Source organism: Lygodium microphyllum, chromosome 6 (assembly GCF_053477565.2).
Source record: "Lygodium microphyllum isolate KBCC chromosome 6, Lygodium_microphyllum_v1.1.10, whole genome shotgun sequence".
Lineage (NCBI taxonomy): Eukaryota > Viridiplantae > Streptophyta > Polypodiopsida > Schizaeales > Lygodiaceae > Lygodium > Lygodium microphyllum.
Genome location: NC_141140.1, coordinates 53,058,452 through 53,130,540, shown reverse-complemented (window position 1 = coordinate 53,130,540; position 72,089 = coordinate 53,058,452). Strand labels below are relative to the sequence as shown.

The 72,089-nt window shown below is 40.9% G+C and overlaps 1 protein-coding gene across 7 annotated transcripts; it reads left to right on the top strand.

Annotated features, from left to right (window-relative positions):
- The first annotated feature begins 22,973 nt into the window (after nucleotides 1-22,973).
- On the top strand, nucleotides 22,974-63,193 carry LOC148034557 (uncharacterized). Of its 7 annotated transcripts, none has more exons than XM_087679497.1 (4): nucleotides 22,974-23,084; nucleotides 62,393-62,630; nucleotides 62,715-62,788; nucleotides 62,898-63,193. In XM_087679497.1, the coding sequence occupies exons 1-4, from the start codon at nucleotides 23,014-23,016 to the stop codon at nucleotides 63,001-63,003; spliced, it is 489 nt and encodes a 162-aa protein (XP_087535623.1). In that variant the 5' UTR covers nucleotides 22,974-23,013; the 3' UTR covers nucleotides 63,004-63,193. The 7 variants fall into 7 exon arrangements, with proteins under 7 accessions (XP_087535623.1, XP_087535629.1, XP_087535627.1 ...); XM_087679503.1 differs by having other exon boundaries at nucleotides 22,976-23,084; nucleotides 62,390-62,630; nucleotides 62,736-62,788; nucleotides 62,953-63,193; XM_087679501.1 differs by having other exon boundaries at nucleotides 22,976-23,084; nucleotides 62,390-62,630; nucleotides 62,736-62,788; nucleotides 62,903-63,193.
- The last annotated feature ends 8,896 nt before the right edge of the window (nucleotides 63,194-72,089 follow it).

The following is a 72,089-nucleotide window of genomic DNA, read 5'->3' as shown; positions in this document are numbered from 1 at the left end:
GCCTCCTCTCTGAGCCGGTGCCAATCGTCCTCGTCTAGCCACTTGGGCTTTGAAGCCCCACTCTTGAGTGCCTTGTGTACGTTCAATCATCAGTGTGATATGTATGCACGCATGCACTCCATCATCCGGCCTGTAGAAAACCTATCTACTACGACTGGTACCGAAAACTCCTCATGCAAGGATGCTACAATGTAGTCCTTGCTCCCCTCTGGTATATTCTTCCAATGATCCAAGACGTTGTGCCAAAAAACTTGTTGGTACAACTCTCTCATGTGAGCCATCACCCTCCTCCCCTCATCATTCATGATGATGGCTCCTGATCTATTATCTACAAGGTAGGCATACCCCTCTGGGGGTATGTCTAAGATGGGTCCTCTCCCACCTATGACCATGCTCCTGGGAATATCCAGGAGACCCCTATACATCTGGTGTACCTATCGGGATAGTATCTCTCAGAGTAACACCCATAGGGGTGCCACCTGTGGATGGCTGAGCAAAAGTCGGAGTGACTCGAGTAGACATCCCCACAAGTGTGACAAATCCCAGGGGTGATGCAACTCCAGCTGAATGACGAGAAGGAGACACTGCGTTGGTACCTCCATAGCAACCACCTGAGCCATGCTCTCTTGAACTGCCATGAGAGCGAGGAGTAGCACATATATCCCGAGCCGATCATGGGCTCACTGCATCTAGATCTCCGTAGTATCCCCCCTGAACCACTCCCTCCGTCTGGCCCGAGTCTGAAGCATTGACCTTGTCTGCTGAAAACTAAAGCATCAGAGCGCGCTGAAGTAGATCTAATAGAGTGGCCTAACGATGTCTGAGACAGCTCCTGGTCCGCCATGTCTCTGAATCTCACCATCTGATCTGGAGACATGCGTGTGAAGATCGCTTACAGCTCCTCATCGTTCATCCCTTGACTCATCCTAATGATCTAAGTATCCACAAAGTTCACCTACACAAACAAAAAATGATGTTAACATAATCAATTTAAATCATACAAAGCATGGTAATATAAAGTTTTAAAAAATGATCTTACTTAAAAATGCATATCTTATGTATCCTTATAAGCGATTTGTCAACGAATTGAGTAGGTGGATGCTCCAAGTATGAAGTATCCTATGGTCCCATATCAATCTCCTGACACAACTCGGCATACACTGGAAGGTCGATAGACATGTCACCACAAAAGGATGAGTCCACCATGTTCTCAAAGAATTCTTGGACTCCTGTATTTTCATCATTTTTACCCAATGCTAGCTCCTCTACATGCTTCAAGCTTTCGGTGGCTTCCACCCCTTGCAATATCAACCCCTCTATTTGTATATTGTCATCATCTATGCTCAGAACATCACTTTGATCATATACTCTTGCACTTCGGGGAGCTGAAGGTATAACGTATCACCAGGGGTTTGGATAGAAAACTACATGTTCACAAACACATACAAGAGATATTTAACTATTATGACATGTACCATGTCGTAATACAATTAAAAAACACACGAGTTCATGCACTTGTTCACAATGGGACGGTAACACAAACGTGTCACGCAAATCCGTCTATTTTTTTTCGAAATCTATTTCGAGAAATCCAGATGGACCTCATCGAACTATTGCTCCAGCTTCTTCAAGTACCACTTTGAACCATTGCATATCGAATAGGATCATGAAGAAGCTATGGTAATCCACCATGACAATACTTTGCAAGTTCTCAAAATACTCCATCTCATCTATAATTGTGTTTAGATCTATTGCTCGTCATCGACTCTCTTGCTCGAACCTTGCCATGATACCACAATCTATTGTGGACCGCATTTTGTCAATACGCTCCACGTGAAAATGCCGTCCGCACGACCACACCGCACTATATATTTTGTATTATACATTGAAATGCTCAATTAGTTGTCGCATATAAAATAGATACGACAAACCCTAAACACATCATCACCTTTGGACTACATCCCCTCGAGAATTCCTACTCCTTGATTGAGACCTCCGCCCCTTCGCAAGACAGTGCGGTCAAAGCTCCATGCAACCATAGTGTTGACATAAACCGCGGCATCTCCTCCATGCCCTCAGGATATTGAATAAGTCGATGGTGTGTACTATGTCGAAATTCAGATCGTGCTTCCTCTTGATCTTTCCTAGCTTGCTGGTATCTAGTGAGACACGTCTCCATAGAGGCATGGTACAACATACAAAAGCAATTCACTTTCTCCTCCATTGCAGCATCCATTCTTTTTTCTACCCCATTTCCAACCACCACATCTCTGGTCAATATATCATCGTCCTTCAGTCAACATAGCATATTGTTGTTTGAATCCACCATTGGTAGCCATTGTGAAATGTGCACTAGCGTCTTAGACACCAACCAACCTTTAGTCATGCTACCTTCTGGCCGAGCTCGTTGTCGCACAAAGCCTTTCAGGGTTTTCATGAGGAGCTCTAAGAAGAACATCCATCATTTATAGACATGTCCAGCAATCTCCACTTCATCTATAAGATACACAAGAAGGTAGATTTGTATCGTGAGCATGCTGGTAGGCAGGTATTTCTCAAAGACACAGACCGTTTCCACTACTCCCTGCCTTGCAAATTCAATAGAGGACGCCTTAATCTCCTTCTGTGAGATCCATTGCACTAAAGTCGACAACTTGTAAATCGCCCAGCGTATTTCTAGAGTAAGGCATCTTGCGATTGCGATCGGTAGGACAAACTGCCACAAACAAGGAAGCATTATGAACAATGACTACACTCCAAATAGCAAAATACATAGGCCACTTATAATCCATTCGTAGTACAAATCTATCATACCTTATGCTAATCATGGGATTTTAGCCCTGATAATTGGTCGTCTTTAGAAAACGCTGACCTAAGAGAATGCATCATACCCGTCAAAGTGCAGATAAACTTGACTATTTGCTTCACAATGCGCTCTTCTTTAGTGGACAAAACCCAAGGAGCACGAGCTAGCTACAAGTGACTATCAGCACTCGATTGCAGCCAAAGTGCCTCCATCTTGCCTATCTCCTTCAAATCCATTCGTACCCCTACAGTGTCTCTCTTTCCTGTGATATGGTCCCATAGCAAGTTGCCCACGTTCTTGAAAATATACACGGGATCCAACAAGTGGTTAATCTGTAAGTGGGTCCAATATGGCAACTCGTAGAAAACTGAGAACCATCGCATTCCGTTTGGATGTGACTCCGTGTGGACCATTTTCACCTTGTACCAGCTTTGGGCATTCATACGTGCTGGAGATCGTCCAAGAAAACCTTCCTTGAGTTCATGACCCTTTCGCAAGAAAGCGGTGTGTCCTTGATATATCATTTTCTTCATGGTTCGTGACCTTCGGGAGTCTAACTGTGGCCCACACAATGGACATGCATGATAACCTGAGGTAACCATACCTATCCCAACACCTCTATCTAGTGAATACAAACTTGAACGAGCTATGATAGATATTACCAACGAGAACGGAAGCCTACTTACCTGAGCACTATAAGCTCATCTTCCCCAATGTCCTGTAGCCCCCCTTTAGACTCACATGGATCTTTGGCTGCAACAACACCACCTCCCATTATACACCACTACCCTCGCTCTGACACCAACCTCCCATATCAGTAGTAACCCTACCTCTAGCCTCCACCAAACCCCAAGCCACCTCACCCCTTACTACCCCTCATCCCTCATTTGGCCCTCATCACCCCACCTCCACCCCTGGACCAGACCTAAGAAGGATGACAACAACATCAATGAGTGATTTTGTGGGTCCAAGTCCACCATATGTACCAAAAGTTAAAGGCGATGATAGTTAGCAGCCTTTAAAGCTAGGGCCGCCAATAGCACATTAATGAGTCGAAAAGTACAGTAGGAGCAGTGAAGCCCATTTGGCATGACAAATGGGCATAGCGAATGTTGCAGCAAGCAGCAGGCTATACCAAGGGTTAGACACAACACATCGAAGAGGAAGAGAAAGGGATCAAGTATCCGAGGAAATTAGGACTCAAAGGTTTAAGGGCATCCATGCCCAATAGTTAGATCTTTTGTGTGCCCCTCTGACTAGTTCTTTGACGGGCATCCCGAGTGCTACCTAGTAGTAGAGCTATCACTTGCATTGTCCACACTCACAACATCTGGCAATAGTATTGTCATGGTCTTTGTATTCATCAATTTTCTTAAGTGCATAAAGGTTTTATATTCTCTCAGTGATTGTTCCCAAGTATTGTGTTGCCATCACTTCGATCTCTACTGAAATAGTTATATTGATTTCATATACTAATGTACATTCGGGATTGTTTTCATTGTTGAGTACATTTGGCATTTGTTTTTATTTGTTGTGACTATGTCAAGCTTTGCACACTAGATGATGCTGACTTTAGAGTAGGATATCAATGCCCACCTATATCGACTCTGAGTATGATCATACTTCACTATGTGGTAGTAATGGTTGGACCCGATTACACTTAGGTACTTCTAAGGTATCTATACCTATTTTCCTATATCTATGACTTTCTTGTTATACATATGTCTACCTTGTAAGGTAATTTTGATAAAGGTTGGTATTGTTACTAGAGTACTTTACTTGTTTCTAAGGTTTTTTTGAGGTATTTATGACTGCCTTGCTATGCGTAAGGTACTTTATAAGCTAACTTCAGTACTTCACAAAAAGAAAGTTGCTTTTGCTCAAGTACTTTACTTTTTTATTACATACCTTTGAGGCTTTATGGTTAGGTCTAAGGGGCTCCGCCTACATTGACGTGCTTTAGGTCCTTTGAAAGTTACCTTAAATACTTTAGGGAGAGATAGATACTTGACTATGGTAGCTTAACTAAAATTTTAAATTCATATCTTATTTTTTTGTTTAGAATATTAGTTGTTGATATTGAAAACATGGTCCAACTTATATGTAGATGGAGTTGTATAAGAGGTTTTGTGAAGAGCTTCAATAAGTTAGAGTCTCTCTACAACACTCAGATGGGCTAAAGCCCTAGTTTATTTGCAAGCTATAAGATTGTTATAAATATTGCTGCATCTTTCAATTTTAAATGATTATTTTGAAAGAGGTTAGAGTTCATGATGATGCATGCGATTGTAGATGTTCATTGTGCAAATCTGATGTGGCTTCCTTAACAACTTGGCAAGCTCTCAATTAGTTCCTTAACAGCATGGCTTCCTTAACAACATGACACGTGTCAATGCAGTCATGGAACAGGATGTCGGCCGAGACCCCTAGCATGCACAGGGCCTGCTGTATGCCATTGATGTGGGAGCTTTCGCTCAACTGCCAAGACCCGATGGATGGATTATTGCTTCAAGCGTTCCAAGCGAGCTCTAATGGCTATCTCTCACCTAGCCAACGTGCCGTCGATCCTACGAGTGTAGTGAGCTTACCTTGATGCCGATATGAGTTGCCTCCTCTCTCGCACACACCGATAGCTCCATGATCCTAGATGCTAGCTCAAGCATCATCAAGACTCCTCCATCTCCAAGCTCCATCCACCATAGCCGCACGTGCAAGAAAAGAGAAGAGAAGAGATTGAAGAGAAGAAGAGAAAAGGAGATGGTGAAGAGCTTCATCCTCTTGATCCCTCACTCCCACACACTCACTCTCTCACACTCCCTCTCTCAAGGGCACACACACAAGCAAGGAGAAGAGAAGAAGGGAAGAAGAAGAGGACTCTTGTTAGCCACACACCAAAGAATGAGCTTGCATTCACTTTTTGTTTATATACAAGCCCTAAAATCCCATGGGCACCCATCCATTTTTTTTACATGACTGGCCATTATGGCAAGGTCCTTTCTCTATTTTCCTCTTATAGCCTTATGCCTCTAGTCTACACCCGTCTAGTACTTTACAATTGGCACAGGAGGGAGCTTGGCACTCTTTTACACGAGTTTTTGGAGTTTTTTGAGGCACCTTTCATTTAAAATTACGCTTTTGGCCCTAGCTTAGCTTTAGAGGCCGCCTGCGTGTCTTTGCTCTTTTTCCATCCTCTTTCGCTTTTTCATTCATTTTTTTGCCTTCTTGACTTGGGGTTAATAGCCGAGCTAACCTACCGCCCCAAGTGAGCTGAGCATGGCCTCATGCGGCACATACATGAGGTGCAAGCATCGCAGATACGTGTTGGAGCTCCTAGAGGTTGACACTGTGATGTGGACGATGTCCTTCTCCCCTGTCATCTTCGCCATCAGTTCAATCCGGATGAAACTGCAAGCCTTTGAAAGGCTTTTATAAATGCATTGTGTGAACATCATCTATTCATCCATAGATAAGTGTGCTTTCAGGTCTAGATCACTTTCATGCTTTTGTGATTTTGGCATCTCATAATATTGGTGACGATGTTTCAATAGGGCTCATGCGCAACGATAGGCTTGCATTATCATTTAGCCATTAGAAGTTGAGGGTTTAAGAAAGAAATAATGAGGGTATTGTTATGCCTATGTATGGAGGTCACCACAATATAATTAGTGATGCTCTGTAAGTAGGAGACAACTTTACAAATAATGATAATGAAGAAGAGTGGGATTTTACATCCTCAACTTCTCAAAGGAAAAGCATATGCCCAACAAGGCACTACAAGTTGCATGGGGGAATTGTGTTTCTAGTAGCTTATGTTTAGCTAAGGGCTACTATTACAAAAAGATTTGTGTCCTCCATATCTAGTTGGCTAGCCATGCATCATTATTCTAGCATTACACTTGGTTAGAACCATTATGTAACCCCTACTTGAAAATGCAAATTTGTTCAAATTATTCTTATAGTTAATGAGCACATACATAGCACCATACCCTTTGAGCTATAACAAGCCCTTAAGCTTGCTTTTATTCGACATAATTCAAGTTTTCTCTAATGTTTTTCCAAGGACCAATCATTAGGAGAATTGTAAATAGTGACTACGGGATCATTAGAGTAATAAGCAATTGTGTATGAGGTAGTACCTCTTGTAGCTCCCTCACCCCACAGTGTCGAGTCGTGTTGATAGCTCCAACCTCCATACGTGATGACAAGGTCCCTTATTGTGCCTCCAACTACCATGTGCGTACCTTCTTGATATGAATATGACTTTTTTCCCTCAAGATGGGCCATTTTGCAAACAAGTAAGCATGATGTGTTTTGTGTCGTGTTGAGGTGCCTCGTGATGTGTTGAGTTGGTGTTATGATTGGGTTGGGGAATGGGTCTAGTGCTTCTCTAGAGCCTAGATGGGGTCAAGAGAGGGCCCCTCACGGGTATCCAAGGGCCGACTATCACACTTGGTAACAATTACTAGCTTCATAGATCTACTTTTTTTGACATTTGTATTGCTTAAGATCCATATTTAGAAAAGCTTTCCATCATCTCAAATAGAGGCTACATGTAGTCATATAATGTGTGTAATGTGATTTTTAGTAAAGCCCCGTGCTTCTTGTTAGTTTATATCAACTTTCTTCCTTGTTTTTGCAAGTTCAATCTGTGTATAACCTATTCTACAAGTACCTTTCATAGAAAAGTTTGAAAAATTTTAGAGTAGGTTCTTCTAGGCTGACCATATAGGTGCCACAAAAGTACATATAACCTCTAATACAATTAGAATATTTCCAAAAGTAGCTATTATGGTACTTTCCATGTATATATCACAATATTTAACTAGTCAAATAGTTCGCAAATAACATGTCATTTAACTTATAAAGTACTTATCACAAGTAGTCAAAAGCATTTGTACTTTATGATAAGCATTAACTAACTAACATATGCTATTAGTTCACTTACTACTATTTCACTCACAAAATTGCTATTTGTCTAATTGAACACTGTAAAATACAAAGTTATTGGAGTCTTCTTGGTCTATAAAAACTTGTTATTATTTAATAAACCATCTGTAACTATCATAATTATAAAATTATATATGCTTATGAAGTACCTATCATAGATACTTTCCATGTATCTGTCATAGTGTTTAATTGGTCAAATAGCTTATAAATAACCTATCATTTCACTTATAAAGTATCTATCATAGGTAGTTAGAGGTACCTAAATTTAATGGTATCTAGAACTAACCACCATGTGCTATTACTTCACTTGTTGAGATGGCAAACTCAATGCATGCAGATATTGATGATGGACTGCCTAGTTAGATGGGTCTGCACATCTACACTTAGCACATCGATGGCCATTATGACCCTCATATAGCCACTAGCTTATCACTTATTATATTTGGTTTCTTGCACCTATTTGCAACACAACTGGCATAGTTGTAGCGCCAATCAATTAGTATAGTTAGTTATGCACTATTTGACTTAATAAGCCACTTTCCTTTATACTATATCTTATATGTAATTTACGTACATTGTATTGTATACGAAAGAAGAAGAGGAAACCAACAAGAGAACATTTTGGTCTCCATCTCTCTTCTTGTATTCTTGAGTGAGCTTCCTCTTGTGTGTATAGTGTGTGTTTGCCACACCGGCTCAAGCAATTCCCCCACCATGCGATTCTTGACATGATATTAGAGTGGCACCATTGGGAGAGGTTGGTTTTTATTGGGGATAAAGGCTCCTATGCAACCTATTTTGTAGTGGTCTACTAGAGATAGATGTCAGTTTGATCGATTTGTGCCCTCTATGGATTATTTTATGGTGATAGATACTAGTGAGCCTCTTACCTATGATGAGGCTATGCACAAAGGTAATATTCACTCTTGGGATTTGTGCCCTCTATGGATTATGTTATGGTGACAGATGCTAGTGAGCCTCTTACCTATGATGAGGCCATGCACAAAGGTAATTCATGCCATCTATGGATTATGTTATGGTAACAGATGCTAGTGAGCCTCTTATCTATAATGAGGCCATGTACAAATGTGATAGTCACTCTCTTGGGACAGGGCCATGCAGTCAGAGTATGTCTCACAACATAAAAATCATATGTGGGATTTGGTTTCTTTGCCTAGTGGAAAATGCGCTTTGCTATGCAAGTGGATGTACAAGTTTAAGAATATCCCTAGATGCCCCAAGCTAGCCTATAAGACTAGATTAGTTGCTAAGGGTTTTAAGCAAGAGTATGGTGTGACCTTTTATGAAGTCTTCTCTCTTGTCATCAAGATGATTACCCTATGCTTAGTTTTGGCTTTGGTTGCACAGCTCAATCTAGACCTCTACCGGATGGATGTCAAGACAACTTTCTTACATGGAGACTTGAATAATGAGATCTATATGTAGTAGCCTAAGGGCTTTGAGGAAAAAGGAAGGGAACACCTAGTGTGCATGTTGCGAAATAGCCTTTATGGACTTAAGCATGCACCTAGGAAATTGTACCACAGGTTTGATACCTTCATGCACTCAGAAGGATATATTCGTAGTGATATGAATTCATATTTATACAGAAGAAGGCCCATGATGGCAGCCTTATGATTTTGGTACTCTATGTGAATGTTATGCTCATTGTTGGGAGTGCTCATAATGATTTGGATGCCTTGAAGGTTAGCCTCGCATATTCTTGGGATGCACATCACACACAATTGCTCTAAGGGACTCCTTTATTCATCACAGAAGAGTACATCCAAAAGGTTATTGACCAGTTTCATATGTAGAATGTTAAGCCTATTAGCTATCCTTTAGCTTCTCATATGAAGGTTAGCCATGCCAATTGTTTGGAGTTTGATTAGCACAAGGCCGAGATGGCCAAGATCACTTCTGCATCTACAATGGGTAGTTCGATGTATGCCATGATAGCCATTTGTCTTGACATAGCATTGGTAGTGGGTGTTGTGGCACACTATATGGCTACACCTAGCACAGAGGCGGCATTGGGATGCCATGAAGGGTATCATGAGGTACATTAAGGGTATGCTAGATATATGCACATGTTATGGTGGCATGGATACAAGAGTCGTGAGGTATACTAACTCTAATTATGCAAAACATGTAGATAGTAGAAAGTCCACTTTTGGCTATGTCTTTACCTTTGCTAAAGGTGTTATTTCTTGGATTTCTAGGGTGCAAAAATGCACTGGCCTATCTACTATAGAGGCACAGTATGTTGTTGTTACTAAGGCTTGTAAGGAGTCTCTTTGATTAGGTCGTTTGGTCGCATACCTTAGTATTACTAAAGTGGTCCCTACATTGCATTCGGATTCTATAAGTGCGATTTAGTTGCAAATTTGATCTTCCATGCAAAGATGAAGCATATTGAGGTACACTATCACTTCATTAAGGAGGTGGTAGAGGACGAGTCTATTGAGCTTGTCAAGATCTTGATTGATAAGAATCGGTGTAATGCCTAATTTGTCAATCAAAATCCTGAGAGCACCTTTCTGCAGCCACTTTTCCCAATGGCATGACATATGCTACCCTCACATTCCAAGTCATCAAATGATGTCAAGATCTGAAAGGAGTGGGAATAGTGGGGTAACTTTTGTAAATAAATTTATGAAATGCACAATACTACCTATTATCGCCTTTTATACATTTTCAAGAGAGGTAGTGGAAAAGTCCCCTAGATGAAACATATTGCATCTCATACACGGGCTTAGGACCGATGTTCACAAAAAATCATCCTTTAGTGTATTTTGTCAAGGTTAAAATGAGAAAAAAAGTAAGTGGATTTTCATTTGTCCTTTTATCTAAATCTACTCACTAAAAGTTTCTCAACAAAATGTTTTGCCTTTCTTAGGAAGATAATGGGCATAGGATGATATGACACCTATTCCTTGTTGTACTTTATGTGCATTTGCACATTGTCATTTTTTTCTTATTCTCTCCTCACTAGGGATGCATTTGGCTTCAAGTGGAAGGTTGTTGGGAGTAAATGCACCTATGTCTAACCACCTATGTATTTATTATGATGATAATACTTGCACACCTGTACACTGCAAGTGGCAGGCGCCCATCACTATTACTTCCTGGGACTGCCTTTTTCCACTTTGCATTGTGTTTTTTAAATTTTCTTTTTGCTTTCTTTGCACTGGGGTTAACATTACTCCCCTCCTAGCCATGTGCCAGTCCCATGCCACTTGCTGCACTTGTTGATGAGAGCTTGAGTGGTTAAAGGGTTGCCATGTGGGTTGATGATGGGGCTTTATGGAGATTGGATGGAGAGAAGAAGCATTAAAATTGGATGATAGATTGCGGAGGCCGAGAATAGATTTGATTGGGTAGTGGGGGCCTTCAATGTCGGTGGTTGATTGCCAAGTATACTTGAAAAAGAAAAAGGAAGTGCACTACCTCGGGGTGTGTCTACCTCACTATGTAGTGCTGCATGGTGTCCGTGCTAGTGAAATTGGGAGTTGGGTCAAGGAAGCTTGTGGTGTTGTCCCACACTTGAGGACCCAGTTTGTATACAAGGGAGGTTCTATCGTTGCGACTTAGGGAGATAGGTCTAGCACAAACTCCCTAGGTGTGTCTTGCCCTTGATGTGCCCTAAGTGCACAAACTCCCTAGGTGTGTCCTGCCCTTGGTGTGCCCTAAGTGTGAAGTGGGGGGACAGGAAGGGCTAGGGGATTAGGCACGGAGCTGGTTGACCAAGGCCACTGAATATGCCTAACTTGAGGACCCCTAGGTATAATGTTTGTGGCACTCTAATATACATAGAAAAGCTCATTGTTCCTTTTCTTTTGCTTTGTGTGGGTATTTTCTTTGCTTTCTCTTTTCTTTTTCTTTTTCTTCTCCTTTCTCTTTTTTTGTTTTGTTTTGGAGATGCATTGGGAGGGAGCACACTAGACATCATATTGATGCTCTACAATAGTTACATTTCAAGGGAGCCTAAGAGGTTTTCCAAGGAATGCATGGCTTGGCATGGAGCCCTTTGCTCTTCTGTTTGTACTTGTTGTGGCCACAGAGGGGGCTTGGTTCCTGCACTCATTCTTTCTTTTGTTGATTTGATTTAGAATCATGCTCATCTTCCTAGACGAGCTCCAATGGCTCCTATTGAGGCGGCTACAGTTGCTGTTTTGGCCTCCCAAGCCCTAGCAAGGAGAGTTCTTGTGAGGTTCTGCCAGTTGAGATTAAGGGAGCACATTGCTTCTCTACTCCTAAGCCAATGTTAGGCTTAGGTATCGTGGCATGGAGTCCACATTGCAGTGCCCTCCTTGTTAGCTCTAGTTTTCTTTTTAGTCGTTGTAATGTCTCTTCTCCTTTTTGGCTATGTGACATTCAATGTGCTCAAGGAGGATGTGCGTTGCTGCTCTAATCTTCCTGTTTTGACAGTCGCGACTTTGCTTTGCACTAGGAGGCATTCACTCTCGAAATGTGCCAGCTTGTAGGCTAAATCTTTAATTCCATCTTCTTTAGAACAATCTCCTCCTCCTATTTGACTTAGTTGTTCTTCCTCCTCTTCTGGCATTTTCTTGCGCTCTTCTTCTAGTTTCTTTGATTCCTCCTCCACCCTTTGCAGCTCTTTGTTTCCTTTGGAGGTGGATCGAGTTCTTATTGTGGGGATTTTGACAGTGATCTTTTCCTCTCCTATTGACGACAATTTTTGAGCCTTGCTACTCAAACTGATTGTCATCTTGCTCTTGCTGTTAAGATGGCTGGTCATTCTCCTTTTTATTAGTAAATCTCTCCATGTTGTCCTGCTATTCCTTGTGGACTTCATCTCCCCCTATTCTCTTGCTACTGCTGAAAGTGAGATGGTTGGGCTTTGGCGGGGTGGGAGAGCGATGCTCCTCTCGGATTGGTGATGGCTCCAGGGTCTTCTCTGCCACTACTCTTTCTATCACCCCCAGAGGTTCCTGAATGATGGTAGTTAACACTCTTCCAAAGCCTACAGTCACCTTGGAGGCAGGTTGTTTCCTCTTGGACTCCACTATAGTAACCGGAGACTCGTTTTCTGCCACCCTTGGTGTTGTGGCTAGTACCTTTGCTGATGCCTATATTGTCTTCCAAACATAGGCATTTTAATTTTCCTCATCTAAGGCATTGGCTGCAAGACTCTCCAACAATGGTACACCTATTTTGTTAATGAGATCATTATATTTTTGGCTTGCAAAAAGGATGTGGGCCATTTTAACCTGAAGGCGAATGGTGGGGTGCTTGATGGCCACTGTGTTAATGTTCCTTCTTTCATTGAAATTTCTTAGGAATTCTATGCATATGTCGTGGTCAACCTTCTCCATGTATTTGTGGAGATTACATTGGTCGACTATTTGTCTCGTTGCATTTTCCTTGTTCACCAGCTCTCTCAAATTGCTAACCATGTGGTACTTTAGTTGGTTGTAGACTTGTATTTCAGTGGCCAATTGGTACTTGTTGTTCTCTTGCTTTGAGAACGGAAGTTGGCCTACCATCTTGAGTTCTTGTTATGGCCCAATAGCTTACAATTAGCTCCTTTGAGAGTACTTTTTTGCAAAAATGTTTAAGATTGAACATTATGGAATAGTGCGATTGTTTCAATAAGAAACACAAACTTTTTAGACTTCAAGAAATCCACGCATTTCAAGCATGAATTCCATAAAAGATTTTCTTGAAGAACAAGTTTCCTTTATTCATCCCCCCCTCCCCCCCCGGCCCCGAGAATGATGAAAATCCTTTTTAGGATTGGAGGATAAAGGGTTAAGGTTTGTCAATCATAGAAGTTTGGGTTATACTCCAAGTAGACGTGATAGTCCATGTCATGAGGTCTAATGCCTATGTGTGTAATGTAGGTCAAGACATCAGTGAGGAAATCATTGGAGTTCATCTTGCTAGCAATATGCAATTCTTCCTCAGTCAGGATTCCATCGAAATATGGGCCATGACGTATTCCTCTAAAGGTCGTTTATACATGATGGCCAAGACTCAGGTAAGAGCCACATAGGCAGGGTCGTACTCAATGGTTTTTATTGCACGTCTTTGCTGGGCATTGGTCATGATTTGGCAGTCCTCTTATTCCCATTGGAGGTTTAGAGCATACCATTTTTGTAGAAAGGAAGAGTCAGAGTCGGCTAGCTTTGTCAGGTCTTCTAACTCTTGGCCTGTTGTAGAGACTTTGCTCCGGCGATATGATGTGATCACCCATTGTGTGCAAGCTTACTCTCAAGAGATCTCATTGTCAATAAATTCCTTGGCTACCTCGGGCTGGCTTACCGCAACACTTTTGGGTTGAGGCAGTTACTACTGCAGTGCATCTCATTAACAGGTCGCTCGTTGGACGAGTGCCCGCAATGTTGGCCCTCTTTCAGTAATTGACTCTGGAGAGTTTGAGTGCTAAAGACCATGGCCCCAAAGAAAAAAGCTACGAAGGTCGCGGAGGTAGGAGCTGTCGATAACGCCACAGACACAATTACTACAAATATAATGACAAGTACAGGGATTACAAATGAAGCCGCAAATACCATCAACCAAGCACCCATCACGTATCTTCATGTACTAATTTTTCTTAAATAAAAGTAGCTAGTAGGCCTTTATTCCATGAATAGACAATAGAAGAAAATCTTGATTAGTTTGAGCAATATCATTTGGCAATATTTGCATCTCAAGCTCTCTTATATACCGAGGATTAGCACCGTATTTGAGAGTGCTAGTGCTTGCTCCTCCTCTCCCTTCACTTCCAGCAATCTTTAGAATCCTTAATCTTTCACTTCTCCCTCTAATATGCACTAATCTCTCATTAATCTTGCTGAAAATTTCTCTCTCTACACTCAAGAATCATGATCAAGAATGGTATAAGGCTGAAGAAGATGCAAGAGAGGATCAAATGCAGCCAATCCATGATGGAAAATGGGGCAAAACCTGCAACAAATCAGCAAGAAACCCCCAAAATGATGGTGCCTCTTTCTCTCTCTTCAACTCCCCTCTCTTCACTTGAATGACCTCCTCAACTTCTTGAATAACCTCTTTTAAAAAATGACCGTTTTCCCACCTGAACCGATTTCTTTGACATCTCTTCACATATCTGGACTTAATTTGTCCCTACCCATAACTTCTTGACCCAAACTCCATGTATGCATACTAAATTATACCAATATTTCTACACATCTACAAAATATCTACACTTTTCACTAAAAATTTTCTTGCGCTACCTTCTATCACTTATTATTTTTTCGCTCCCTAAATTCTTCATCTAAAAATACCCCAACTCTCAATTTCAAATTCCACCTCAACATAACCCAAATACGGCTTTACAACCTTATTTTTAATTAAATTTTATGAAAAATAATACATAATACATAGCCAAAGCATTTAATTTTGCCAAAAATTAGTGTAAAAATGGCACACAATAAGCAGTTATCATTCCTCCCTCACTAGCTTGAGTGAGCTCCTCCAAACTAACAAAAGGACAACTATTCAAGTCTTCAAAAACAACTTTAACAGCAACAACATCCAAGAAAGCTTCAACAAGTCACGTGAAAAAATAATTATTCTCCCCCTTCAAACTGCAAGCGTCCTCGCGAGCACAGCTACATCTACAACAATCTTGCAAGGAACACAAAGGAAACAAATATATTCCAACAAATAATAATATCTAGAGAGCCTTCTACAATTAAGAACTAACTTAATGTGACAATAAAACCAATCCCCAAACCACTTAGTCCACTAATGTGCATGACATTGCAATTCCCAAGCAAGAATCCAACCAAAAAGAAAACCATAAGAGCTACTAAGAAACAAAAAACCTCTCAAAGCATAGAAATGCTACGCTACTCTCCTTCCAAACATCCATAATAAAGACATTTCTTACTCTTGCAAGACCAACACTGGACCTCATCAAAACTGATATAGGACACTCCACAAGATAGAGTCTCTAGGGCAGAACTACCAAACCTCCATGAAAGAAGAGAATGTGTCTAGCTACTAACTAGTTACAATATAGAGTATAAGTATTAGTACACCTCTATCTCCTTTTAACCGATGTTTTTTTTTTCAAGAACTTGTTTTCAGCCATGCTCAAAAGGTTCCATCCCAAAGAGATACAAGGCATTGAATGCAGGGCACCCGTCAAGGAAATCCCTACAGCCTACTAGGACCTCAAAGGCGATGGATATATTCTTTTGAGAGTTTTTTTTTTCTTGATTTCTTTCTTATCATGGCTTTGTTGTTTTTTTTCCAAGTCTAGTTAATGTAGGGGGTTAAATATATTTAAGAATTTTATTTGTTTTTTTGAACAGTACTTGTGTGGTCACTATTCAGCATTGAGCCATCAAACATTTTGGCTCAACAACCCTCCTTGAGAAACTCAATCAGGAAAGCTATACTAACCAATTAGTTGACAACTAGGTTAATCTCACATGACTCAACAAAATAACTTCATCACAGACAAACTAGTCAAAATTTCACAAAGAGATGGTTTGTGACTCAACAAACCCAAACAAGAAATGAAACAAATCCATAGGGGACATACTCTACTGAGTTTCTTGTCAACCAGTTCAAACTAGAAAAATACATAATCATGCATGAGTCAGGAACCCTTGCCCTCTTTAAAACTTAACATTCATAAGTACATCATTCTTATCATAACAAAACAAAACAACTAAAAAGGGAAAATGCAATAACAAAAAATTCAAAACAAAATAAGAAAAGGAAACACCTGGTAATAATGCATCGTAACTTCGTAGTGCCCACAACCAATTGAAACGAAAACATGCACTGAAAGGTAAACCCAACCATGCGTGCATCTAACTATTGAACTAAGTCAAAGTTAACTAAGCTAATTTGTGAAAAACTAAAAACAACAAAGGAAACCTTAAATTAAAAGAGAATCATTTTTTAGGATTATGTTTTGTATATTTTGTTGTTATTTTGGTTTGGTGCTTTTTTTTAAATTCATGTAAAGCAGAACACAAACTAAGTAAACTAAGGAAACAAAGAATCTAAACAAAAATCATCACAATCCCATAAATCCTCTGAAACAAATAATAAACATAACCCGAAATCATCTAAACTATCAACATCAATTCTATCAGGCAAATCACAACATGTAGGATGATCCTGAAGAATCTCTAGCACCCTCTCATCAGATATATCAGAAGCATCGTCAGATGCATCACTAGAATTCTCCATCATCTCATGGAGGGGAGCATCGACTACCAAACTGTAAGGTGGCATAGGTGCCATAGGCAAATTTCCTAAAATACTACCCTCAACGAAATCCATGTGAGCACAAATATAATCCTAGCATGGACAACTATTGTCCCAACTCACGATCAAGATAAGAGGGAGTAAAATGATAAACAACAACCTGATAACAAGCAAACTCCTATTTCTCTTTATCCACCCTACACTAGGCAACACCTCACTCAGGAGAAAATACACTAGCATAATCATGGCACTGATAAGTGTACCCAATAGCTTGTTACATGGCAGTTGTACCATAACATCGGCACTGCCAACACAATACTTGGGCGTGCACATAAAGATGCTACTAACAAGGACGACAACTAAAGTGAGGATGGTATTGTAAACAAAAGAGAACCACAAAAGATGTACCACAACATGCCTCACCTCTTGGAGCATGCAAAACTTGTTATGTGTCGGAAAATGAGGAATGCTATAAGGCCATGTATGCATAGGGTCAGGACTATCATCATCAAGATGAGGTCTAAGGGCATCCACAAAATCTCCATACATGTATCCCATAAAAAACATTTTTCCCCAACAAACAAAGTAAAACAAAACACTAAAATAATCAAGAAAAATATTTTAATAATTTATGTACACCATTCAACCCAAACTTCTCAACTAAGTCACAAAAGGTTTCAAACGAAGACCATTAACTTGAAAAGATTCATGCACTACCTCTAAGTCTTGAATTTCCATAGAACCATTATCATAAACCTTTTTAACTTGAAATGGACCCAACCATCAAATATGAAGTTTCCTTGGAAATTTATAATAACGGCTATCATACAACATAAAGGAAACCAAATCCCAAATCTCATTCTTATGCAAGGAGTCTATCTCAGACTCTGCATAGCCCTCTCCCAGGAGTGACTGTCACCCCTGCACATAGCCTCATCATAAGTGAAAGGCTCTCCTACATCTGTAACCAAGACATAATGCATTAAGGGCTGAAATCTGTCAGGGGACATCTATCTCTAGTAAAACGCCGCACTGCAAGCTCTGCTGCCTACCCAACATTCTATCCAACACCGTGGCCATGAGTACCTACTATTGTTGCAAGCTATCCAGTTGGCTGTACAGGAGCTCGTGGCTCCTCTTGAAATATAACCTTGCGTATCTCCACTATCTTCTCAAGTTACCTATGCATCTTGTCTTCATGGAAGACTACGTCTGGCTGCAGATGACTTTCCATGCATGCAGATCCCATAGATGGTAACCCATCTCTCCTACATCTCCATAGCCAAGGAATATGCATTTAACACTCTTAGGATCTAGCTTATTACGCTTGTCCTTGGGCACATGGCAAAATGCCTCACATCCAAAGACACGTAAACGCACATAAGAGCGAGGCTTTCATGTCCATACCAAGACAAGATAAACCACAATCAGAGGTGGTCAAGCAATTAGCTATATCACTATCACTATCGTCTTCTAAAGAATAGTGTACAAAATATTTCCCCATACCCAAGGGTTTTGCCATATTCTTTCGATACACCATATTGAATGTTGTCTTATCCCCAGCTAACGAGGCAGGATGACATAAATCTCTATATAACCAAGCATAGTTTTGCTTAGTCTCATAGCTCTCATTAAATTCATCCTCTACTATCATGCTTGGGTCCTATTGTTATAATGCCTTTGTGCTGCACCGTGATTGTAACAACCAAGGTCTACCCTAAAGAAGTGGATATGAAGTAGCTCCTTGGATAGGTCGCACTACCAAAAAATTAATGCTAAAGTCCAATCCTACAATCACAGTTGGAATTTGACGTAAGAGACCTAAAGGAGCCACTTTTCATTTATCATCTAATCGTAGAACAATACTTGTAATCTCCTTCTTATCATGCAACCCCAATTTAAGAATTGTCTATTCTGTCATTAAATTCATTGTTGCTCTGCCATCCAATTGAGCCCCAAATATCATGTGCTTCATCACCTCCATGTCTAACACTGGAGCTCCGAGATCCAAGAATAAATCAATGATTCTTACAAATCGAACACCCATGTTTTTAGTATCACTTCTTGCATTAGGCAAGACAGTCGTGGGATTGCTCCTTTTAGCCCTTCATCGTACTAATCTACGATATATCTCTCTTCCACAAGTCGGAGCAATTTCAAGTAATTGTCTCAAATTAATAAACAAGTGTAAACTTTCCAGTTCATCCCATACATCAAAAGATTTCCCTCTATCCTTGTCATTGTCTTTAGTCACTTTCGATCCTCTCAATCTTTGAGGAAATGGAACCTCTACTTCCTTTATCTTTGGGGAGCTCAAGGGAATGGGCAAAATAGGTTGATCTTCCAAATTGGGTGGCGAATTTGTCACATCTTTTTCTACATCATGATCTTCTAAATGTTTCGGTAAATGTGTTCATTGTTCCAAAGTCTCAGCCTCGGCACTAATAATTTCATTCAACCCCAAACCCTGTTCATTCTCCAAAATAATCGCTAGATTTGGTTGTGAACGCGTGATTGCCTCATTCATTACATCCGAGTCAAAAGTGAATGTTTTTTCTTAATTGGTCTCACCTCCAAATCCTCTATGATTTCTACTAAGTTTGCTGCTGAGTCAGTAATGCCTTTACTCTTTTCTTGGCTTTGTGAAGATATACTTCCTCCTGAACAATCATTTTCATAATGACCCTCATGGCCACACTTGGCACACAAAATGACATAATCCTTCCTCGTCTGCTCATTTGGGCAAAATCTAGCCACATGTCCAAGTTGTTCACATCTCCAACAAACTACACTTGTTCCTGCGTTATTATTCCTTTTGAAATTAGGATTTCTATATGGTGAGGGCCTCCTCTCATTCCCTAAATATCCTCCTTGTCCTTGATACCTTGGAATAGGAGGCGTCCCTTGGGTCGGCACGCCTCTTGGCATAAATGGCATGTTAGGAGGTCCTATTGGATAAGTCACATTTTGACTATCCATATAATTATAATTTGTTTACATTTGGGCTACTTGCTGTCGTAGATGAGTTTTCTTAACCCAACATTGATTCTCCATTATGTTGCTAAATGACCAAAACCATGGCATTTTCTGCACCAAGTATTAAACCTTGGTGGTGTGGGATTCCTTTGACCAGTTATTGGAGTTGGTCTTGTTGTACTAGCAAGATGGCTAACATTATAAACACCCTTCACATTGGGTTTTACTTCAGCTAGAATCGCTTTCTTCATATCTGCCAGGGATTTGGCTATCAGCTTAGCCACCTTAAACTCATCTAAACTCTGTACTATGGATGCAATTACTGTCGATGGTGGTGGATATATAGGTGGTACCAAATACAAATTTAATCCTAAATATGGCATTGATGATGGTGCTATGCCTACATTTGTCATGTAAGCAGCCCGAGGAGGTACCAAGGCTCCTACATATGGAGTACTAGCCATCATGGATGGTGACATACCTAAGGGAACTAATCTAGGGTTACTGTATAACCCCTTCCTCCTCAATTGTCCTAATTGTACTTCCTCCCACCATCTGTTTATGTCTGTGCGTGTGCTAAATTAGATGGTTGCTTCACGCTCACATGTTTCCTCACTATTTCCTGCAATCGTTCAATTAATTTTCATTTTTGCATATCCTCTAAGGGAGCATTTTGAGAGAGAGAGAGAGAGATATATATATATATATATATATATATATATATATATATATATATATATATATATATATATATATATATATATATATATAAGGAGAGAGAGAGAGAGAGGAGAAAAAGAGAGAGAATATAAATTAAAACCCCCTCCCCTCTCTCTCACTTATAATCTATCTCTTTCTTTTTCTCTTCCCCTTTTTAATTAAATTCCTCTCCCCTCCCCCCTCTCTCATTTGTAGGGCCTAGGTTCTCTCTCTCTCACTCTCTCCTTTAATTAAATCAAAAGAGTTTCTTTCTCTCTCTCTCTCTTAGATTAAACTATTTAATTAAATATATTTAATAACTTTTTTAATTTAAAGTTTTTCAAACATAGTTTTTCACACTTTGAGAGAGAGAGAGAGAGAGAGAGAGAGAGAGAGAGAGAGAGAGAGAGAAGAAGAATAAGATGATGATGATGATGATGAAGAAGAATAAGAAGATAAAAAGATGGAGAGAGAAGGGAGGGAAAGAGGAAAGAGAATAGTCTTTTTTTAAATAAACATTTTTCTTCTCCCCCTCATGGCATTGATGATGGTGCTATGCCTACATTTGTCATATAAGCAGCCCGAGGAGCTACCAAGGCTCCTACATATGGAGTACTAGCCATCATGGATGGTGACATACCTAAGGGAACTAATCTAGGGTTACTGTATAACCCCTTCCTCCTCAATTGTCCTAATTGTACTTCCTCCCACCATCTGTTTATGTCTGTGCGTGTGCTAAATTAGATGGTTGCTTCACGCTCACATGTTTCCTCACTATTTCCTGCAATCGTTCAATTAATTTTCATTTTTGCATATCCTCTAAGGGAGCATTTTGAGAGAGAGAGAGAGAGAGAGAGAGAGAGAGAATAAAAGGAGAGAGAGAGAGAGGAGAAAAAGAGAGAGAATATAAATTAAAACCCCCTCCCCTCTCTCACACTTATAATCTATCTCTTTCTTTTTCTCTTTCCCTTTTTAATTAAATTCCTCTCCCCTTCCCCCTCTCTCATTTGTAGGGCCTAGGTTCTCTCTCTCTCTCTCTCTCTCTCTCTCCTTTAATTAAATCAAAAGAGTTTCTTTCTCTCTCTCTCTCTTAGATTAAACTATTTAATTAAATATATTCAATAACTTTTTTAATTTAAAGTTTTTCAAACATAGTTTTTCACACACTTTGAGAGAGAGAGAGAGAGAGAGAAGAAGAAGAAGAAGAAGAAGACGATGATGATGATGATGAAGAAGAATAAGAAGATAAAAAGAAGAAGATGGAGAGAGAAGGGAGGGAAAGAGGAGAGAGAATAGTCTTTTTTTAAATAAACGTTTTTCTTCTCCCCCTCCCCCCTCTCTCTCATGTGTAGGGCTTAGGTTTTCTCCCTCTCTCTTAGATTAAACTTTATAGTTGAGATTATGAAAAATTAATAATAAATACTAAATTTGATGCTTTTTAATTATGATTTATTAGACGGTCCAATCAGTCTTTCAAAATTATCATGCCTCAACTTATTCATAGATATTTTGTGAGGGTGATTGAAAGATTGCCAATATATGGGTTTACCAATGGAAACTCTATTTTATACATAGAGAATTTGTATTATGATTACATGCAGTGCTACTAGGTTGTGAAAATAGACAATGACCAATGTATACATAGCTCACACATTAGTCGGATACCAAATGATTGGAGTAAATGGGAGTTTTAGGATCTCTTATGTTTTGTGACTTCGCATTAATTTTATCCAAATTTTGTAGATTGCTCTATCAATGCTAGAGGTTAGTATATTGTCAAGCTAGGTAATACTTACAAAATTTATATTCTTAAACTTTTTTAAACATAAAATATGGGACAATGAATCTATGTTACTAAAAAAAAGTATGTAACTTTATTCATTCTTTTTTTAAAAATATGATTGAGATAAAAAAAATTATATTATGTACTAAAATTTAAAGTACTTTAATATTGTTAAAAGTAAAGATATTGCTTGCACATAGGAATACAAATAAGAATTTATAAAAAAGTGCTTTGAGCTTCGACACAAATCACCGATAAAACATTAGCATGAAGCGTCAGAAGAATCTAATCACGAACTCCTTCCTGCTATTCAAGTTGAACTGATAGCATTTCAGTTCAACGTCCATCATTTGTTTACTAGGCGCTCCGCGCCTAGACTCGCCCCCGCGCTTCGCGCCAGAGCGGGCACGATTTTTGGGGGGTGCTAGACGCCCCGCCCCCGCCCCCGCCCCCGCGTTCTCTTTCTTTTTTGTGGGGAGGTGAGGGGCTGCCACGTGGCACCCGCCCCCCACCTCTCTTTAACTAATAGTATAGAAGTATAGATTTCTCATGTAGAGTATCGGACATCCACACCCGGGCAGGCATGAATGCCTTCCGCGCAGCTCCAACGAGGACGTTTCAGCTTGCGCCGCCTTCTCCTGCCTGCTTTCCAAGGTAGACGCTGTTATCATGATATGCCAGAGTCTTTGTTTAGCAATGATGTAATCCTGCACTGCCATTTCAAAACGCTGCGTTGCCCCATTTTTTGCCTTCAAACTAAGCCCTGACTATCACCTGCCATGGCTATGATGGTCTATGAGGCTTCTCCATTCTTTACTGGAGAGTGTCTGCTAAATCAGTTTTCAGAAAAGAATTTGTGGTTGCACCAAACCTTTTCAAAGAGGCATCGCTTTTGAGGTTATTTCGACAGGCCTAAACACTAGATACGTGCTCGCTTCACACAACCTGGCTGGAGATGCTTCAGGCATATCTTCGATACTGGAATGCTTCTTTTACTTTCAGCTTGGAGTTTTAGGTTTGACTTTTTCGTTTCAACCTGGTTTTGAGATGCCATTTCTGTTTTTGTGTACGCGTGTGGGAGTGTTAGAGATCCCTGTACAATGCACTTAATATCAGCAGAACACAAGAGATCGAATGGCTGTCACTGCAAGGCTATGAACGCAGTATGTAAAGAGCTCCCGACAACTACCGAGTGCACTGTAAACAGGGTCTGCTCCGGCTATATTACATGGACAGTTAATGAATGAAGACAATCACAATTTCTGAGCAGGGGGAGTACATTCAGGCTGACTAAATGACCAGCACTTTTATTGAGGAGTGAAGCAGTGATGAAGAATCAAGATGGATGATGATGACGACCCCTTTTAACCAGAGAATAGGGGTTGGTTGGGTAGAATTTCTAGTCATAATTAAACTCCATGGACCACTGCAGTATTTTGTCTTGATATTGCTTCTTGCCATCGTCATGTGCTTAGATGTTATGCATATACACATTATAATATTTTAACTTGGTTGTGTATCAGGAGACATTGACTGTCAAAAGTGGATGTAGCAATGGAAGCATAGAAGAGTACTGAAATAAACTACTGAACACAAGATAGAAGAGAAAGAAAAGAAAAAACACAAGAACAATGCAAAGGATAACTTAGAGATGTGCTCAAGAAATGCAATCCATATCTAGACACGAGGTAGTTGCGTACAATAGTGAGTCACTGGCTACGTGGGTATTGGCATTGGCTCCCTCTCTCCAATAGGGCCTTGTATTGGAATCTGGAAGTGGTGAATAAATGAACTATGGAGGAGGAGCTTGAATATATAGTGCAAAATAATGTCATAAATGTGACCAGGTTGGCCAATAATAAATGCCAAAATAATAATCATAATGACAATTAAAATGTATCTAAAATACTTAGTAATGCTTGTCCCACTAAGGCACATCCTAGACTCACTCGTGAACCTCGCTAACACTCTCTTGATTATGGTTGATCTGATATAATACAATGATACAATGATAAATGACTCATCCTAGACCATACAACATAGACTCCAATATATGACCATGGCTATCGAAAGTAGTGGGTGATTAAGCCACCACCAAGGTGCCTTAGAGGGAACTTGATTGTTGATGGAAATTGTACCAAAACTTGAAAATAGAGAAGAATCATAGTAATTCTCTATGTTTGTCAACAATGTCTTGTAGTAGCATACATGATCATCCTATCAAAAATGCCTCTGACATATATAAACATGAATTTTCCATCTTTGGCCAAGATCACCGAAGTGTTTCCTCATGTGAGCTTGGACTAGGAGCCAATCACGCTCTTTGTCAAGTAACAACCCATCATGAATCTGGAAGTCAATCCTAGCTCCAGTATTTCAAAGTTTGCCAAACTTTACTCAATGTGTTAAGGAAGTCTTTCGTTGGAACCAATACACTTATATACCTATATAGATGAGGCTTATCTATTCCACCTCTTAACCCTCTCACACTCCTTTGGAAGCACTGGAGACTTGGGAGGGATGACCACATCACTTGTACTAGAAAGTAGTAGGAGGGGTTACCAAGCTCTTCTTGTGATTTTACATGCATAATTGTTGCCCAAATAAACCTTGCCTAGACAACTTGCGGTGGTTTCAGAAAATGACTCCAAAGAGGGAGTAACATGAAAAGAGGCACCGTTGTCCACTATCCATGATTGGGACAACTCATCATGAGTTGAAAGTAAGGCATCAATCACCTCCTTTTTGGTGATGTGCATATCACCTACTGCTGCCATAACATCTACATCATTACATGAGGCTGCAATAAGTATCTCTCCAATGTCAGAGAGCTCTTCAATGACCACACTAGATGCAACATTTGCCTTTGCAACTTCTCTTGAGGGAGAGCTGTCATAATCTTTCTTGTCATTTTTTTTTTCTTTCCTGGCTATTTCTTGTAGTACGAACAATCGGGCTTTTAATGCCCTTTACGCCCACATTGCCCTTGCTTTTACTCTTGCCTTTTCCTTTATTTCTTGCATTACCTCTTTTTTTTGATCTGCCTCTAAGATGATAGGTTGAACCACTGTTTTCTCCATTGGACTTTTTTTTGATCTCCTCATTGAGAATAGAGCCCCTAACACCATCAAAGGTTAAAGTAGGGTTGTTGCTTAGTGAAAGAACCAAAGATTCCTAGCTATCAAGCAAAGTCATCAACAAGAAATAGTCTTCAATTTATCATTGAAGGGCTGCAACCTGGAGTCCTGCAATTGACTCAAAATCCATGTGAAAGCACTCAAATGCTCCGATGTTCGCTCAGACTCATCCAACTCCATGTTCACAAGCTTGTGCATGAGATGCACTTCATTTACTAGAGTTGTATTTTCACAAGTGTCCATCAACTTTTTCCATATGGCATAACTCGCATCAAGATGCTTAATGTCTGTAAGTACATCATCAGATATATCCATTTGAATATATACAATGGCCTTCTTGTTGAGCCTAGCCCAATTCTTATTTGTTATAGCTGCAGGCATGATTTCCAAGAGAGCATCATCACAGTCCTTGAGAAACAAAATGCCTTGCATCTTGTCCTTCCACAATTCAAAGCCAGTGCCATCAAACCTCTTGATTTCGAGAAGGGATTTAGTGTCACTGTTGCTAGAAGCATTAGTGGCCATTGTTCAACAAAGTGCCAAGTACCAATGCTGTATTTTATGATAGTAAATATTAGGCTGAATATTCAGCTAATTTCAGCCCAAAATTTCAGGAGATAAGAGCAAGATTTGATCCAAGATCATGTACAATAGTAGAAGGAATGACTTTCAGTAATATAACTGAGATTTCAACATATAATTCTTGCATACATCACTGCAAGGTGACTCCGACTTCAGCAATATCACCAAAAAATACATTTGCAACAATCCTAGATTTGCAAAGTGATCACTAAGACTGATACACCATGAATATTCAACAATATATCAACTCAATGCTAGCTGCCAAACATGTGTACTTCATACATATGTGCCCAAAAGTACTTTTGATACACAAAAACACTAGAATTCTTTGCAATTTCTTCAAAAATCTCACAAGTGACAGATAATAAGCTCGAATTTCATTGTTTACAGCACCAAGATTGCTTCAACAATGTCCCCAATGTACATTTCACACATCAATTTTGCCAAAATTCACAAATTTCAGCAAAAGCCTTAAAATTTTCACTGATCAATCTGCCCCAATCGCATTAATATGTGTTCTCGAGAGCATAAACAAGCACATTTAGCAAAGTTTTTGCAGAAAGATCCAAATTTCTCGGGTCTAAATGTGTACCAAAGTCAGCAAATTTGACTCAACATAGAAAAATTTCACAGATACACGAAAAACCCTAAAATTTTCAAGATCAATGTGCATAATTTTTGTAATTTCCCGGTCTAATGCAACTGTTATGCATGACTAATATCAAATTTGGGAAAGCCCCCCAAAATTTTGGGCATAAAAAAGCGCAAATTTGGGAGCTGTGCTTATGTGTATGAATCCTCGTCAATCAGAAGAGGGATAGACAACAAAAATTAAGTTTAAAAAAATTGACTAAAAAAGAGCTATCAAAGTGGCACCCGTTGACTTGCCGACCTACCTGTTTAGTCATAGTCGCTGGCCTGTTGCGCGTGAGCTTTGCTGTTGCTTGCCGTCGCACTTGACCTGTCGCTTGCTGTCGCAGCTACCCAACATGTCCTGCCATCGTAGTTGGTCTCTGTGCTTGTTGAGTCACGACAGCTATCGATGGGCCGGAGGCGAAAAGGTTAGGCTATTGGAAAAATAGTAAAATACATGCAATAGAAACTGGTCTTTGAAAAGGTTAGGCTTTTGGAAAAATGGTAAAATACATACAACAGAAACTGGTCTTCCAATAGACCCAAACTTTGGAAATGGTGGCATGTAGAAGAGGTTGGAAGAGATGGCAGTAAGGACAACATTTGTGCCATAGATGCAGCCACTTATGGGTTGAGAATTGAAAGGACCGAAGAAGCTCGTAAAGGAGGCATGGTTGAAGCAAAATCTCGCGTTTGGATGAAGGCATTAGATTGCATGGAAAAAGGCAAAACAACAAAGTTTGAATTGGCTGATGGAAGTCAGAGTATACGAGGAAGAACAAGATGGAATGTACTAGTGGATTCATTTTCAGCCTATGCTTATTTGACTAAGGTTCATAATCAAGAAGCTCTTATGGAAGAAAAGAGAAAAAGAGATGAGGATACTATTGGTCATTCCTCTTCAGGCCTATCTAAATGCATAACATGAAGTGAAATGGAGGAGTAGAAAGAGGTTGAAAAAGCCATTCCTGAGCATGTTATGGAGGATGCATCTCACGAGAACAAACAAGAAGGGAAGAAAAGGGGCAAGCAGGCTGGTTATGGGTTACAATTAGATCTTGAGATTGCCACAAACCTTAAAAAGGTCTTGGAAGATTGCATACTTGGTAGTAGAGTGGAATTCACACTTCACAAAGTTCTTGGAATCGCAAAGCCTGAATTTCATGCTGCAATCATTGATATGCTGAAACGAAAAAGACATTTTGATGGTGAAATGTTGCAAGCATTGATGCAAGTTGACAAAGACATAGAGAAACAACTTCAGAGGGAATATGATGATGCATATGATGTTGATTTGAAGCACGTTGATATTGAAAATGGGTTAAATGGGAGTGTAGACAGCAAGCTTGTGGCTGAAATTGGTCTTATGGGCAGGAGTAAGCATAAAGAGAAGGCTTTGTATAACGGGGATGTCCATCAATAAGTACATGAAGAAGAAGATGCTCATTTTATTCCAAGCAGTCATTATTAATGAATACATTGGGCTCGTGCTACAACAAAGATAATTGTTAAAGTGGGAGAAAAAGAGACGCCCTGCATAGCTCTCTTAGACCATGGTTTCGAAATTAATGTTATGGCAGGTAGCTTGTATGAGAATGGAGGTTGGCCAATTGATGTAGATCGAGGATGGCGCATACAAAGCAACAAATAATTCATTAGGGGATCTTTATGCAGCTCGTCCGAATGTACCCATGACTATTGGAGATGTTAGGGACGAATAACATTTTTTTGTGCAGGATTCATGTAGTTATTTGGTGATTTTGGGGTAGCCTTATATTTCGGAATCAAGGCTGGAAACAAAAGCCTTGGATGATGGTTCTTTATATGCTCGGGTTCGGAGTAAAGACAATACAAAGGCAGTACAGTTTCTCATTGTTTGTGTCAATTATCCCGGCAATCGGGATAGGTTGCGAGATAATCCCATGCCACCTAATGCACGAGAGTTTAAGGGTTTTTAGACAACACTGCTGTAAGTGGAGGCTATGGCAGTGCCTCTAGGAAGATAATTATGCCTCCAAGAAAGGGGGAAACTGTGTTTGTGTCTAGATTGCAGGAATGGACAGCATGTAGTCTTGGGAGTTTTAAGAATATTTCAGCCATGTGCAGGGCTGAAAAGAAATATGTAGGATGGGCTGAAAAAGAGTTGAATACATATGGTTTGATGGCTGCAAATGAAGGTATTTCAAGGCTATTTTTAGGGCTGGTTGATGTCGATACAGTGGTTGAAATTTCTGCAGCAATTAGTACTGAAAACAGGGCAGTAAAAGAGGTTATTTATGTTAACACTTTAGAGATGTATGAAGTCATTCAAGAGTTTGCTGAGTATGAATGTTATGGGCTGCAAAACAGGGCTGAAGCAAGGGTGGACACAAAAGTATAAAACGGTTGCAAAGAAGGTTAAGCTTGTGGCTTTGCCTTTACTGCCTGAAAGCGATGGGTTGGCTGAAAAAGTGACTCAATAGCCTAGTTTATGGGATCCACATGGAGTAGGACATAAATTTACAGCTGAAACTTTATAAGAGCTGAAAATTGGTGATACAAGCTTTCTTTTGCATGCAGAAAGAGCTTGTTTCTTGCAGATGTTGGCAAGGTATGGGAAAGCCTTTGCGTTTCAGTCAGATGAAATTGGATGTGTTGATCCACCATAGTTGCACCTATGGTGATCTTTACAGTACCCATAGAAACATGAAACGGGGAATGGGGATGCCAAACCTAGGGAACGGGGACGTGGGAACGGGAACGCCATTTAAAAAATTAAAATTCATGAAAAGAAATTAATATTTCACTCATAATCCATGTGGATTCTGGAGTGTAGTATCCAAGGTATATAATCCACAAGGACAAATCATTTTAAATTTTTAACTTTAAGATATCATGTATCATTCTAAAACTACTCATTAGAAATTGAGTTGCAACTTACAAGGCCCAAGAGGTAAGCTATTCAATTATAAATAATAAAATGTATAATACATATGCCATAAATGTTAAAACAATGAACAATGAACTAAACTCTAAAGTCTAAGCTGAAAGAACATGCCTATGGTCCCATTGCCAAAAAACTTAAAAGATTACAAATATGAAGTCTAATCTTTGAAAAAACATGCTCATTGTCCCAAAAAAGGCTACAAATATAAAGTCTAATCTCTAGACTGAAGCAAAATATGGCATGCCAAAATAGCTCAAAGAGCAACTGCAAGACTGCAAGACTCAAGTACAAATATAATATCGGCATGGCACAACTGTCAATAGCCCAAGTGTCACATTGTTATCAATGATTATAATATCATATACAATGTACATGTGTCATATATCATGAGACTCATGATAAGTAAACTAAATCATAGATCATCATCATGATCTGAGGCTGCTCTAGCTACTCTTGAAGTGCCAGCCTCATCATCATGTGTACCATGAATTGCTACATCTCCCTCAACATCAGCATGTGTCTCCTCTTCTTGCTGCATCTCCTACTCTGAGAACGGATCAGGCTTTGTTGTCATACTATTACATAACATCCTCAAATTAGCACTAACGAATACTAGGTCGTTTGCCCTCTCCATACCAAGACGGTTCCTCTTCTTTGAAGCAATGTGAGCGTTGTACTCCACAATTGCTTCAAACAAGAGGAGCTAACTGACTGACTCAAAATACGGATGGCTAGTTGCTGCAACTCAGGACCATTCAAACCATAGTCCTCCCACCACAAAGCTGCCTTAATCTTACAGCGATCCTCCTGTGCATCCCCACAACCAAAAGAACCCGAAAGGTCTTATAACATGAAACCTGATCTCTGATCTTTGGTCTAGTGCCATGATTAGGCACTAGACGAGACAATATAAGGCTCCATGCATCCATAACCTCAGTGTCATTCTCTTGACCCTTGCCCTGAAACTCAGGATCCACAACAAATGCAGTTGCATGCATGGGTGAGCTATAAGAGTTCCACCTTGTCACAGCTAAATGGTGTATCTTCTCATACGTCTCATCATTTGGTGCCAACTCCTGCACCTTTTCATTCAACCTATCCATAGCCTCATATACCTTGCCAATGCAAGGTTGCATAGCATCCATAACCCTCAATAAATGTACAATAGATGATACCATAGCATCTATCCGCTTTACATCATCCCAAAAAGTGGAGTTATTTGCTTTCTCCAAGCATAAAATACTTGTAGGACCACTGTTGATGAGGTAAACTCATAACTAAGAAATAACTGTCTCAAGGCACCACTGTATTCTCTTAATCTGCCTAGCATCAAGAAGTTAAAGATAAATGTGGTATTAGAGTATTTTAAAAGTGTCTTCTTTGACCGCAAAGAGAAGTGGTGGCGAAGAAACTGGTGATTTAAAACAAAGCTAACCATTTGAGCTCCTTGCTCTATGATAGGTGCAATCCATGATAGGTTACCAATATCCTTTAGTAGGTTGTTCAAGCAATGAGCCATACAAAATATGAAACTGTGATATGCGGATAATATCCCTGGATAATAGCACCTGTTGTCTATTTGCGGGCTCTCCATCTGCGACAAATCCCACAATATGCTCTGGGCCAATAAGCTCCATACCTAAAACCCAGTCTGCTGCAAGTACATCTGCTGACTTTCCTGTCCCCGATGCATCATGTGAAGATATGAAATACGTTTTCCCATGAGAATAAGCAACCATACCATGAATGGATCGCTTGTGTGTATCACTCCAACCATCAGCAATCAAGGAAACTCCATTTTTAGCCCACATGTTCTTTCTAGTACTTGTTGCTTGCTCAACAAGGCGCTTTTCCTTGTCGAGTAAAGTGGTGTGTAAGGTCTCTAATGATGGAGGTACACAGGAAGGGCCATACTCACCAATCTTCTTGCACATAAATTTAAAATACTCTAACTTGGATGCATGAAATTGAATGTGGTCATGATAAAAAAAAGCATGTCGTGGTCTAGATGCAAGATAAGCTTGTTGACCTGCTACACGGTCACGAAGCTCCCTTTGCTTCTTCAAGGTCACATTCGGACAAAACTGTATCTTTGAATTTGGCTCATGTAGGAGATGAGCTCGGACTTGATTATGCATAAAACGGAACAAGTGGCAATTGGTATTCCATATTCTAATATTTAAGTAACTTTGAAAAATTAAAATCAATAAAATTCAAAATACAAATGCTCGGCTCAATGGATTACCTTGTTTGCTCCACTAGTTCGCTTGTATGAGCAAAGCTTGCAAGTCCATGGTCGAGATTCTCCACCACTCAATGGGCGGTCAGCATTTATTTCTTCCCACCATGACCAATCATCGGATCTTCTTTCTCGACCACTAGCCCGACAAGCGGGGCGGGAAGATGATGCCATTTCAGGCTGAAAATTGAAATAAAAATGGCTCGAGAGAAGTGAGAACTCGAGTCTCGAGAGAAGGGAGAAAGCTCAAGAGTCAAGATTCACTCAAGAGTCGAGAGAGAAGGGAAAAGGAGAGAAGGGAGAAGAAGAAGAGAAGAGGAGAAGAATGGAGAACTTGGAACTTGGAGAAGAAGGAAGACTCAAGAGAAAAGGAGAAGAAGAAAGAGAAGAGAGAAGGTCCAAGGAAGAATGAAGAAGAGAAGGGAGAAGTGAAGAGAAGAAAGAAGGAAAAAGAGAAGGGAGAAGGAAGAAGAAAGAAGAGAGGTTGGAGGCGGGAGGAGATGCGGGGACTGGCACAGGGCAACAGGGAACGGGGGGCGCTGTGCGGACTAGTCACGGGGATTGGAACGGGCAGACGATCTCGAGCGGGAGTAGCACGCAGGAGGCAGGGGAAACGCGCAATCGCAGACGATCGGGCGGGAGTAGCGGCCGACCGAATGTAAGTGGGTGCCACGTGGCGTTCCCTGTTCCGTTTCAGATAGGAAACGCAGCAAGGAATACATTTCCTGTTTGAAACGGGACAGGGAACGTTCCACCAATTCGCAACGCGTCCCACGACGGCTTCGTGCCGAGAACGGTGATTCTGCGTGTTGAGGGGCCATTCCGGCTGTTTTCTGTTACTATGACAGTACCTCATGTGCCATGGAATTTAAAGTCTATTCTAGTGCCTCAGGCATATTTGCCTAAGCTATTGGAGCTTTTGAACGAGAAGATCAGAATGCGGATTTTGGAGCCTTATTCAGCTCCATATTTGAATTGGTGGTTTACTGTTTCAAAGAAGAATGGTGCTTTGAGGTTTATATAGGATTTATAACCAGTTAATAAAGTCACCATAAGGAATGTTGGATCAGGCCCGGTTATGGATGAATTTGTAGAAGCATTTGCAGGTAAGGCAATTTACTCTATGGGTGATTTATATTCAGGATATGATCAGTTCCAGATTGCATTGGAAAGCTGGGATATCACTACCATGAAGACACCGCTTGGATTGGTTAGGATGTGTACACTTCCATAGGGAGCAATCAATTCAGTGGCGTATATGATGAATGCTATGCATAAAGTTTTGAGGGAGTATATCCCTTAGTTGACCTTACCCTTTCTTGATGATGTGCCGATAAAAGAGTGTGATATCCATGAGAGGAATGAAGAGCTGAATGAGCAGGGATGTAAAGGTTTGTGGCTGATCATATTGTTGATTGTGACAGAATTTTAAGCCATCTTGAAGAAGTGCATTTGACTCTTTCAGGAGACAAGTTGGTTTTTGGAGTGGAGGAAGTATTAGTTGTTGGGCATATGTGTGGACCATATGGGAGAAAGCCCTCACCAGTAAAGATTGATGCCATAAGCAGGATGCGGGAGCATGTTCGAATGTATCCGAGGTAAGAAGATTTTTGGGTGCATGTGTCTTTTACTTGATATGGATTCCACATTTTGCTCATGTGGCTGAAAGTTTATATCAGTTCTTGAGAAAAGGGCAAAAGTTTTGGTGGGTAAACAATATACGAAGGCAGTTCAGAAGTTAAAGAGCTTATTGATTTCAGCCCTAACACTAAAGAGAGCAAATCATGAGAATGGGCAGCCTATTATTCTTACCGTGGATACAAGCCCAATTGGCATTGGTTTGGTAGTGGGTTAGGATGATACTGATGGGAATAGGTATGCCATTTGGTTTCGAGCAAAGGTCCTCAATGAATAGCAACGACGGTATTCTCAAGTCAAAAGAGAGCTCATGTAGTGGTAGAGATTGATTGTCTACCTCTATTGGGCATGATAGGAAATTGCTCAACTCCTGATATTGCCATGTTATGGTGGATTGCATATATAAAGTCACTTAACCCTGATTTTCAGCATATTGCAGGTAGAGAAAACCCCACAAGCAAGGTTTGACGATGAAGAGGAGTTGATGGAAGATGAAGAGGACAATGTGATAGGTGCTGAAAACGACTTTATGACAGGAGGGAATGAGTATGCAGCTGTTGTTACTGCAGGTACAGATCTGAGAATAGCAAGTACAACTGTCATTAATGCCGGTACAATTGTCATAACAGCAAATACAGTAGGTACAACTGTTGTAATAGGGATTTCAGCAGTAAGAAAAGAACTTACAGCCATGAAGAATAGATGGGTAGTAGAGAAAGAGCATCATCAGTGTTACGCTTCAGTGAGAACACAATTTTTGGAAGAGTTGTATGAGGATGATTGGCTAAAAATAAGCCAATATCTCAGCCTCATGACAAAGAAGGTTGAGTGGTCAGAAGTTGAATTCAAAAGGATTAAAAGAAAAGCTTATGGGTTTTTCTTGAAAGATGGATATTTATGGAAGCATGCAAAGAAAAAGAGAGGAGCTCCAGTACGTGTATTGGGAGATGGGGCTTCTCAACAATAGGTGATGCAGGAGTTTTATGAAAGTCTATGGGCTGGACATAGAGGAGAGAGGCACATTTGCCAAGATCAAGAGAAGTATTGGTGGTAGAACATGTATAAAGATGTGAAGCATTATGTGGAATCATGCAGTGGCTGTTCGATGTATTCTACGGTAAAACATAGGGATGGGTTGGAACCGACTTATCCATCGTCTATGCATTACGAATGGGTAGTTGATTTGGTTACTATGCCTACAAGTTTATGGAATATGAGATATCTTGTGCTTGCACGAGGAGACTTGACAAATCAAGTGGAAGGTCGAGCTCTTAGTACAAAGACTAGTCAAATAGTTTGCATGTTCTTATTGGAAGAAGTCTTTTGCAAGTATGGTTGTGTTGGTAAAGTGGTTGTTGATAGAGGAGAATTGGATGCAGATGAGGCTTGTGACTTCTTTCCACGATTGGATATCAAGCTGGCTTTAACTTCAGCCTATAATCTTGAAGCAAATGGCAAAAGTGAGAGGGGTTATCAGCCTATCATTAAGGCATTAGCAAAGTCATGCAAAGACAGGGTGAAAGAGTACTAAGAGTGTTACTCTTTGCTTTGTGGGCTGATAGGACCACTTAGTGTGTAATTACAGGGTATATGCTTGCTGAATTAATGTATGGACAACAGCCAATCATGCCTATTGAGGAGACTATTGCTACTTGGAGTGTTCTACCATGGGAAGAGGGTTTGAATAGAGAAGAGTTGCTGGTCCTACGCATTAGAAAGTTAGAAAGAAGGCTTGAAGATATTGAGACAGGCATGAAAAAGTTGAAGACTACAAGGATCAAGAACAAGAAGAGGTTTGACAAGCGACACAGACTTTGACCACGAGCTATACAAGAAGGGGATTGGGTGCTGGTTTATGACAGCAGCTTGGAAAATCAGCATAGTGCCGGTCAGAAGATGATAAAGCGGTGGTTTGGTCCATATGTGGTAAGCTTTGTTTTTGACAATGCTAGCTATGCATTAAATGAGATGGACGGGACAGCTCTAAGGATTCCAGTGGCCGGAAAACATATCAAGCTTTTTAAACGTAGGGAGTCTTCAGCATATGAGTTGAAGCAGTTGGATACTGAGTGTACCATGAAGTGCGAGACAAAAATGGAGTAGAAGCAATGCTGAGAGTGAGAGTGAGAGAATCCCAAGATAAGTGTACTAGTTAAGTGACGGTACACAAAGAATAAAAAGTATTTATATGTTAGGGTATAAATAAGGGTGTGTTCATACCTATAAGTTTAGACACATGGAGATTAAGGGACTTTACATCCAATACTACTTTGACATTTTCCGTAGATCAGATGACCAAAAGATTCACTTTGCTATACTTCACCTTGAGAGCTTTACTCATACATGGTGGAGGTATATAAAGAGGGAAAATCAGTAGGTAGATAGTTGGGAGGAATTCAAAGCTAAGATGGCTCAGGTGTTCGTATCTCGCATTGAGAAAGAAAGGGTGGCTAGAAGATGGTATCAGTTGGACCAAAGAAGCCTATCAGTTAGAGAGTATACAAATCAGTTTTTGAATCTTACCATGTATGTAGAGAATGTGAGGGATGATGCAAAGTTGTATAAGTATATATATGGTATGGAGCCTAATTTGTCAGTTGATGCTATGGCCCAAAAACCCGCCACACTATTCCATGCCATTGAGCTAGTAGACAGGTATGCTTGTAAGTATAGGAGGGACATTTCTATGCAGGCTTCTTTTGGACAGCAAAGGGTTGTTGCTAAACAGGGCGAGTTGTTTGATGCCAGAAAGTTGTCACTTGGTCTCTATAGACTATCACCTGGCTTCCTGGGGGTATAAAATAGGCAAGGGACCACCTGTTCGGGCAATAAATGTAGTAGTGTTGGAAATTCAAGCTGCTCCCCCGTGATGAAAACTTGCTCTTCTGCAAGAAATCTCCAGACTATGTTCTCACCTAGGCGATGATACCATGTGAGAGAGTGCAACGGAAGAGAAACACGAACATAGAGAGAAGCACACAGAGAGAGAGAGAGAGAGAGAGAGAGAGAGAGAGAGAGAGAGGAAGTCGAAGATGAGGGAAGAATACGGCATTGACTGGAGAAGAATGGTGATACAATGATGATGGACTGATTAGTCCCTGCATGCAGCCCAAAGCGTTAGTGAGGGTACCAAATCAAGATGACGATGACAGTAGCGCCAAGCATGGAGAGCCGGAGTGTGAGAGTGTACACCTGCAAAGGGAAGATTGAAGACTGAAGAGAGAGTGTGTCTGCCAAGTAGAGAGGTTAGCTATAAATAGCCAAAACATCAAAAAATTGGCCAACCTGATCTAGAGGAGGCCAAAAGTCCTGGCTGACCAATAATAAATGTTGGTCAATGAAGAAAAATGACAAAAAAAAGGGAATAACCCGAAAAAATCCCAGATTGCAATAACAATGTTTGGCAGGTGTAGATAGACTGTGGAAGGCAATAATTGGCCTAGGAATGCACATAGAAAGCCAACAAATAAAGAAAATGTGCCCAAACTGCCAGAGCTCCTATGTCTTCGTCAAACTCTGATAGGGGCTCACATCAAGGAGATAACAGACTGACATGACTAACATAGGCAGGCTAGCAGAGCTTGTATCCATTGGTACGGAAATTTCTTTGAAGGACCTAGTTGTGACACTTCTCGCATCTTCCATCACTGATATATGGCGTGTTCTATATGTCTTCTCACTTCTCGTCCGAGGGACTCTTACTTGAGAGGAGCTAGTCCGATTGGTGTTTAGGCAAGATACACGTCACAATGAGACAGATTCTTGCATCTTTCGACTCTGCTATAACTTTTGTAGGGAAGCGTAGCGGATATCCCATGTGTCCTCATTGTGGAAAGACCTCACACCCTGAGAAGCGCTAGAGGAAATACCCTCACCTTCGTTTGAGAGCAAAGAGTGGATCTACATCGGAGTCTTTGTCTACCTCTTCGTCACCCACTATTACTACCAAGTCAGTGTTTCTACATACTTATTAGGTGGAGGAGCCTTCTTCGATTGTCTCCTCTTTTGAGCAGCCTTGGCTCCTTGACAGTGGTGCATTGAGTCATATGACTCCCCGATGTGATTTGTTTTAGTATCTGTGTTTGTCAGAGGGTATTATATTGCTGGTGACATATGGTTGGCAGGAGGAGAGAGACTATCTATGCTCCATTTCCCTTTCATTGTGCAGGGCCCTTTGAGGTAGATTATTGTAGTTGCACTTGTTCTTGATTGTGAACCATTTATCCCCATAGGTTCCATCCTATCCCCCACTATCAGCTCTAGTGGTTCCCTTGTACTCCCTATCCCTTTTAGAGGGGGACGATATCGGTGCTGTGGTTATGAATTCCTTAGTTCTTTGTGTTTCCAAGGGGACTTCCTAGGATTGTGAGGAGTTTCTTTAGTACTTCTAGTCTACTTTGGGCCTTTCTTTCATGCGGCAACCTCTTTTCTTCGTCATCAAGCTACCATCCCTTGTCGCTTGGCCCTTGGTCTTTGTCTCTATGTAACTTATGGTGCCTTTAGTAGTTCCTCACTATTGTCTCATTGTTGGGTTAGAGGCTTGACTCACCCTTCCCTAATTGGAGTTTTTAGGAGTGATCTGTTTGAGGCCTCTCTATTTCCATTGGGTTTTGGTGGCCTTTTGTTTGATTGGATTTCTATTTGGAGAGGGGGTCTTGCTCCTTGGCTGGCTTTTTTTATCGATAGACATAATTGGCATTGACACTCTTCTTGCCACCCTCGGATCCGCATTTCCTTTGGCCTTCTATCACATCCAAGATCTGAGAGAGGGGGGGGTGTTAGCAATCATGGGTATAGTGTGTGTGATGTAGTCATCTCTTGCTTGTGAGCCTGAGTCAGAGTAGGATGAGGACATTAGGAGCTTTGACTATGAGAGTGTACAACGGAAGAAGGAACATGAACATAGAGACAAAGGAATAGAGAGAGATTGCATGAAAAGAAGAAATAAATCTTGCACTGAACAAGGAAAGAATGCTGAATACAAAAGGAGGATTGATCAGTCCGTGCACAGTCCGCAACCTCAGTGAAGGCATTAGATTAGGTTGATGATGATGGCAACATTGGAGAGAGAGGAAGATGATGGTCGGAGGGTGCATCTGCCAAGGAAGGAGGAAGATAATGTCTGCGAGGTGGAAGAAGTGCCAAATAAAAAATTGGCTGACTGCAATCTAGGGCCAAAATATGGCCTACTAACACTAAATTTTAGTAAAAATGCCAAAAATGCTAAGAAAAATCCCAAAAAGGGTAAACAATATCTAGCAGATGTGAGGCAGATTGATGTATGCAAAAACTGCTCGAGAAATGTACACAGAATCCCGACTAGAGGAGAAAATGCACTGAAAGACAATAAACTGAGTGCTCTAGAATGAGTTGCCTTCTTTGTCAAAACAAGTGATAGACAAGTTCGAGCTCCTGAAGTCCTCATTGTACTTAGACTGAGGCTCATAGACAGGAGATGACAATGCATGACAAACATGATTGCTAACATGCCCTCTCAGATTGTGGACGTAGTGGAAGGCTAAGGGAGAAATGGATCTTGGGGTGGCAAGAGGAATGCCAATGTCGATGAAGTTTGTTAATGAAGATTTCCGATGAAGAAGCTCCTCATGATTGTGGAAAACCCCCTCTCAAGCACTAGGGACTAGGAAATCCACAGCCACATCATGGAGATTGATCCTCTTTGAAAGGGATGGAGGGTACGAGGGAACCACTAGAGGAGAGGGTGGGGGATGGGAAGGAGCTTGTGGAAACGATGATGCACAAGGGGGAACAGATGTAGCAATAGACAATTGCCTTGAAAGACCCCACATAAGAGAAGAGAAATGGAACCTCTAAAGCTTTCTCTCTTGCCAATGTATCACAATAACAGCCCCTATCGAAGAATCCTCAATACAAATGGTGTGCTCAGTGAAGACAACCTGGGTATGAAGCCTAGTAGGCCCATAAATTGAGAGGAATGGAAAACCCAAGTTCGAAACATAAAGGGCTTGTGAAAGGGAGCTCAAAGCACGGTTGGGAAGCAAAGGAAAAGTACCAATACCACCAATAGGCAACTGATATAATATCACCAACAGTGACAACCCTCAAAAGGGCATAGATCCTACAACAAATCCACCTTGTGGAGTCATATGATGAGAAGCTCCACTATCAACCAGCCAAGGCTTCTCAGAAGACAAGGCAACCACTGAAGGAGGCTCCCGGAACTCAATAATATGAAGGAACAATGACTCATGAGATAACCTCTGGAGTAGAGGTAGAAGACTTGGATATTTTAGCTCCATCTTTCTCTCTTGGTTGAAGGTGAGGATATGCCTTTCAACATTTCTCCTTTGGACGTGTCTCCTTCCCACAATATGGGCATTTAGGCTTCTCCGAATTAGAGTCAGAGCTTGAAGAACTCCGATTCGGAGAAGCCTAAATGTCCATACTGTGCCTTCAAGCTCTCAAGAAATATTCGGAGAAGCCTAAATGCCCATATTCGGAGAGCTTGAAGATGAGGTCCTTGATGTAAGAAGGCTAGTGTAGAAGATATCAAACCGGGGAGATGGCAATTGAGTCAAAAGAATCATAGACATATCCTTTGAAGAGATCATTCTGCCAAGGGATGCAAGCTCATCCTACATATCCTACAACTTATTGATATGATCCCTCATGGAAGGAGAATCATCAATAGCGAGTATTTGTAATTTCTTCTCAAGAGTAATCTGGTGGGAAAATGTCTTCTAATGGTACAAAGAAGCAAGCTTTGTCCACACGTCCGCTACTTTCTAGAACATGCACATATGCACTAGGACAGAATCTTGTAAGCTCATAAAGAGAAAAGATTGAGCTCTAGAGTTGAGCGAATCCCATAGGCCACACTATCCATCGACGATCCAATAGTAGGATCCTCCACTTCACGGGGAATAGGATGGGTAACAAACTTCCAAAGATCGAAGGTATCAAGGATAGACTCCACCTTACACAATCAAAACGAGTAGTTGGAACCATTAAGATGGTCTTCTTTGGGCAAAGAAGGGAGTACATGCACGTATATAGAGGGTGCTGTGGATGGCTTTCTGAGGTCAGCGGAACGGGCCTTCTAAGAAACGTGGAGAGAACCTGGAGGAGGGGGTTCCCGAACACATGGTCTAGGTGACCTCCTCCTTCACGATCTGTGCAATAGTCTTCATGATAATCTTGTTGCCGTTTGAAGGAGAGTTGAGAAGTCTCTCTCAGGTGATAATACCATGTGAGAGTGGGCAATGGATGCATGAACACGAACATAGAGATAGAGGAAAGAAAAGAAGAAAGAAATCTGCACTGAACATGGAAAGACGGCTGAATACAAAAGGATTGATCAGTGCCTACACGGGGCCCACAATGTTAGTGAGGGCACCAAATCAGGCTGATGATGATGTTAATATTAAAGACGGAGGAGGATGACACAGTTGGAGTATGCACCTGCCAAGGGAGGAGGAAGTTATATGTTTGCTAGGTGGGAGAAGTGCCAAATAAATAGGCATAAACCATAAAAACTGGCTGACTGCAATTTGGGGCCAAAACATGGTTGACCAACATTTAATGTTGGCTTAGTTGCATTCATACTATGTATGGACTGGTTCATTCCATACGGTTCGTACTGTATCGTACGGTATGTAATTTTGTCTTGTTACCCTTGTATATTCACCTTATTAACTTAAGTGACATTGCCATCTTAGCCCTAAACGTGTGCAACATCATATGTAGTCCAAAATAACCAAGGCAATTTTTTCTTGCGTACTAATAGCGTACCATACCTTAGATTTTATCTTAAAGGTACGAATTAGTACTATACTGTATCGTACCTTTTGTACCTAACAACCTTGAATGTTGGTAAAAATGCTAGAAGTGCTTAGAAAAATCCCAGAAAGGGTGGACAATTTATGGCAAGTGAGGCAAATTGATCTATGTTGAAATTGCCCGGGGAATCTTCACAAAATCCCAATCGAAGGAGAAAATGCACTGAAAGGCAATAAATTGAGTGCTTTAGAATGAGTTGTCTGCTCCGTCAAAACAAGTGACAGACAAGTCAGAGCTCCTAAAGTCTTTGTCTGACTTGGAGTAAGGCTGATAGGTAGGAGATGACAAGGCATGACAAACACGATTGCTAACATTGACATTGTATTTGCCTCTCATTTTATGTGCTTCAGGCACTTTAGAGGGAGAGCACATTAGTGCATTTCTTTTTGGGCACTTTTGACTATCTTGGGCGCCCATATTTTGGGCATGGTCACTTTACTATAGTTGTGGCCCTAGTTTGTCTATATATTGGCGGCCTGCCATTCCATTCTCATGATCCATCATTGATCTTTTATGATTAGCTAGTTGTCCTCATTCTCTCACCTTGTTGCTACCATCTGGTGCCCACATTGGTGTGTAGAGCTGCGTGTTGGGGTTAATTCTTGCAGCTTTGTATCTTTGGCCATTGCAGTCACATTGTTCCTTCTCTCACCTGTTTTCTCTCTCTGTCTCCTCTTTGTGTTCACTTTCCTTTCCATTGCGCACTCTCACAATTTAGTTGAGGTAGATAAAGAAACATGCCGCCTTGATCTGAAAATATAGGTCTGCAGCCCTCCTGAGAGGGTGTCTAGTTGGTTGGTAACTTGGATAGATTGCTCCTTCGAAAACTCCAACCCCCATGAGTGGCTTTGATATCTTGTTGTTGAGCTACAAATGCATTACAAACTGATTAGCTCTTTAAAACAGCCCCAAAACATGTAAATTATGAAAAGTTTCATTGAACGGTGCATGGTCCTAGAGAGTTTTTGTGTCCCATAAGCAAAAACCTAATTTGGGAGGATCCTTTTGCATCTATAAATAGATAGGTTGCGCACTATTGAGCCTATCCTTGCCTTGTAGGTTTCAGCCATTAGCCCTCTTCCACTAGCTGTCTATCCCCTAGCAACTGTTGCTACATGGTCTATAATTGTTGCTAGCCTTCCATTGTTATTGGTGATCAGCTGCCATTATCTTCAAGCAGTTACATTGCTGCATTTACCAATTCCAGTCCCAGAGATTGCTGCGTTCTGGTTTCTAGCCTACTGCCATTCCATTTCCAGCATTGGTGTGATTTGCATTTCCATCTACAGCAGGTCGTTTTTGTTTTTTCAGAAAATTTCTTCATGAATCTTTGCTTTGATTGATTGTTATTGCACTTAGGATTCGTCTTCGATGGACATCACACGTTGACACCTCCCTCAGCCCACTCCCATGAGAACCGTTGGCTTTAAGACAGCTTTACCCTTGAGCATTCTGTACTCGCTTTATATATATTGCATTATTGTCTCAGTTGTTGTGTTTAGTTGTGTTCATACATTTTGTGTTTTTTCTATGCAAACCCTAGCATATCTTCATACATGTGAGAGTGCACAATGGAAAGGAAAGGGAAAGCGAACACTGAGAGAAGGAGATTGAATGAATGTAGGAGAGAAGGAACAAATTGACTGCAATCATTGAAAGATACAAGGTTGCAATGGTCAGCCCCAACACATAGCACTGAGCGTTAGTGTAGGTGCCAAACAGTAGCAAGGTGAAAGAGAATGAGGGGTGATTGGATGATAATAATGATGTAATGAATGCATGAGAGGGTAGGCCGTCCATAAATCGGCAAATTGGGGCTACAATTGGTAATCAAGTGGCAGGGCCCATAAAGTGGGTGCCTAGGACAGCCTACAGTGCCAAAAAAGAATTGCACTAACATATCCTTGGGCCTCCATCTTAAGTGCCTAAAGCACTAAAATGAGAGACACAGACAATGTTAGAGCTCCTAATGTCCTTGTTTGAGTCAGACTAAGGCTCACAGGTAGGAGATAAGGTTCAAGACACATGTATGCTAATAGCAAGAATGGCTTGGGAAGAAGAATCCTTAACTAAGATAGCTTGCTCGGTGACGACAACCGAGGTATTGAGTCTTGTAAAGCCATGAACTAAGAGGAGATGGAAGCCCAAGGCGGGAATATTTAGGACCTTTGAGATGGAGCTTGATGGACGGTTAGGCAATAGCGGCAAGGTGCCAACACCACAAATAGATACTGAAGAGATGCTATCGACAATGACTGCACTCTTTGATAAATGGAGAACTTGGAGCCAATCTTTTGGAAGAGTCATACGACTCAATGTGCCATTGTTGATGAGCCTAGTCCTCCTAGAAGACGAGACAATTGAAGAAAGCTCCTCCATCTCATGGATGGGAAGAAACATTGACTCAAGTGTAATAGTTAGTGTAGGTCGAGAAGTAGTTGCTCTCGGATGAAGGTGAGTATGGACACTTGGGATATCCTTTGCACTTCCCCTCTAAATTTTGTATGAGTTTAAAGTTGACTTCAGTTTCTTGGACTTCTTCCCTTTCTTTTACTTGGCTTGTCCTTTACTTGATGCCATTGCAAAGACATGGCTATATGCATTGGCTTTGCCATAATCTCTCCTTATGATGTGTATCTCGCTCAAGCACCATTTGGACTAGCTCTTTCCAAGTGAAAGTCTTCCTTGTAGGAGAGGCAAGGATATTAGTCTAGAGCACATCATACTTTGGTGACAAGAGATGTGTCACAGCTAGGGCTTCAAATACACGATCAAAGATCTTACCAAGGGATGTAAAGTGTTAGTAGATTAGTCGGTTTATCTGTGAGTCTATGTTGATTCAATGGGTTGGATACATTATTTACTAGTCATGATTTGGCTTGTGGTTGTGGCACTGGATTGTGGCCTACTTGTCATTATTTATTTGGCCAATTGCATATTTTTGGGCCACCTAATGCTGGCTGACTTTTTCATGGCTATGGCCTATATATAGACTAGGCTCCCTCTCCTTGTTCATCATTGTCAACAATGAACATACTTAGTGCAGGTCCTGTTGGAGGGAGGGAGCTAGTGTCAATGGCTTCTCAGCTGGTGAGTCATTGCATCAGGTTGGCTAGCAACAAAATAATCATAAAATGTTGGTCTACCATAAAATAAAGCGGGAAACTACAAAAAGAAGCACCAAAAAATTGTTTAAAATAATCTCCTATGTTCACAAATACATATGCATAGACTCACTGAGCTGACTAATCTACTAACAAGCTGAAGCCCAAAATTTTCCCCAAGGTGTCTTACCTTAATGCAACCAAGGCATCGGGAAAAGGATGCACATCAGTTGCCTAGTGACCTACCAAAACTACAAAGGCGATGACTATCTTACCAAGGGAGCCCATAGGGTCACCCCACAGAGGCCAAGGCATTGAACAAAGGGTGCTTAGGGGTGAGCCCTTTGGGTACCCTTGGTAAGATAATCATCACCTCTATAGTCTTGGTAGGTCATTACCCTTTGTTTGAGGTCTTGGCTACTTTGGGGTGGGATGCCTTGGGGCAAAAAATGGGCTTGAGCTATTTTGACAATCCTTTTTTGGTTTTGGTTTTGGGCTTGAGAGGGGGGGTTGAGCTAAAAATTCATTGTTGCTTCAATGTGCTTGGTAGACTCTGGATGAGTCATTTATCTTGCATCTATTTCAGATGGGTAGTTTGGAGTGCCTACTTCAAAATTTAATTCCATTTGATGCCCGTCTTGATTTTTTTAATGCTATTTGTTTGCAAGGAAGAGAGGAAAAAAAGAGTCTCGCAAATTTTTGATAAAGTAACAACTTTTGTAACATTTTAGGTCTATTATTTTTATGAGACCCTGGCTCCTACTTGTACGAATTGTAATAACACATTGATACTTCGCAATTATCAAGTGTATTAATCAATTTTTGAGGCCTGTAAGCATGTAAAAAGAGCCATATGATAGTCATTAATACTGGAGTAGGTGAATGATTCGGCACATAGCAAGGTGTATGAATCACATCCAACCAAAACTTATCTGGCAAAGACTTTCCTTTAAGCATACTTTTGGCTATCTCCATAAGAGATCTATTCTCGCACTCGGCAAGACTATTTTGCTATGGTGTATAATGTGTAGTGTGTTGGAGGAGTAAGAGTGACGAAGAGAGAGTGAAAGTATGATTAGACTTGAGTGTACCAACAACATGTTGGTACACAAAGAATAAAATGTATTTATACTTAGGGCACGTAAGGGTGCATTCACATGTACAACTAAATAATGTACGTGTACTATACACAGAGGTGAGAAAGGGCCTTTATCCCAACAACCTCCCACTTAAAGGTCTGAACTCCGAAGTGAACCTCTAACCAACTTCCACTAGTCGTATGCAATGCTGATGTTGAGCTTTGCTTAGACTTTTAGTGAGAACATTTGGAGAGTTGTCCTGTGTTTTGATCTTGGTCAATGTGATTAGACCATCTTTCAGAATTTATCTGATAAAGTGATATCGCACATCTATATGCTCTGTGCATGAATGATACATGGCATTCTTAGCGAGATACACAGCACTCTGGCTATCACATCCCAATACTGTAGTACCCATAGACATGCTGAGATTCTCTGCAAGTTTGCTCAACCATATAGCTTCCTTAGAAGCTTCAGTAGTTGATATGTATTCAGCTTTAGTAGTACTCAGTGCTACGATGTTTTGCAACCTGGAACACCAAGAAACGCCCCCACCAGCAACTGTAAAGACATACCTGCTAGTGGATCTACGAGTGTCCAAGTCACCTGCCATGTCCGCATCACAATAACCTTGCAAACTAAGTGCACCGTGCCCATAGCAAATACACTTTCTTTGTGTACCCTTTAGGTATCGAAGAATACACTTGACAGCTTCCCAATGTGGTTTCGTAGGATTTGACATAAATCTATTGACAACTCCCATTGCATGAGCAATGTGTGGACGAGTAGCAACCATAGCATACATAAGAGAGCCACAAGTTGATGCATAAGGAACTCCCTTCATAGCATTGGCTTCCACGCCATCTTTTGGGCTGTTGGCTTTACTAAGCTTAAGATAAGGAGGTAAGGATACCCCAAAAGGCTTAGCTTCAACCATGTTAAATCTGTCCAATACCTTTTCAATTTACTTTTCTTGAGATAAAAACAACAATTTCTGCATTCTATCTCTGCGAATCCTCATGCCCAAATTATGCTACGCATTCCCCAAATCTTTCATGGAGAAGGTTGATTTCAGCTGATCTTTGAGAGCATCCAAGCTAGTCTTTCTTTTCCCAGCTAGCAACATATCATCCACATACAAAACAAGTATGATGGGGCTACTGTCTGTATCCTTTTTCATGTACAAACAATGATTTGCACGGCTGCATGTAAACTCATGAGATAGCGTAAAAGTGTCAAACTTTTTGTACCGCTGCCGTGGTTCTTGCTTCAGCCCATATAGGCTGCGTTTTAGTTTACACACCATCTGCTCTTTTCTAGGAACTACAAAGCCCTCGGGCTGTTTCATGTAGATTTCCTTATCAATGTCACCATGCATAAAAGCTGTTTTCATATCCATTTGGTGCAGCTCTAAGTCCAATACAACAGTGAGAGCAAAAAGCACATGTGGAGTGGTCATCTTCACAACATGTGAGAAGACCTCTCGGAAGTCAATTCCTTCCTTCTATGCATACCCTTTAGCAACCAGTCTTGCCTTGTACTTGGGTTTCCCATCAACTGTCTTTGCTTTGTAAACCCATTTGTTTGGAAGAGGCTTTCTTCCTTTGGGCAACGACACAAGATCCCAAGTGTCATTAGCATATAGAGATTTAATCTCTTTCTGCATAGCTAGCTCCCACTTACTGCTGAATTTGCATGACTTGGCCTCTTTGTATGTAAGAGGCTCACCCTCATCTGTAAGCGTCACATAATGCAAGGAGGGGTCATACTTGTGTGGTTGCCTTCTTACGCGTGTAGATGTGCGTACCCAATGATCTACATTTTTAGGAATTGGGTCTACATCTGGAGGTATGTCATTTTCAGCATTTATTGGCTGCTGTAAGCCATTTTCAGCGTGCTGTTCATGCTGTACAGCATCTTCATTTTCATAATCAGCAAGTCTATCTTGCTGTCCATGACCTCCTTGTGCTTCTTTTTGCTGTCCATCATCATTTGGCTCAAAAATAACCGGCTGATCATCAGTTTCAGCCTGTGGTATAGCACCATGACACTCATCATCTGAAGTAGTAGGTGGCTGCAAATTCTGAAATTTGACTTTTTTCATATCTTCATTAGAGGCTAAAGTACCTTTCAACAAATTTTTCTCATTAAACACAACATTACGGCTATGAATAATTTTCTTGGATTGAGGTAACCACACTCTGTAGCCAAATTCACCCTCATCACCATAGCCCATGAAAATGTCTTTGGTGGATTTTGGGTCAAGTTTGTTCCTCAGCTCATCTCAAATATGCACAAAAGCATCACAACCAAATATATGCGTAAATGGTCATATGAGGCCGATTTGCTAGACCAAGCTCCTTAGGGATGCCATTATTTAAGGACCTGTCTGGAGAGCGGCTGCAAATGTGAACCGCGGTTTTGAGTGCCTCTTCCTAAAATTCATAAGGGAGATTAGCAGTGGACAGCGTGCACTGAACTCTCTAACATAAAGTCCTATTATATCTTTCAGGCATCCCATTTGAAGAAGGGCTGCTGTAAGCTCCCTCTTAATTCCATGCAAGTCACAAAAAGACTTGAATTCAATAGATGTGAACTCACCCCCATTATCAATTCTCAAGCATTTTAGTTTTCTACGTGTCTAAGTGGTCACAAATGCATGAAAAGTTTTAAAAATAGCAAACACTTCACTTTTGATACTATGGGCCCTTCTAGGTGTTGGAGAAGATCAACAATGTGGCATATCGATTGAAATTACCTCCAAATTGGCGGATACATAATACCTTTCATGCTAGTTTGTTGAGGCCTTTTCATGGTGATGTGCGAGAGGATATGTTTGTTGAATTTAGCTTGAGGTTGAGGACCTCAATGAGACTTTGGTACCCGAGCAGATTTTGGCACATGAGGGAAGAAAGGTCAAAGGTAAAATTTCCAAGAGATACCCGGTGAAATTTCAGAATTATTCACCAATGGATGCCAAATGGATAGAAGAGGATGACTTGATAGACCATTCTCAGTTGTTGCAGGTTTACCTAGATGCTGGTCACTTTTGGGATCAGTTCTGCATTGTATGCTGGTCAGTTTTTGCAATGAGTTTGTGATCATTTTGGGGTCACATTTGCAATAGTTTGTGATCAGTTCTCAGATCAGCAAGTGATCAGTTTATGATCAGATTATGCTTAGTTTTCAATGGTTTACAATTGGTTCCATGGACAACATCATGTTAGTAAATGCCGTTGATAGTTTCAGCCATGCTTTATGCTGAATTAATACTTTTCTATGGTTGAGAGTCAGAATAATTGAGAAACATGAGCTATGGAGGTATCCAATGGGTTTCTAGCAATAGATCTGGATTGTTTATGTTGGCTGAAATTTTTCACCAATGTTTGGGGCATGTGGAATGGTCGGATAAGTGGCCAATGTTGTGACTATGATGCCTTATGGAAATTTCGGTGCAATGCTTTTTCTTTGGCATAGTGCAATGCAATCGAGGACGATTGCAGGGGTTTCAAGGGGGGAGGTCTGTCACGAGGATGTGAAGTTTTGAGATGCTTAATCTTGTCGATAACATTTGATTAAGTTATTAATCGAATGTGCAAGGTTGTTTAGCACATGTGATGCACATGGCAATTATTTTATGGTAACAGGCCAAGGACCCTGAGGATGCAGTGGGTGTCAAAGGCAAAAGTTGTGATAAGTTATGCCAGCTGGGCTTTAGGGGTCAGTTGGTGTTAGTTTTGATCCTAGGACACTCTAGACTAGCATTAATTAATTAATTAATGCTAGTCTAAGGGTCAACAAAGGTTGGGGACCACACGAGGTTGCAAATGGCCTAACCAATTTAACTATGGATGGGCACATTTAATTTTGGGCGGGTCAAAAGGGCTGAAATTGATTTTCAGGATTATTTATTCTGAAAATTAATTAAATGGTTGGATAATGTTGAAAAATGGATTTAGAAGAGTTTCACTTGGCAAAAATGCCCATGCAAACTGAGAAAACGTTTTTGGGGATTGGGTCTCAGCCATTCAATTAGTTTACAGCTTGGGGGGGAGAGAGAGAGAGCTGCTGGTGAATTTTTTAATCAGAGAACAACAAACTGCTGTTGAAGACAGCCATATGGGGGCCTTGTAAAGAAAAATACCCTTACACAGAAACATAAACAGAAACCATACGACAAAGCACAGACTGATAAAAAGAACACAGTGGGTTAGAGTAACTCAGAGACAATGAACACAGTGAATAAATGAAATGATATGACTACTAATAATACGATGCTCATGCAACAAACACACTATACAATGAATGAATACTGAACCTCGAACTTCTGTATCTCTAGGATCAGGACAGGGGAATGAGCTGGAGAGTGTGTCATACTCCGAACGGATTCCGAATCGCAGCAAGGGAGCCTCCGGATGTCAAACACCAGCAAATGCAACAGTGAGAAGCTGGATATGATGCAGACAACAGTGAGGAGAGAGAAAGACTAAAAACGGAGCTTGCAAGAGAGAGAGATTGAGAACGCAAGCAGGACAGCCTGCAGGAGAGAGAAAGACTAAAAACAGAGCTTGCAGGAGAGAGAAAGACTAAAAACGCAGGCAAGACAGCTTGCAGGAGAGAGAAAACTGTTAGGGCAGCAGCTGGAGCCTTCAAACGCAGCAGTTTGTTGGCGTGGTAGGCTGTACAACAGCAGTGTAGATGAACAACAGTCAGTCGCCACGCAGAAACACCAGCAATCAGTGTGTGGAGGGCTGGAAATAGGTGCTAGACTGTAGGGAACAATGATGGACATCAAGGGGTGAGATGTCCTCCGTGATCGGGGTGTGGGCAGCAAGCTGGTAACACCTGAAACCTGCAAAAACGAGATTGTAAAAGAGTGGAGGGCTGGCTGCCAATTTATAGAAAACTACGTGAATCAATCTAAGAGGCTCCTCAGCTCTATGTGTAAATTGCTGAGGAAATGGGGTACGGTATTGCTTCCCGAGCTGACGAGCTTTACAGACATCTCGAGCTAGCTTCAGGCGTGGAAGGCCCTCAACCAGCTCACGGCGTGACAACTCATAAAGTGAGTCATAACCAAGATGCCCTAAGCTAAAATGCCAAAGACGCTCATTATGCGTAGGCTCCCGAGATGTGGCTAAGGCTTGGAAGCTATGGAACACGAAGCCTTCGGCGGTCGGCTCGGTTAGAAAGTGTGTCATGTAGTATAGGCCATTAGGTTGTGCCTCACCGTGAGCAATCACTAAACGAGTTAGAGAGTCAAGGACCTTGACTATGGTCGCTGTAAAAAAAACTGCTCGCCCCAACCGGCAAAGCTGCTGAACAGATAACAAGTTCACCCCAAGCTGAGGGACATGATATACATTGTCCAGCGAAGCTAGATCCGGACCCTTGTCAGTGGCAAAACTGATGCAACCTTGAGCTTGAATCTTGATTGAGGAGTTATTTTCTACATGGACCTGCCCAGCTGCAGGGGCTCGGGTGTGGAAAATGTCCTTTATAGGAGTCATGTGATGTGTAGCTCCACTGTCCACAATCCAAACTGGAGCTGAAGTGCTCGGCTGTGATGAGTGGGCCTTTGCAGTAACCTCGTTGGGAGGCAACTCATAGATGTGGACGAGACTCGCATGTGATGTCTCTATGGAGACGATATGGGCCTCTGCAGACCAGTCAGACAAGCCCTTTGGAGTTGAAAACGTTGTCGACTGAGATGACTGTGCGGTGGCAGTGTGAGTCTGACCTTTAAACTGGCCCTTGCCATCACCCTGCCTCCCCTGTTAGGGGTTGCCCGACTGAGGGGCGGGGGTCTGAGACTTAGGTTTTGGCGCTGTGCCTCATGCCTTCGATCGACACCCGTCATCAAAATGGCCAACCTTTTGACAATGTTGACAATACCTATTTTTTTTAGGTACATTCTGCCACCCAGGTTTGAGTTGTGACTGGGAGTTTCCTTGAGAATCCCCAGATTGATTTAGCTTGAGTTTGATTGTGATTTTGAGTGGAGGTTTGTTTTGGTTTGCCCTTCCCTTGTTGCCCTTTCTGAGAATGAGCAAGAAGAGCCCCCTCTAAAGAGGAATTCATATGAAACTGATCGAACAACTGTGCGTAACGCAACAGCTGACACTCAAATTCATAGAATGTAGGCATGGTAGGCTTTGAAACTATTTCTTCCACAAAATTGAAGTATTTCTTGGGGAGTTTATTTAGGAACAATGTGACTTGATCGTCAGAGGACTTGGTAGTCCCCGTAGTGGAGAATTTAGCGAGGAGACGCCGATACTCAGCCAACTTGACTTTCAAGTCATCTCGGTCAGTGATTTTGAAAAGCTGAAGCTCATGGTCAAGATTAATACGACGGGTCCTATCTCGAGCGGCATAGCGGTCAATCAAGTGTGCCCATCGCTCTGATGCTAAGTCAAAATGTTGAAGCTGATGTTGGGAATAAAGGGCCATCGTGCCTTTTATATGTGCATGGGTGTGAACACACCCTTAGCACATTGTACTTTCATACATATATCTATCTAAAGCCTAAAGTGGTACACTCGCCATTGTACCGAAAAACGTATTCACTCTCTACTCTGCTCACTCGCACTCTCTCTGTCTCTCTCACTGCGTGTAAGGTTTGTCTACCTCGATCTCCGTGCCTAACCTTGCACTACAAACTGGTATCAGAGTTGGCAAGAGGCAGTCGACAGAAGCAACGGGCAGGTTGCAGACACTCTCATGTGTTGCAGGAGTTCGACGAGCAGCAGACGACATTTTGCAGTCGTCATTGCAGGGCACCCGACAAATCGTGGATGCTGGAGAGTAGGCGACTATTGCTGCAGGCATAGCGGGCGAACAGCAGTAGCTGACGGCGACTGCAAACTGGTGACGGGCGCGACAGTTGCACGGCGACAGGCGACAGCGTGGCAGGCGTGGACCAATGGGTGCGACGTCTGCAGGGAACAATGACTGCACGACGGGCAACGGGGGCATCCAGCTAATGCGGCGTGAGGGACCGACGAATAGGCGCCGTGTCTAGTAGGCGGCACAGCGCACGATTGACGGGTCCGTTGACCCGTTAGATTTTTTCCAAAATTCAACCTTTTTTTCTGATAATTGCTTCACCCACTGACGGGGTTTCGCGCGCGCAAGCACAAGATTTCAGATCTGTGCAAAATCGGCTCAGAAATTTGGGGCTTTTCTCGAATCTGGGGATCTCAACACAGAATTGGACAATCTGACTCAGAAATTGCAAAGTCAGTGCACATTTGCCCGAGAATTTTGGGGCTTTTCACATTTTAGTGAAATTCTTTTAATTTCACTGAAATTAGTGCATGTAGGACTTGGAAAATTTGGGGATTTGTCCAGATTTCATGCGAGCAAGATGCAACAGTGATAATTTGTCTCAGAAATTGCAGGAATTTGTGACATTTTGTCCCCAACATTTGGGGCTTTTCATGTACATGCACAAATTGGGCTGAAATTTACCCAATTTCTCGACATTGAGGCACATTGGACCCCGTGCAATTTGGGGCTTTTGCGATTTGGGCAAAATTTGTGCAGCATTTGGTCATTTTATGTACATGCAAGTTGAATTCCGCGCAATTTGGACATCAACACTAGGTGAAATTTGGGGGTTTTGCTGAAATTACTTTATTTTGGCAAAATTGGACAGTCCTATGCATGACAAAGGAAATGCAGATGTGTGTTTGACGCTTTTGAGCTCAAAATTTTGGGGCTTTTGACCATTCGTGTCGAATTTTATGCCCATGGGTACACGTATAACAGAAATTGCAGCTGAAATTTTGGGATTTCTCATGTAATGTGATGCACATGCCCTTTGGAACAGCTGTAATCAGTTGGATAATGCTGTAGCACTTGGTTTGGTGCTTCTGAAAACTGAATTACAGATCTGAAATTTGTACTTCTGCGTGGTCATTTATTGCTGATTGATACTTGTTTGTACCTTGGTCACTTGGGTGACAATTTGGGCCTGCATTTACTGGTTTTTTGGTCACATTTGAGTTGAAAACCATGGCTGGCAGCAATGATAGCAGTAATTTGATGCATATAAAGAAGCTTGAAGGTGCACATAATTTTGCAGTGTGGCAAAAATAGTGCTACAATATCCTGTTACAAAAGAAGCAGGCAAAGCCGATCAAAACTAAAGGGGTAAAGCTTGCGGACATGGATCTGGACGATTGGGATGAGTTGAATGAGCTTGCACGCTCAACCATAGAGCTATCGATTTCTGATGCCTTACTCTTCAACATTGAAGGTTTGGATTTTGCATATGCTATGTGGACTAGACTGGAAGAATTGTATGCACAGAAGAGTGCTGCAAGTAAAGTGTATTGGTTGAAAAAGCTTATGGATTTGCGTATGAAAGAAGGTACAGCAATGTCTACTCAGTTGAGTGAGTTTAACTCCATTTTCAGCCAGTTGGTTGCCTTGAAGTTCATGATTGATGAGGAATTTAAGGCTACTTTCTTGCTTTGCACTCTACCAGAGAGTTGGGATACATTCAAGACTGCTATGAGCAATTCTAATGTGATCCTTTTGTATGCTGATGTAGAGAGTGCTCTACTTATGGAAGAGATGAATCAACAGAACAATGCATCCAATAAGTCTTCCAGTGCTTTGCATACTAGGGGCAGATCATAGCAAAAGGGCAAATATGATGGCAAGGGACGCAGTAAATCACGTGGAAAAGATGTTGAATGCCATCATTGTGGCAAGAAGGGCCACTTTAAACGTGACTGCTATAAATGGAAGAAAGAGAAAGGAAAAGGCAAGAAGACAGATGACTGCAAGGAAGAGAAGAAGGACAGTCAGTCTAAGAAAAGCAGTGTAAAAATTGAAGAGGTGAATGTAGTCACTCATGACAGTGACAGTGGGAGTGATGTACTCTTTGTCTCTTCACATTTTGGTGCACATGCTCTACTTGTAGATACAGATGATGACATGCATACCTGGATTCTTGATTCAGGTGCTTCCTTTCATGTCACCCCTCATCGTGAGTGGTTTTCCGCATATACAGGGGGTCGACATGGTGTTGTCTATCTTGGGGACAACTATGCATGTGAGATTGCAGGTATTGGCAGTGTGGAGTTATAGTTTCAGCATGGCTCTATCTTTACACTTCAACATGTATGGCATGTATCTCAGCTCAAGAAGAGCTTGATTAGCACAGGGCAGCTAGATGATGATGGTTTTAATACCACCTTTGGTGATGGAAAATGGAAGATTTGTAAGGGATCCAGGGTTATTGCCAGAGGTTGCAAGAGTGATACGTTGTATCCACTTCATGTATCTAGTGTGCGTGACCATGTTGTTGCCGTGACCGAGCAGCCAAGTGTTTCTTTGTGGCATGGCCGGTTGGGACACGAGTCAAAAAGGAATGAAAGTGCTTTCTTGTTTGGGTTACTTGCCTTGTCTTCGTTATGCTGATTTTGAGCACTGTGATCATTGTATTTATGGCAAACATGCACAGACTTCTCACAAAAAGTCTCTTTCTTTGAAATCTTCTCCTCTAGAGTTAGTATATTCGGATGTATGTCAAATGCTAGGATTATCTTTAGGGGGAAAGAAATATTTTGTCACCTTTGTCGATGATGCTACACGGAAAGTATGGGTTTATCCTATTCTTAGCAAGGATGAGGTGCTTGACAAGTTTAAAAAATTCTTGGCATTGACTGAAAATCAGACAGATAAGACACTTAAGTGTCTTTGCTCTGACAATGGTGGGGAATATGTGTCCAAAGCCTTTCAGGCATTTTGTGACAGCAAAGGGATAAAGAGGGAGCTCATTGCACCTCATAATCCACCCCAAAATGGAGTTGCAGAGCGTATGAATCGGACCATACAGGATAAGGTCCGTACGATGCTGTCTCATGTTGCATTACCCCATGGTTTTTGGGCAGAGGCTGTTATGACAGCCGTTCACTTGATTAATCGGTCACCAAACAGGTCTTTGGGGGGGGGGGGAGTTCCCTAAGAAGCGTGGTCCGGCAAGCCACCTTCATATGCTCATCTGAAAGTGTTTGGCTGCGAGACTTTTGTGCACATTCATAAAGAAAAACACAGCAAACTTGAGCCAAAGTTGTGTAAATGCATTTTTCTAGGATATGGTGACGAGGGTGAAATGGGGTATAAATTGTGGGGTCTCGAGAAAAGGAAAATAGTACGCAGCAATGACGTTATCTTCCGAGAAGATCGCATGCACAAACAGCCCGAAAAGACTGAGGAGGTCCGTAGGGTTGTATTCGGGAAGAAATACCTTTTGGACAGCAAAATGTGCCCGCTGTACAGTAGCAAATACCTGCTGTAAATGAACCTGTAAATGCAAGAAATGAGCAGCCAGCTATTGCCCATGAAAATGAGCCATTACATGTGAAGGAACAGCCAGGACAACAAGTTGTTAATGCTGATTTGCAGGCTGAAATGCCAAGACAACATGCTGAAAATGGAAATTTGCAGGAACAGCCAACAAACAATGACCATTGGGTTAGGAGATCGTCTAGGGCTACTAGACAATCTGACAGATTTGTTCTTGGTGCAATTAATGTGGCTGAGTATGTCATGTTGAGAGACTGTGGTGAACCATCTTGCTTCAAGGAAGCAATGGACAGACTTGGTGCAGTTGCCTAAAGGGCAGAAAACCCTTCCATGCAAATGGCTTTACAAAATGAAGGTTACTTCTGGTTCCTCACCAAAGTACAAAGCAAGATTGGTTGCAAAGGGGTACAAGCAGGAGCATGGAATTGACTTTGATGAGATTTTCTCTCCTGTAGTCAAGATGACTACATTGAGAACCATTTTGGGCTTGGTTGCAGTTGAGGATATGGAGCTCATACAGATGGATGTAAAGACTGCGTTTTTACATAGTGATCTGCATGAAGATATATATATGCAGCAGCCTAAAGGGTTTGTTGAACAAGGGAAAGAAAAAATGGTATGTAAACTCAAAAGGAGTTTGTATGGGCTGAAACAAGTACCAAGAGAAAGGTATCATAAGTTTGATACATCCATGCAGTCCCAAGGCTTTCATAGAAGTCAAGTGGATCACTGCTTGTACACCAAGAAGGCAGCAGATGGCAGCCTGATTATGTTGGTTTTGTATATTGATGACATGCTGATTGCTAGCAGGGATACTCATGCCTTGGATTCATTGAAGCAAAGTCTTCATGGCAGCTTTGACATGAAGGATCTGGGTGATGCAAATCACATTCTTGGCATGCGAATACTCAGAGATAGATCTAAAGGCTTACTCTATCTATCTCAGCAGGAGTATATCTCCAAAGTTTTGCAGCGTTTCAATATGGAGGGGGGGGAAAACAATTGGGTTTCCATTGCCTCCATATGTGAAACTCAGTGCAGAGGACAACCCTACATCTGATGATGAGAAGGCTGAAATGGCCAAGATACCATATGCTTCAGCTGTTGGCAGTTTGATATATGCTATGGTTGCTACATGTCCTGACATTGCTTTTGCAGTGGGAGTGGTTAGCAGATACATGGCAACCCCTGGCAAGAAGCACTGGGAGGCAGTGAAAGGTATTATGAGATACCTCAAAGGCACAAAGGAGTTGTGCATCTGCTTTGGAAAGTATAAGGCATCTGTTGTTGGCTTTACGGATGCAGACTATGCTGGTCATGCGGACTGCAGAAAGTCGACTTCTGGGTATGTGTTTACTTTCACAGGAGGAGTAGTCTCTTGGATCTCCAGGCTATAAAAGTATGTTGCATCGTCTACTACAGAGGCAGAGTATGTAGCTGTCACTGAGGCATGCAAGGAGGCTTTATGGCTTTCACGTCTGGTGGGAAAGCTTGGCATCACAGAGTTACCTGTTCTTCATTGTGATAGTCAGAGTGCTATCATGTTAGCACGGAATCCTGTCTTTCATGTAAAGACAAAGTACATACAGGTGAAGTACCACTTCATTAGAGATGTACTTGACAGCAAGAGCATTGAGCTTGTCAAAGTGCATACAGATGATAATCCTGCAGACCTCACGAAGGGTCTTCCAGTTGCATTAGCTCGACAATAGCGGAGGCATTCCTAGCCTTCCATGAGCGGACGACCTCGTATGGAACAAATGCGGGATCGGGTTGGGGTTTCAACCCCTGCACTAGATCCCATAGGTTCTGTGAATCAAGGACATGTCTCATCAAATTCGACCAAGTAGTAAAGTTTGACCCATTAAAACGAGTCTTTTTATTAAATGCATTCTTGGCAGAAGATGAGCTAGAACCATGAGGTGTCGGGTGGGTGGAGTAAGATGATGGTGGGAAAGATGGTGGAGGTGAGAGTGTCTGATAAGAGTAAGGAGGGGGAAGAGGTGGGTAGGCAGAAGTAGGTTGTGAGTATCCAATGAGTGCCGATTGATGCGGAGGCACTAGAACATGAATGTTTCCATAAGGTGTCGGTGTAGGTGAAGGCACTGGGACACAGTAGCCTTGTCCAAAGTAAGGCTGGGACACAACATTATGACCAGAAGGTCCACTAGGCAATGCTATGGAGGCAAACTGTGGAGGCAACTGATCCACACTTGGGAGAGACTGAGTGGGATACCCAGGTTGCAATGATCCCGAAAGTGTATATGAAATAGGTGGAACACTAGCCGGCTGAGGGAAGGATGAGGTCCTAAAGGATGTGCCTATGTTTCCATAACCCCCCGGTATGATGTGCGGTGTGACATGAGGTGTTTGAAATGGAAATGTAAATGGTGTAAATGGAAGTGGTGAAGCAGCGGAAGAATGTGGTGGGATGGGTGGGTTTTGAAAGTGAGGTGTATGAGGTGCAGATTCTTTTTGTTCATTTTTATCATTTAAAGACTGAAAATGAAACTGTGAAGATGATGATACACCATGTAATGAAGTGAAAGGAACACCAAATTCATTCTGATTATGTGAAGTAGACGGAAAAGAAGGAAGGATAGAAGAAGAGTTACCTGGATTTTTCTTATAATCCCTGCGACATGTGTTAACATACAAGAATTGGTCCTCTAGAGGATCTTTTCCGTAGTCTAGTCAACAGACTGGACTCTTTCTTCCACATAATCTCTACCAGTATATTGCAAAACAGAAGAGGTATAAGAAGAAGGCACAAAAGAGAAATCAAAAGTACCTTGCACCGGAGAGGACGGAAGAGTCTGAAAAAATGGAATATACTCCGGATCTTGCTCTCCAAGAGGGGGGTCCATCCCTGATGGAGGTCTCGACAGCCCTGCAACATCATCAGACTTATGCGCAACATGTGAAGAGTGAAATCCATGCGTACCTTCATTTAGAAGCTTTTCTTGAAGGGCAATCCTTCGGTCGAGCTCCTCAATCTTCTTTTGTCGATAGGGTATGATCAGTTTATATTCCTCAAAGGTTAGCTTGACTATCTTTTCTTCCATGTACTCAGATGTTTCTTTCACCATGTTGGAACTTTGTGGAGTAAGCTGATCGGCCCACACTCGCTCGGTTCTCGGCATAGGCTGATCTGGAGACTGAATCGGTGTTGATGTGTTTGAAGTCATTTGAACCTACGATTCTTGCTTTTTGCGAAGAGCTTTCAGATCAAAGGCCTAGGTTTACCAGGCTCTGATACCATGCAAAGAAAAATACCCTTACACAGAAACATAAACAGAAACTATACAACAAAGCACAGACTGATAAAAAGAACGCAGTTAGGGTTAGGGTTAGAGTAACTCAGAGACATTGAACACAGTGAATAAATGAAATGATATGACTGCTAATAATACAATGCTCATGCAACAAACACACTATGCAGTGAATGAATACTGAACCTCGAACTCCTGTATCTCTAGGATCAGGGCAGGGGTAATGAGCTGGAGAGTGTGTCATACTCCGAACGGATCCCGAATCGCAGCAAGGCAGCCTCCGGATGTCGAACACCAGCAAATGCAGCAATGAGAATCTGGATCTGATGCAGACAGCAGTGAGGAGAGAGAAATACTGAAAACGGAGCTTGCAAGAGAGAGAGAGACTAAAAACGGAGCCTGCAGGAGAGAGAAAGACTAAAAATGGAGCCTGGAGGAGAGAGAAAACTGTCAGGGCGGCAACTGGAGCCTGCAAATGCAGCAGTTTGCTGGCGTGGCAGGCTGTAAGACAACAGTGCAGATGAACAGCAATTAGTTGCTAGGTAGAAACAGTAGCAATCAGCGTGTGGAGGGTTGGAAACAGGCGCCAGACTGTAGGAAACAGTGATGGACAGCAAGGGCTGAGATGTCCTCCGTGACCGGGGTGTGGGCAACAAGCTGGTAACACCTGAAACCTGCAAAAACGAGATTGTAAAAGAGTGGAGGTCTAGTTGCCAATTTATAGAAAATTAGAGTTCTAGATTCTCTCCCACTTAACTTTCTTGATCCACTCCCCGTTTTAGAGTTTTGGCTAAAATAAGCCTAAAATAAGCATGTTTTGGGGCTGTTTAAGTGGCTAAGTGCATTTCTTAGCACAACAAGCCTCAGTAGGCAAGGACAGCAAGGAGTCACCTTGTCACCTTGCAGGGGTTGGTAACAACATTGTTGATTAGGTGACACCATTTTGGAGGTGCCTGGCAGTAGGTGACTGCATTAAATGCAGGCTAGAGTAGGCAGGATTTACTTGCAAAGAAAATTAGATTTTTCTTTCATCTTGGCTCTCTCTCACCTTCTCTAATCCATTCTTAGGAGATCTCAGCATTTCTCAGCCATTTGAGTAGATCTCAGCCAAATTTGGTGGACAACAGAGAGATCTTTGTTGTGCCGTGCCAATTGGTGAAGGCATCGTACACTAAATTTAACTGAATTCAGCACTTGAAATTTGTGTAATTGTCAGGGAATTCAGATGCCAGCCCATTCATTGTAATTTGGGCAGCATTTGGCCAGTTGGTGGTTTCATTTGTGCAAGTCCTAGGTAAAAAATCAAGGGGAATTTGGCCCGAATTGATTGCTAATTGTTGCTACAGCAAAGAGGCTTTTTGAAACAGCAAAGGAGATTGTGAATCTCAGCTTGTACTCATTCCGTTAGCAATCAAGTTAAAGAAATATCGAAAGGGGCGCTAGTTTTTGGGGCCAACAGGGTGTCCAATGCCCGAGATTATTAAGGCAATTTGTGCATTTCAAGTTATATTCATTTGCTGATTGCTGTAGTTAAGTGCTTGATCAGGGAATTACCGCCCTTTCCAGGAAGGAAGGCTGGTTTTAGTCTTTGTCTCTCTCTTTCTCTTCTCCTTCATTTCTCTATCCACATTCACACCCTATCAGTTTGACTTCGACACTTGGAGGCCTATCTTGAGTCTTGAGAGTCTACAATGTCTCTTTGATTCTCTGTGTGGAAATAATTACGAAACATGTATTCCACTATCTATACCTTTGGTGGACCTCCATCAGGAGCTCATCCCGAAGCTGTCAAGCGTTCAAGCTTCAAAGGTGAAGAAGATACCAATACCTATTGCAAAGGAGTCTAATGGTACGTCATTATATTTTCCTCTCCTTCACACACGTCATACTATTGTTAAATCTGGGGATGTTCATTCACTTGGGAATGACCTTAAAACAGAGACCTACGACTTGCCAACAAGTCACAGATGTGCATATTCCATGGTCAATGCCATCCACACCATTTGAAGGGCTTTCTTCCATCGACATAATCAGAGATAGGATTTTTCTACTCCATATCTGATGTGCTCTCCTTGCTAGATGATCGACATCGAGTACATTAACATTAATGCTCTACTATTATGTCCTGCATCCTGATTCTCTATGGTGCATTGTAAGTTGACTCTCACCTCCTCTACAATGTATTGTTGAATGTAGTAAACATTGGAAGGGATTTAGGAATTCCATCTTGGGGAGTGTACTTTGTATGGAAGTAAGAGAAGAAAGTTGTTGCATCCTAATAATTTATATGAAAAATATTTGTAATGTTTGTTTGTAATGGGATTCCACACTGCTCCACTCTAGGAGTGGTGCAGAAGCTGTGAACTCTGATGTACCCTCTCTGTGGGTTGGTGCACGTATTTTTTTGTGATGCAAAAGTCGTGCGATAGGATGTCAATGGAAGCACTGGAACTCCCTCAAAGGTAGACCTGAAAGATGGTTCTACCGTCCAGCTGTGTTGTGGCTGGTTGTGTGAAATGCTGGTTCAAGGATATCTCAAGTGCTGTCAAAGCCAGTCACCCTGGGATACAGCTGCTTGTTGGGCAACTATGGCTATAGTGTGCATTCTGTTGTATGGCATGTCACCTTATGGGCAGAGGGTCCAAAGGTGGAAATGCTGACTAGTGATGATTTACCTGCTGAGTAACATGGACACAAGTGTAGCTATGATGCAAAAGTGCTCATTGTATGGCCACATTATGGAATAGTAGGTCTTCCAATGATGTTCTTCCAGTTGTTGGCCATCTAAAGCTTGTGTAATCAATTTTAGTGAATGCACTCTCACTGAGGAGTTATAATACTTCTCAAGTCACATATCAGGCTAAAGAGTGTGATAGAATTCCTGCTTAAGCTATTTGTGGTGATGCTGCATTTTATTTATGGCTTTTCTCACACGTTGTGTAACACATCTGTTGATGTCATGTAGTTTGCCGCCTGTGGTACTGAGGTGATAAGTAGAGTGAAATCTCACCTTGGTTCTAAAGGACTATTGTTAAAGCAAAAGGATAAAAGAGTGTGGGCTGAATTTTTGTAATGAATAGGTGTAGGTCAACATCTTTTCTGTAAAAAGCCTCGAGTGCGTGAGCTCAAAGTTTACTATGTTGTGTGTATGAACTTTCTTCATATCCAGTCTCTGCTGTAATGTGTATATTTTGTTTTGGTACAGAAGTCATGCCTATAGAATGTCAATGGAAGCACCTGGAAATGTTTCAAAAGTCGGTTTGAAAGATGCTACTAATGTGCAGCAGTGTGAAAAACGAGTGCCCTTGAAACTTGTTGTGGCTGATTGTGTTAAACGCTGGTTCAAGGACTACTTAAGTGCTGCTAAAGCCGGTGACCCTGAGATGCAGTTACTTGTTGGACAAATGTACAATCATGGCTATGGTGTGCAGCGAGATGCGGAAAAGGTTCGTTTGGTTATTTGATTTCCCAATGTAGTTCTTCTTGGATTCCTTCATTTAGATAATGTGGTTGCACTACTCAAAAATCAGAAAACATATCTGCTTGTACAGGGAAGGTTTTGGTTGGAAACCGCTGGTAGGAGATTTCAGGAACTCCAAAATCAGTAGGTTACAATTGGCTATAAGAAGTCTATCATTCTGAATACTTCTTTGCACTCTGAAATGATATGCCAGTGAAAAAGGTACCGTAAGTTTAATTTCTTTTTGTACTAGTCCAGACAGAGGCTGCTCTTGGAATGCCTGTATATGGTGGAGTGTTGCAGATAAGATAACTAATGCCTTCAAGCCTGTCCAGACACATTACCAATTGATTGTATAGTGACATGCCAATAAACTCTGCCGCATATTTGGACGTTGTACCTGTCTGATGGCATATAATTCATTTGCTATGTACACTATTTTCTTGATCGAATAAGGTCATATATATATAGTTTGCATGTGTTACTGGCATGCACATTTTCTCAAACGCTTGGGAATACTGCTGATGAATGTAATTGATCTTGCAAGTATTGGTAGCTACTAGCTCTTACAACTGAACCAATACATGGGCAAAGTCTGATGGATAAGGTAGTTCTATTGTCAACCGGGGAAAGCTACTATACTAAGTATTGGAAAGCTAATAAAGTCAGATTTACCGTGTGATATAACTACCCGACTGAACCAATAGATAGGTGTTGTCAAATGTTTTGCTTTTTCTGGGCCAAATGTGTAAGCGATCCTTTTCTTGGTGGTAAGAGAATCCTGAGCGTTTCTAATCAAGGTAACTACTAGATGTGATCTGTGTCTAGAGCCAGTCAACTAGTAGATATCCTCAATTTTAGGAAGAGAGATTAGAGGGATACGTTGGTCTAGAAAAAGAGTGAGTATTCAGATTTGTGCCCCTTCTGTAAGGTCAGAAACTAAAAGAAGCTTTAGTCAGCTTGAAAAAGCAATGTAACTTTATCCTTTCTTTTTAGTGTAGGACTTCTTTCTTTTAGTTGGTCCCCTTATCCCATTGCACTGTAGGCAGAAGATTTCACAGTATGTTACTGTGTGGACGCACTGTATAATTGCAAAAAAAAAGATCGTGTCTTGTTGTTTGGCGTGTTTACCAATTTACATGTCTCAAAGCTGTACAAGGCAATGATACACATTAACATTTTTATCCACTTTGGGGTGACATTGGTACACAGAGAGAGAGAGAGAGAGAGAGAGAGAGAGAGAGAGAGAGAGAGTGTGTGTGTGTGTGCAGTAATGTCTCCAAAAGGCCAGAATGACCTATGAGACAAAGAAATGAGCACATTTGACTATGTTGTCTCACTTGAGAACAACAATGAAAATGAAAGTGATTAACTATGACTACTATAAATATAGGCTATCATTATGTACAAAATCATCTCTTGATGTTCCTTTAGCTAACATGTAGGATCCTATCGCGATCAATATGACTCTCTAGAAACAATGTACTCTCTTGGAGGTAAGAATATATGTTATGGGGTGGTCCAAGACATCAAGTTAACTAAGGGGAGGTACTTGCCTTTGATGGCAAGCAATGATGGCTCGAATTTGTTGGAGGTAAGGATGTCGGGCATGTGGATGGGGTGGTGGGTGTCGTGCTTTACAGAGTGTGGTTGCTTGGTTTGGTGTGATTCCTTTTAACTTGTGGATAATATCTTGGTGTTGATGTAGTGGTAGCATCTGTAATAGTAGCATGTACTGAACTAGCTTTGGAGCTAGTATTGAAAAACTCTTAAGGATTTGCCTCTATTTTTGTCTTGCTCTTCAGCAACTTCTCTCTGTATGCCCAGATTTCCAATAAGAATAGTCCTATGGATCTCTAGTCCTTGTGTACTCCACCTTGTGGAGAGGCCTAGACTCAACCTCATGGTGGCATAATTGGCAAAATACGTGCATCTTTAGATGTGTGTATATCGTCTTATCTTAATCTTGAGCTAGTGTGATGGTGTTTTAAAGTTTTGCCCTATGTACATGAAAGGTACATAGGATTCTTGAACTCTTCTAGAATGGCTTTGCCTCCATCCATTTCCTTCTTTCCGAGAGAGACAATGAGGGGGTAGCTCTATACAAAGAAAGAGAAGGAGAGAAAATTGGAAAACCATGTTGCACATAGTTGCCTCTCGTACCTTAATCATTTTGGGCAATATTATATTAAAGCAAAGAGCGACAAAATAAATGTGTCGACACATGGGCCCTTGCTCTTGACAACATGGATCCCTTCCGCCCATCCATGCCAACCGTACCTCTAGCTTAGCTCAACACGTTTTGGTGCTTGCACATCTCAATACACGTGGAGAAGGAAATCAACACATGGGCAGCAATAGCGAAGAAGGTGCAAGATGATCTAATAGAAAATTCCATATGGATCAAGGTGGTGAGGAAGGCTTGTTGAACAAAGAAAAAATTGTAAATGTTGCCTAGAAGGTAAGAAAAAAAAAAAGTTCAGCCTTGTATCTATGGTAGTGGGGTGGAGAGAATGAGAGTCCATTAGATGATGCCAAAAGTCTATGTAGGAAGCTAGGAGTCTCCACAACTCCTATTGTTGAAAGTGTATGGGGAGTCCCATCGATCCTTAACCTCAAACTTATTGATTTTGAGACATAAAGAGACTTTCTCTCCAAATGAAAAGTCCTCAAGGGGGAGAAGATATACCTTGATGATAACCTCACCCCACCATAAGTGTCTCATTGATGAGAATGCATGCTATGGATCATGGAGGCCCACAAGGCAAGAAAATGGTATGGTTCATAGAGACAATTGGGTTATCATCACAAAGAGGTGTGACCTTTGCAAACAAGGATATCATCTTGCACTAGAGACCCACTATAGCCCAAGTGCTCGCGTACTAAAGGTGAGAGGTTACTGATGGGAGATGACTTGCCATCCTTGGGAAAACGGATGGTTTACAAAGATGGTTGGGTCATGATCACATTGACAAGCACCCATAGCAAGGCACGACCTATGAGACGCACTAAAGATTGGTAGTATAGAAGGCATTTCAGAAGCCCAAAGCACATACATGGCATGCATGCTACATTGCTCTACATGTTGCCTACATAGCCTCCTCTCCCTTGATCATCGAAGAGTAGAATTATCTCCTCCACCTTTTGTAGCACAACTATGGTTTGAGAAGCCATTTGTAGACTCTAGAATGGTCATGAGCACAAGACAATGATGAATTGATATAGCAAAGCACCTCTCATATGCCAAAGACATGTTGTTGCTACTCCTAGCCCATGCTTCCCTGTCATTTGGTCAGCTATACTATAGTACCAATCTTGAAAGAAGCTAGAGATCCTATGGTTTCCAATAAGTATAGAACTATCATAGTTGGCCACATGCTAACCAAGTTTTATGGATTTGTACTACAGCATGAACTGAGAAAATGAGTATAGATGCACTAGCATCAAGCATATGGACAAGCAAGGTTCAGGATAGGATGTTTCACGCTTGACTATATTCTCATGCTTTAAGCTATGATTGAGGTGGGTAGAACACAAGGGACATGGATCAATTGTTGCATTGTGGATTTCCATAAAGCTTTTGATAGTGGCATAAGCTAGGCTCATGTAGAGATTATGTATGGGAGGAATTGAATGAGCTAGTAGGCTCCACTATTATATTGACACCCTCAAAGTCCATGTATTTCAATGTGAAAAACATGGAAGGTGCATATGGTGTATGAAAAAAGCTTAATGACATATATAAGAAAGAAAGTGTAGCCTCATAAGCTTATTGGTTGAAAAATATCATTGATCTTTGCATACAACAGGGGGCTTTGATATAGTATCGCCTCAATTTGTTCAAGACTATTTTTAGCCAACTCATATCCTAGAAGATCATCTTTTATGATTCACTGAGGGCCATGTTCTTATTAGCCACTTTACCTAAGAGTTGGGATATTTTCAGGACTACCATTAGTAGTTTTGCACTTGCACGTGGTTTTATGAGTGCTAATGTTGAGAGTAGTTTGCTCACTAAGGAGGTGAATAGAAAAACAATGTAGGGTCAAAGAGCTCAAATGTACTTATGGTGAGAGGAAGGTCAAATGCTAGGGAAAACTCTTGTGATAATGAAGCATGGTTGGAATAGTATTTATGTGGTTGTTGACCGGTTAACAAAATTTGCCCATTTCATCCCTACTAACGTTTAATTTATGACCAAACAAGTGGCTAATCAATTTATAGAGAGCATGTTCAAGCTTCATGGAATGCCACTAAAGATAATATTTGACCGTGATACTAAATTTATGGGTAATTTTTGACGGAGTATCTTTGCTTCTATGGATACTAAGTTGACTCCTAATATGGCCTATCACCCCTAAACGGATGGACATATGGAGCACGTCAATAAATGATTGAAAGCTTATTATTGCTATTTTTTCCATGATACTCAAGCTTCTTGGGACCAATGGTTACATTTGGCTGAATTTTGTTATAATAATACTCATCCTATGAGTATTGGCATGTCACTTTTGGACATGTATAAAATTGTCAACCAGAGCCTTTGGCTGTCCCACATTTCTATTATATAAGACATGAAGTAATCCACCAAAAAGAATATTGAATATTTCTTTTGTTACAAGAAGGGACACATAAAAAAGGATTGCTACAAGTGGAAGAATAAGAAAAGGAAAAAAAGGCAAATGAGGATAATGAAAAAAATCAATAGAAAAGCAAGGCAAATATAAAGGAGAAATGCATACAACAATGCTAATGGTGATGTTATGCATGTATCCTTTATGGGTAACATTCTTGGTTGCCATGGATAATGACATGTCTCAAAACTAGTGTTTGGTTTTTGGAGCATTATTTCATGTTGCTTCACATAGAGAGTGGTTCTGTACTTATGATATTGGAAAGAGAGCATGCGTTCAGCTTGAAAATAACTATGCATGTAGCATTGTTGGCATTGGGGATATACACTTCTCATTACCAAATGGTTCTTCTTTTGTCTTGCAGAATGTATGACATGTTCTAGACTTTACAAAAGTTTTGATTAGTATAGGACATCTTGATGGTTATGGTCATAAATGATATTTGGTAATCATGTGTGGAAGATTTGGAAGGGGTCTCTTATTATGACCAAAGGGCCAAAATTTGGTACTTTATATCCTTTGCATGTTTTTAGTGTTAAAGACCATGTTGTAGCTATCATCACTAAACAACCATCTGTTTCATCATGGCATCGCCATTTGGGATATATGTTAGTCACTGGAATGAAGGCTTTGTGCGTTTACATTATCTTCCATCTCTACATTTTGTTGACATTGGTTTTTTTTAGCATTGTCTCTTTGGAAAACAAACTAAAATGTTGTATAAGAGAGGCAGTGGAAATAAAAGATCAGAATGTCTTTATTTGGTTTGTAGTGATTTGTGTGGAATAATGTGTATGATTTCATTGGGAGGAGCATCATAATTGTTACTTTTATACATGATGTCTTAGGGAAGGTTTGGACTTATCCTCTTTGTAAGAAGAGTGATATGTTGGACGCATTTCACAAGTTCTTAGCATTTGTAGAGAATCAAAAGACTCATAATGGTGGAGAATACACATCATATGCCTTTATGAACTTTTGTGCAAGCAATGATATCAAGAGAAAGTTGACAACTCTTGAGAATCTTCCTCAAAATAGTATAGTTGAGAAGATGAATATGACCATTAAGGAAAGAGTCAATATGCTCTCTAATGCTGGTCTCACTAATGGATTTTTGCTGAAGTTGTAAAGATAGCAGTACAGTTGATCAACATGTGGCATTATACTAGAGGAGTTATAGTTTGGCAATAGACCTAGCTAGGATCACTTATGTGTTTTTGGATCCGAGGCATTTATGCATATACCTAAGAACAAGCAGAATAAGCTTGATCCTAAGCCTAAGAAATGCATTTTTCTTGGGTATGGAGAGTTTGGTGAAATGAACTATCGCTCATCGTGGGATCTTGAATCTAGAACGGTAGTATGTAGCCATGATGTTATCTTTAATGAGGATAAGATACCGATGCTATGACTAGGGATGACAGTCATAAGTGAAAGAGGGCTATCCAGTCAGAGATGGATTCTTTGGTGAAGAGTGCTACATGGAAGTTAGGCTTTTTCCTAAGGGCAAATATGTATTGCCATGTAAGTGCATCTACAAGCTAAAGGTATCTCCATTTGATGCATTGCCTTAGTACAAGGAAACATTGATTTTCAAAGGACTTTAAGCTGGAGAAGGGAGCGGCTTTAATAAACTCTTCTCATTGATAGTCAAGATGAATACCCTTTTTGCTTTGGTTGCTAGAGAGAATATGGAGTTGGTTCAGATGATATAAATACCACTTTCTTGTATGGGGACTTTTATAAGGATATTTACATGCAACAACCTGAGGGTTTGTTGTGGAAGGTAAGGAGTAGTTGTTGGTGTGTAAGTTGCATAAGAGCTTACATGGTTTGAAACAGGCTCCTAGGGAATGTTATCATAAGTTTGATGTCTTTCTATGCATCAAGGATACACTAGAAGTGGGATCGATTATTACCTATACACTAGGAAGGCTCGAGATGGTATAAGTAAAGGTTCCAAACACACCTACAAATATCGTCTTTAATTGGTTTTCCTTTGCGATGACCATTTGATTGTAGTCGGGGCAAAACAGTCCATAAAGGAGTATATATCCCTACATGCTATTTGATCTGAGATTTGATCAATAAATGGCAATGGATAATAATCCTTAACTGTTTGTTTGTTCAGGTCTCTAATATCAACACAAAGACGGATAATACTGATTTGCCGAAAAGTTAGTCATGAATGTGGATGCCTTTAAGAAGAGGTTGCACAGAACCTTTGATATAAAGGACTTGGGGAATTCTTGGTATATGCACGATGTGAGATTGAGACAAAAAGATACTCTATTTGTCTCAGAAGGAATACGTTGGGAAGGTATTTGAGTGTTTCAATATGGAGAGGGGGAAGGCTATTCGTGTTCCATTGCCTTTATATTTGAAACTTATCCAAGAGGATAATCCCAAGTTAGATGAGCAGAAGGATGAAATGGTGAAGGTTTCTTATGCATCCATAGATGGTAGCTTGATGCATGCTATGATTGCTCATGTCCAAATATTGCCTATGGAGCGGGAGTTGTTAGTAGGTATATGGAAAACCGTGACAAGAAGCATTGGGAGGTGGTAAAGAGTATCATGCGATACTCGAATGGCACAAGGTCTATGTGCATATGCTTCAAAAGGAAGGATGCACCAATTCTTGGATATGTAGATGTTGATTTTGTAGGGAGTATAGACTCTAGGAGGTCTATTATAGATATTTCCTTCACTTTAATAGGTGATGCAGTCTCTTGGGTCTCTTAATTTCAAGCCATGTACAGCTTTATCTACTACTTAGGTAGAGTATGTTGCAGGCACTAAGACCTGCAAGGAATCTATATGGCTTACTGATTTAGTGGAAGACTTGGAAATTATAGGAGCAGTGCGTGAATTATACTGTGGTAGTTAGAGTGCCATCTAGTTGGTAGAAACTCTATCTTTTGTGTAAAAATAAAGCACATTGAGATAAAGTATCAATTCATTTGGAGGGTTCTTGAGGACATGCGCATTGAGCTTATCAAGGTTCATACGAATCTTTCCTTATGAATAGTTTACCTTTTAAGTGCTTTACACACACTTTATTCTTATACTTCCATAAAGATGCTTTAAAATTTAAATGAGAGATGTCACAAATCGTGTTGTGGGGAGACTTGCTTGAGCTAGTACATTGAGCACACACAATACACACAAGAGGAAGCTCACTCAAGAACACAAGAAGAGAGATGGATGCAAAAACATTTTCTGATTGGTCTTTCTTTCTTCTTTTTCAACCAATACAATGTACACAAAGTATAGATAATAGACAACATAAAGGAAAATGGCCCACTAAGTCAAACAATGCATAATAATTGATTGCCATTATAATTATGCTACCTTTGGATAGGTGTAACTAACCAAATATAATATGCGATAAGTTAGTGGCCATGTCAGAATCATAACGACCACTGAGGTACTAATTACAAATGTATAGATCCATCTAACCAGGTGGTCCATCATCAATGTCCACTCATGTTGAGTTTGCCATCTCAATACTCTCCCCCAAGCTCAACTGTATCTTTATAACTCCAAGTAAACTTCGAAATTCTCGAAGCTTTTCTATAAATTTTTTTGCTACATGATCTTGTATGTTGACATATACCAAGTTGATCTCACCTACAAGTACATTTTCTCTCACAAAATGATAATGCACCTCAATATGTTTGTTCTAGCATGGAACATGGGTTCTTAGCCAATTGTATGTTGCTCATGTTGTCATTGCTTATGAATGACAATTGGATCATCTCTCTATATGTCCAAATTAGCCAATAACTTTTGTAGCCATACCATCTCACATGCTACCATAGCAACATCTCTCTCCTCAACCTCTAGACTCGATAAAGAAATTGTTAGTTACTTTTTGTTGCTCCAAGTAACTATTGCACTACTGAGGGAAAAAATAAATCCATTGATAGATCTTTTATCATACTTGCTACTAGTCCAATTTGAATATGTGTACCCAAATACTTGTATATCCTTATCTACCTCATAAAAAGTCCATAATGCAAGGTGTACTTCACATATGTCAATATGCCTTTGATTGCATCCAAGTGAGGCTTTTTAGATACCTGCATAAATTGATTCAACAGTCCAATAACATATCTCAAGTTTGGCCTTGTGATTGTCATATAGATTAAACTCTTTACTATCTTCCTGAACATAGTAGGGTCTTCTATCTCATCTCCAACATCAACAGTCAACTTTACATTTTTCTCTAATGGTAGTCAAAGAGGCTTACATGTCGTCATACCATAGTTGGATACCATATCCAAGCCATACTATCTTTGAGATGGCCATATACTATCACAACATCTGATCATCTCAATACCAAGGAAGTATCTCAGCTCACCCATATTTTTCATCTTAAGCTTTTGTTCCAAAATGCCCTTGATATAAGAATCCCACTATCACTATCTCTTGTAGTAATCAAGCCACCATATAGATGATGTTTTAGTCCATAGAGTGTATTCTTTAACTTGCACACATATGTGGGATACTCTAAATCCTCATAACTTGCCCACTGCTCCATATACATCTCTTCTTGCAAATCACCATGTAAGAATGCATTCTTCACATCAATTTTCTGCAAACTCCAACCTTTGGCTATTGCCAAATCAATCACACATTTGCTAGTTGCCATTCTAGCAATTGGATTGGATATCTTTGCATAATCTATGTTACTATTTGTGCATAGCCTTTTGTAATGAGCTTGCCCTTATACTTACTAATAGAACCATCTTCATTATGCTTTATTTTATAGACCCACTTACAACCAATAGCTTTCTTATGGGACT

Bases quoted from the DNA above. Each gene is read 5' to 3' on its own strand.
- LOC148034557 (XM_087679496.1), top strand. From the start codon at position 23,014: ATGAATGCCTTCCGCGCAGCTCCAACGAGGACGTTTCAGCTTGCGCCG. The intron at 23,085-62,389 runs GTAGACGCTGTT...GTTTTGGTACAG, and splicing joins TCTCCTGCCTGCTTTCCAAG to AAGTCATGCCTATAGAATGT. The intron at 62,789-62,897 runs GTAGGTTACAAT...TTTTTGTACTAG, and splicing joins TTTCAGGAACTCCAAAATCA to TCCAGACAGAGGCTGCTCTT.